Source organism: Channa argus, chromosome 9 (assembly GCF_033026475.1).
Source record: "Channa argus isolate prfri chromosome 9, Channa argus male v1.0, whole genome shotgun sequence".
Classification (NCBI taxonomy): domain Eukaryota; kingdom Metazoa; phylum Chordata; class Actinopteri; order Anabantiformes; family Channidae; genus Channa; species Channa argus.
The window spans coordinates 12,942,727-13,003,674 of record NC_090205.1 but is presented as its reverse complement, the minus strand read 5'-3'; the positions used below and the strand labels follow the sequence as shown (position 1 = coordinate 13,003,674).

Genomic DNA, 60,948 nt, shown 5'->3' with positions numbered 1-60,948 from the left:
ATCGACCCAGTGCAGTTGAAATGCTAAGAAGACTATTGACCTTTTTTCTGCACTTGGAGCATCATTTGCTGGTATTTGCTGAGGACAGAGGGAGTGCACTACTGGAAGTGAAAACATATATCACATTAATGCAGTACAATGTGAAGTACATCTTACAGTGTGGGGGGAGTGTTCTGATCACCAGATCTTTATAACAAGGACTGCTTTTACAGTAAGACAAACAGAGAGGGAGATGGGAGGATTGGAGGGTTTCAAAAGCTTAGCTTATTATGATATAACAATGTAGCATTGCGGTAATAATTTCTCCATAGTAGTGGATGTTCAAACATTTTGGTGTGGGTTGTTAACAAATCATGACTTGAAGAAAATTTGAAACAGAGGTTTATAAAAGAAGTACTGTTTGGTCATTTTGAGACATTTGGTTTGCATGGTTTTAACAATTAAACCAGATTGGATACGTTTTAGGAAATTGTGACATAACATTGTTTAACTTGAACAAATATGTTATATGTTATATGTATAACACACAATCATTTAACTTGAAGTGATTTCGCTATTGAAAATAGTAATTCAGAGTAATCCATACTATGCTATAAGTACACTTAAACTAAAATCTCAAGTACTATGCAGTATTGATTTTACTTGTGTAAACTAAACCGTAACTGTACTACACTCAATAAGTACAATTTGTGTTCCACTTTACTTCTTTTTTCAATTTCTTATTTTTTTTTACGTAAGGTTACTAATTAAAATTTACAGTGTAAGTCAGATCAGAGTCCTTACCTTCAGCTAACACTGGCTCATATAACATCCCTGAAACATAAAATTTGTATATATGCATTAATACTGTAAACAGATTTTGATATGTAAAATCCCCTTTAAATATTGAGGTTTTGTGGTTTGACAAATGCCTTCTTTAAAAATATATATTTTTTAGGAAACTGGCTCAGGTTCTGACACGTTATAACATTTATTGTGGCTAGAGAAGTGTTCAGGGTTCAGTCATTTCACCAACTTGCTAAATAAAGTTCATGTCTCTGCTGCAATGTTTCTTGTTTCTCAGTTACAGTTTTGTTTTGTAACTCATAGTGGGAAGCACAGAATCTTTTTTTCCTTCTCTTTTCACACAGCTTCCTGTATTCCAGCAAAACGGTAAAGGAAACAAAGGTCATTGATTAAGTTAGACAATATACACAGAATATCCATAAACAATATTATGCATGAGGCCATCTAAGTGCATAAAACTAAGTTTTGTAAATGAAAAAGTTCATGTTTTTTACTTTTTCTTATTTGGCATAAATGCATTAAAAATGAAAAACACCAAAACACACACACACACACACACACACACACACTCCTACAAAAACTCCTGGGGCATCAAATAATCACAGCATCTTTTGAACAGGTACATTTTCTCAGATGATGGCTTGCAGTAGGAAAAATTAATTCTTCCTCTTCAAAATTCACTGAGCTGTGGTGCTCAGTATCACAGACTGTCCTTCTTAATCACTCTTTAATTACTCCTCACTGGAGCATGAACACCAGTGCTGTGTAATCTTGAAATACTGAAATCATAAGAACATTTAAACATGAATCTTTCAGTATGTGGGGAAAAAGATCTTTCTATACAAGGCTTCTGTGAAGGCAGGTCTGATTGAAGGACATGGCTATAAAGAAGTTGGTATCAGTTGCCTGGTAAATGAGGGGAGTGGCAGTCTAACTATAGCTGAAATAGGATGTAACACGGAAATTATTTGAATACGAAAAACAAAGGCTACACAACCAAAAAATATTCATTCAAGTTGCATCATAAATGGGCACATTAACTCAATTGATAATCTCTATTTTAACCACTTTATTATAACTTTATTATAACAAAATCCAGTGTATCCCTCATTTGTTGAATAAAATATTTACAAATAAAATATTTATTTCATTGCTAGACTGAACTTGGATGAAAAAAATCTTTGTTCATGTTATTGATCAAACATTCACTATAAGGTAAGAACATATTTACACTCTTAATGGGGATTCAATCAAACTCTCATTAACAACAACCGTTCGTGCAAAAATTCCAGTTAACCCACTGTCAGTGGCTAAATATTGGAGAAAGTAGAAAGTCTGTACACTACAAAGAAGAATGAGGCGACTCGGTCAGATATCTGCTGGCAGTGTAAGTAGGAATATTTGGACTTTCGTCATGCTTGTAGTTTTTTCGGCCCCCTGTGGCTCTGCGGTGAAACTAACTCGACCACTGGGCGCTTTCATTATAAACAAACTTAACAAACTGCTGAGGTTTAGTCGTTACAATAATGTGGATCATGCCAGTAGAAAATAGTGCACTATTGAAGACAGACGATAAGATCAACATCACATTTTGATCTACACACACACACACACACACACACATACAAGCTCAGATATTGAAGCAAGGCATGGCAACAATTACGTGTCTTGCAAAATGCATTTGTAAAAAACAAACACATTTAGACAAACACATCATTTACGGAGACTGGGTTGCACACACACTTTCCCAGTTTCCTCCCCCTCTGTAAACGTTCGCCGACGACTCCAGACATTTTCATTGGCCGCTGCGGAGAGAGAGGAGGAGGAGAGACTGACGGACTGGCACGAATTCCTCACTGCTCCTCAAATTTCTTGAAATCGCGGAACCTACTGCTCGACTCCGTCCCGACGAACCTCAAGACCCGCTCCCCTTCTTCGAGCTAATTTCCAAGCTTTTAGGAAATGGTAACGTAGCACTTTAAAAGTTCAAGTTTACTCAGTCTTCTCCGGGAACTGGCGTGGAAACGGATGGAGATGTTAAACTCATGTGCTCTTTGTTTCTCCACTTTCTCTGTTTCACGTCCAGATGTTGCGAAGTGTCGCTGTGCTCCTGCTGCTGGCCGTGGCGCTATGTAACGCTCAGGTAAATCTCCCTTTATTCTTACTATCATATTAAAATATTAACATTAGGAAACCAGTAGGTTTTGAATTTAGTCCGAAATGTTGCTTCGCATTTATACTAAACGATTCCCAATCGAAAGTGTCTGGAGTAACATTAACAAACAATGCTTTTTGTTTGAGAGCCCATCTGGTAAAGATCGCAGTCAGTCCACTATCTGAGACATCGCGGTGCTGTGGTAGATTGGGCCGTTTACAGCTGGGTTTTCAGAGTCTGAACAGCCAATTAGGTATTGTTGGCACTCTGCGCAATTATGGGCTTCATTATGGGGACAATCAGACTCGTGGCTATGAGCTAAATTGCCAGTGGAAGAGTTTCTTTCAGCAGCACGGTCATTCTTATTCTTTATAATCATCATTGCGCACATGAGGCACCAGATAGGCATGTGCATGTTTTGTGGTTTGTTAACTGAAACAAAACCTTATGCTGTTGCACCACACACACACTTGTTTCTCTGTTTTTTGTGAGTTGTTATGTTAACAGCACGGCAAAAGCGGCTGTAGGGCAAAGGTGACAACAAAGACAGCTGTGAAAAGGACAGAGGGAGGGCTTCTGTTTGTGTTCATCATACACACCCTGTGGCCTTGTGGTGTGATGGCACTCAGCATCAATTTTTTAGGATGCTCCACGCTCTGCAAAACGCTCCACCAACCAGCAGCTGCCTCCATGGCACATAAACACAATGTTTGGGTGGTCACTCACGGAGCATGTGTGTTTGTCTGTGTACTCAGGAGCAGTGAATGTTCTCAAGGTTGTGACAATACTCACCTTATGGGTATCACACTCCACTGCTAAGTTGTCCAGCCCCTGAGTAAATAAATGTGCTGTTAGAGAAGCTGGTCTGGGCACACAGGGGCTGTCCAACTCCAACAAGACGAATAAAGTCTCATCACTTGTACAAACAGGTATCACTGTATGTGCCTATGGCCCCAGAGGAATAGCTTGACATTTTGTGAAATTAGATTTTTCACTTTGTTACCAAGAGAAGGTTGAGAAAACTCTCACTCCACTGCAACTCAAACTCACTGCATGTTACATATAAAGCTACAGGCAGCAGCCTGTTAGCTTAGCTTAGCATGAAGATTGTTTGTTTAATTTAAAACCCAACTGTAATTTTAAAGTGCAATCTAGTTAGGGGACATGTTCAAATTGACCAGTAACATCCTCCTGGAGTATTCTGCTGTTGCCTGGCAACTGACCCCCCCACATAACATTAGCTCTTCACTTATTGTTTCGTCTGTTTTCAGTCTAAAGCTAACCAGCTGATCATTAAAGCTTCATATTCACATCAGTTATCTCATCTTAAACTTAGTAAGAAAACGATCAAGTGGATTTCTCAGAATTACTCCCTTAAGAAATAGCAACACACCTAAACAAACCAGGTGGTTCTTAATGGCCTGCATGGGACACAGCTGTTGAACATCTGGCTTTGTGTTGACTCCTCTGTTTACCGAAAAAGGGGACTGACATCCTTTCATTTTAGCTGATGTCTAATTAGAGGATAGATTTCATACGACTAAAGTACATAGGAAACACCTATTTAGATAAACCTATTTTCTCCTCCCTTTTAGCTTTATGCAGATGGCCAGCAACTGACATGCTGGTCCTTCCTCATGTCCTTCCACTTCTGTCCCTATATCTATTGCTCACTGGAAAATGTGCTATTGTGTGCATGTTTATTGGATTTCTGGCCATGATCTGTGAGGTATTGCTTGCAGAAGAAGGAGCACACAGCAGTGATTGTTTAGTGTACCCAAGACGTTAATGGGGAGCCATCTATTCTTCAGCTGTAATTAGCCTGATAATATATGGCCTGTTGACTTGTTGGTGTGGGAAGGGCTTGAAGTAACATACCAGTGTACTGTTTAAAGGAGGTCAACAAGTTGGAGCAAAGACCTCGCAGGATGAGGCTTTAGGGTCTGTATTCAGGTTATCTTCAGGTAAATGGATGTGTGTTAGAATTAGATGTATACAAAGTAGGGGTGGGACACATAAATCTGTTATTTTGCATGCTATTTTACAAGACTGTTGTGTTAATTATATAGATAAGAAGAGGAAAATAGTATAATTAAACAACTTTTTTGAGAGCTCTGCAAACACAAACCGTTGTTAAAAAGTAACCCAGCCCTCCTTCAAATAGGAAATAAAGCCAGTTAGCATGCTGTATCCGAGGTGACTTTTTTATTATTTACCTGAATCCTTAGGCAAAGTAAAGTGCCTCCACCTGGATGCACTGTTTAAACAGAACCTTTAGCTAATTGATGTTTTTAGTTCTCGTATGAGTGTAGGTTATTAAAATCTTTATTTACTATGAAGGAGGCATGTGGTTCCTTGGGTGGAAATTTGAAGTGTTTTAAACCGCTCAGAAATGTAGTGTAGCAGAGTGGCCTGGGTCAAGACTCAAAGTGGAAAACTGTGTGTTTGAATATGAGCTAGCTGGAAATGAGATCTGCATCTTGTCAATAAAATGTTGATGTTTTACTCAAACACACATGGAGTTTGATATGCAAAGGAGGCTGATATGCAGGCACAGTGAAAGTCATAAGAGTTTGCAGCCTCAGGGGGATAAGTACGCGCACACACACACACGCATATACACAGAGAAACAGAAAAGTGTTTATTTTTACAGCATGCAGTGCTGTATTATCCTGCATCATCCATGAAGAGGGTAGAATGGCATAGTGGTTAATTCAATTATCTGCAGTGAGTCTGGATCCTGAAATATACATTTGTCCAGAGGAAGTCAGCCCACAAAAACAACCACATAAGCTCTTCTGTCATTTTAGAGAGTCCAAGAGTTGAGAGGATAACAAAGAAGAGAAGAAGAAAAGCTGGCTCATTTGTGGAGACCTTGCATTTATAGCAGGGTCTGATTGAACCACAGCCTCTCAGGCACCCTGCCATGTTGCCATGTTGATGCCTGTTCTCCCTCATTCAAGGTGGGCTAAAAATATCTGCCCAGGTGGAGAGAACATGAGGGGACGCTGTGTCCTCTGTCTGTATCAGCCTGCTCTAATTACTGTTGCTCAACATCCAGTCATGGATACTTCGGACGGATTGTGCAGGTTGTTGAGACAGAGTGATGTAAAACAGAGAGGAGATGAAGCCACAGTCATGCAATTATAGCAGGGGGAGACCAGGGGTGAGGTAAGATTTGACTGTGTAGTGAGAAGGTAGGGAAGAAAAAAAAGAGGGGGGTTGGGGGGTGCTGTGTTTCATGTCCCTGCAGTGTGTTGTCTTCACCCTTGGCTTGGCTTAAAAGGAGTCCTCATTTAGCTTACCAGCTGCGCTGCTATCTTATTATTACCGGCACTCTGCACTTGAAGGCACTATACACATAAATTAACGCTTGCACACAAATCACAAAGAGCAGCACTAATTTCTACTCCTAGGCTTTGTGAGTAGAAGATAATTAATATGCACCATGCATATTAGAAGTTAGGAAGTTAAAAACATATAGGTGGCTTAAATGAGTTCACTCACAAACCCTCAGAGGTGCCTCATGAGTGTAGGTTATAAAGTGCAACAATTTCATATTGTTTTTCACTTTTTTTTCTGCTCAGAGTCAAAGACAATAAATCAAATCATTAGTCTGACATGTAAAACATTGTTGGAATTCCAAGGTAAGGTCACTTCAATACGGTACAAAATTAATGTCGGATTTAAGATAAACTGACAAGGAAACTTCATACCACCCACTTACTTTCAACCGAGATCATTATGTGCACAGCATGCTGCTGTGTAGTGAACGCACCTTGAGATCAGGGCCTGCATGTGAAATGCCGTTTGTTTGGCGTTAGCTGTCTGTCATTGTGTCCTCCAGTGGTCATTATTAAGACTTTCCACAGTGAGGCAAAATACCTTGACAACACCTACACTCAAAGTGTCTTGTTAAGGATTGTTCTAACTCTAACATGGTTTATGAAACAAGGTTTTTGAGTGTTTCAGTAATGATTGCTGTCAGTAACTTAATTGACAGAAAAATAATTATCGCCTAATGCCCTAATCTCCAACTGAAACTGGCTTACGTGAAACTACCAACTATAAATATAGGTTAAAATATGATACTCTAATTCCTGTTAGACCTTAATAGCCTGGTCTATGTCCCAGCGAAATTTGGGTGAGTGTATCATCACAGCCCCATATCTGAGACAAGAAAGGTTGTGGAAACATGCATGTTTACAGTTCAACAGATTTTAATGGTCACATCCTGTAGTCTGTAAAAGGCCCTTTTCCTTCTACAAACATGCTCCAGACATAAGCCCCAATACTGGCCTCAAAGCCAGCAGAGAAGAGGGAAGGGAATCTGCTCATTCCCTCAGCCTGAGCAGAGCATGGGCCCTCCCTCCTTTCCTGGCAGTGGAAAAATGCCCATAACAGAGCAGGGGTGGGAGACAGGGGAGAGAAGAATGACAAAATGGGCAAAGACAGAAAATTAGGGAAGGATTTGGAGAAAATGGCAATGTCTAACAATGGCTGTGAGACAAATCTAAGTTCAAAGGGAGGACAAAGTTGGAACTTTACTCAGGAAAAGACAATGAGTGCTGAACATGAGCTCTGATAGGATTGACATGGGTTAGGTTGTGGGGACAGGGGACATTATTGTCCATGCAGTGTGACAAGAGGGTGAACAGGGGGAGGGGAAGCTGAGGGGGTGGTGCTGTGCTCATAGCATTTTAACTGCTAGCAGATGTTGCTCTGCCCAGATTGTGACTTATTTCCGGCTATTCTTCTCCAGCTTTTCCTTTTTTACATTCAGTTCTGTTCTTTAAGTCTCTATCTCAGTCCCTTCTTTCTGTCATTTTTCTTGTCTTACTATTTCTTTTTTTCTTTTGTTTTTCTATCTTACCATTGCTTTCAGGGTGTAGTTGCTAGCTCTGATGGGTGAGGCTGCAGACTGCGGTGACATCATCCTGTCCGTTGGTGCATTCCTTTCACAGTGAATAAGAAACACTGAGAACAGACAGAGCAATGTATGCTGGTCGTTACCCAGGGTTCCTTTTTGTTTCTGCAGGTTTAATCTCAGACCTGGCCCCCTCAGAGACTGTTTGAGACCACCCACAGTTGTAGTGCTCATATCTTTAGAACAGACTGAAATCTTTCTTAATTTGCCTTATTAGTCAAAGCATGCAAGTTCTACTTCTTCTTCATTTACCGCTGTGTAAAATCCATGAAATAGCAAGCAGGCAATTCACGAAGCCTATAGATTGTGTAATGTTGTGTAGTGTTGAGTGTATTTCTCAGTGAACGCTTTACTGTACATCTGATCTCAAGAGGCTATTGAGAACAGAAGAAATTAGATTGAACCTGATTTGATATGTATGAAGATACACTTGAATAGTTTCAGAAGCATGAAAAAGTTGGAGAGTTTGAGAACGCAGGCGCTTGAATTATTGAGGGCAAACACTATACTATAGCTTTCTCCATTGACTCAAAAGCAGAGTTGATGACAGTCTGTAAATTTTCTCCCCTGTGTGATGGGTATAGCCACAAGCTCACATTAATTCCTTGTAGAAAGAAACTGGATCATAGTTAAAGTTGAGGTTGTAGAGAGAGTGGTTCTCATTGGGCTCTGGCTGTGCTCCAGTGTCTTCTGGTAAGGCCTGGTTAAAGGGAAACAGACGTGTGAGGGAGGTCATTATGGGCAGGAGAAGACGAGCTGTTCGGTTACAGCTCTGCCTGTCTTTTTTGCTGCTGGCACAAGCCCATATATCATAAGGCCGATGAAGGTTGGACAGACAACATGGGAAAAGCGGGAAATGAAAGAGAGGGAGACCAGGGGCATCTCTCTGACCTAGATACTGGAGATTTTGGCTCAAAATGAACTCTGCCAGACCCCAGCTGAGGCACAACATAGCTCAGGAATGCACCCCTCCCCTATTTTCTGATTCTTTTGATTAGGTCCATTCTTAAGTCTACATTCTTTGGTTTTGTCTTATTTTCTTCCTCCTTTATTTAACCTTGTTAGAATTAAAAACATACTTGATAAAGACTGGGTTGCATGAAGAGGTGAGGGTGAAGTTGCCTTGCTGTGTGGACATTTGTTAGTCCATCTGTTAGTCTTGTCCCCACTTAAAGCCACAGCTTGTTATTTTACTTGTTGTTTTGTTGGACAAACTATATGTGGTTCTACTTTTTATGCTATAAGCTAACCTGCTACTTGCTGTCACTTCATATTTAGCATAGAGAGTGGCCTTCCTCATCAGTTTCAAGTGCAAAGCTTTGTTGATTATAAATTAAAGCAGCTAAATCTCGAGACAACTTAATACCTTGAGGCCACAAACAGCAAGCTTTAATAACTATTTGACTGCTTCAATCAAATAGTAAGCGTCAATCAAGCGTCTCGTACTGTACAATATCAGACATCTCTTATGGTGGTTTTAAGAGGTGCTTGTATAATGTATTGAAAGTGATATGTGTTTGTCATCCGATTGCATCTGGCTGAGTCCATGTAACTGATAGGAAGCGTTAGAAACACAGCTGTTGCAAGAAGCGAGCCTGAAGGAGCTGTCATGCCAAACCTGTTTCTCGCAGACGGGTTCATGTACATATTCTTACACTGAAGATCTAACGTCTGCAATTTTTTCTATAACATGTTAATACATTTTATAATCATTTACCTTTTTTTATTTTATTCAATAGTTATATATTGTAAAATTTAAACCAAATGACCTGATTCCATTTAGATCGTTTTTCTGCTCAGGTTTGTCACAGTTTTTGCTGGTCTGAGAATAAATGTTTTGGAGGCTGTCATGAAGAGTCATTTTCTTGCAGCTAGCATAATGAATTTAAACATAATCGATTGCCTATCACCTTTTGCCCTCTTGGAATATATTCATCTCAATATTTTAAGTTGTCAAATTTTAAAATTTTAATCAGGAAAACCCACCTCAGACTGAGACTGGCGGGAAAGAGTTTGTTTGTTAGATGTTTGTATGTTATACAGTGAGTAGATTACTAGATTACTGTGATAAATGTAAAAATGATAACAGCCTGCAACAAATACTAAAATGACAAAGCTTATTACATTAATTTGTTGAAATTTCGTAACTGAGGTGTTAATGCCACTCAAGCTAAACCACCGTTCACGTTTTTATATTGCACAGTAAAGCAACAGTAGAAACAGCAGCCTCCACAGTGAACATGGTGGTAAATCAACACGTCTCCAGCACAGTCTGAAATAGGAAAAACTCAATATGAAAAGGATTTACTGCAGAGATGTTTTATTGGATTGTATTAAATGAGGCTCTGTGTGCCCAATAAACCGATCAAGATGATTAAAGTGATATTAGTCACTACAAAAAAACAAATGGTTGTATAATTCATTAACAGAAAGGTTAAATTCAGTATTTAATGGCTTTCTTTGTGCTGTTTATCACGGTTGGCGTATCCATGGCAGGGGGCTCACTATCTATAAATCAATGTTTTCTGTGCTAATGAGGAGCAGGGTTCATTGGGGGAATGGATTCACGGTGGCTGTAAAGTGACACTCAGAGGAGAGAAGCATTGATTGTCCTGCTAGACCAATGGTGCATCACACATGTGCGCGCACACACACACACACACACACACACACACACACACACACACACAAATGTCATACTGCCTGTATCCTCAATTCTTGAGTAATTTTTAAATTCTGTTATACTAAAGCAAGAATACATTGCCCTTTATCACCATTCTGCCTCAGCAGGAGCCATTCAACACGTGTCAGGAGAGAAAAATACTTCAGAGCACACACAACCCCACCTCTTGTGTGCCATCTTCTGTACCTGTTTCTTAAAAGAGTCTCTTCACAGCTTCTTTCTTTTATACTTCTTCTCAGTGTTACTTAGTTTTCTCCTCCAACTTCTAGGCTTGTCTCAGCTTAGTGGAAGGTCTCTTGCAGCTGTAAAAGGGCAAAGCAACAGAAATAAAATAAAATAAAATTAAAGTACACCGGACATGAACTGAGAGGCACCACACAGAGATAGGGAGATGAAAATTATGCACTGAGGGTTGTGAGAAAGATCACTAAGATCTTTTAATCTTCTTAACAGTCAGGTAATTTAAATTCTTGACAAAGAGATAAAAAGATGTACTTGTAGTTCCCTGTAATGAGTGCATGTGGATGAACTGTAGTATTTGAGTGAATGTGAGCTTTGTGAAAATCCTGGTTATGTGTTTGTGCATGTAAACATTATACCTATTTGCTTATCCAGGTTTCTGAAACTTGACGGAACCATGCCATCAGTCTTTCCTTGTTTCTACTCTTTATGCTGAGCTAAACTAACATGCCGATGACTTCAACTTCCTATTCATTGTAAAGGTGTCACAGTAGAACTGGACAGATTACTTTTCATCTAACTGTTGCGAAGAAAGCAAAAATTTCTTGTTTGAAAATATCAAACTTCTCAGCTAGCTGTATCTTTTTGTTCTCACGTCAAACTAGTGAAAATCAAACCTAGTAAACCCAAATACGGCAGGCAGGCAGAAGCTAAACTGCTGGTATAGAAATAACACCGGGAAGTGACAAGGATTTGGAGGTATCGTGAAGACACTTGGGTGCACACACAGATGATCAAAAACCTGGCTAATTCATTTATACAGATGAATAAATAGCTTTTCTATATTGCATGGATTTCCAGCTATGATCACAATCATGTAAATATACTTAACCATAGTGCATATAATATTACGTCCTCCCACTACTATTCATGCTGACAGTGGATGCTACAGGCTAAACATAGGCATGAGGTATAACCACCTTAACTACAGATCCAAAACTTCTCCTCTGTGGTTTGCTGAGATTTGGTTGGGGCGACATAACAATTGCTTTGTCTAGCAATGTCAGTCTGTGTCAATCATAAAATCGGCTCTGCTTTGATCTCTTTAGGGGACTTGGTTTTATTTGTCTTGTTTGATTGACACGTCTGTGATCTTGCCACAACAGGAGCTTGTACATGCTCTCACCATAGCAACAATCCACTTGAATAAGCAGAAAATAAAAGGTTTTGAGTCTCATTAACTAAATGTCAGGGATGTTCTGCTCATTCTACTCAAAGTGAGACACACCGGAGAGGTTTACTTTTGTACCAGATTCATGTAAGGAGCCTTTCATTATTCATGTTCCCATTGGATGTTTCTTAAAGTTTCAACAGACTTCTAGCCCATCTGTGTCTAACAAAGTCAATTGTCCAAAACGCTCAAGGCCACAGGGGCTACTTTGAAGATTTTCCATGACCTCAGCGTTGGACTGCAAGTGTGTTAGTGTATTTAAATCATGCATAGAAACGAATTGAAACCAACAATCCCCACCCTCTCACCACTTTAGAATAGAGCTGCTACAATTTGATTTTTTTTCATCTCCCTCCTCCACCTTCATTTTAACCTACATACCAGACCATGCAGTCATAAACACACAGCAGCTTAGAAGCCAGATCACGTGCAAACACAGAAGGCCACATATCTGTCTCACTCTTGCAGGAAACAGGGGCTTAGGGAGGAGGAGGGGAGTCTAGAGAAACTGGGAGGAGAAAAGATTTCACAGAGCATGGGAATGGGCCCAAAAAACACAGCTTAGACTCCAGATGTGGAAACACCCTGTGGACACTCGAAAGTAGACACATATACAAAGAAACATGGATAGGAAAGAAAGGAGTTAATGAGGGTCATAAAAAAGCTTATCGATGTCTGCTTGGTGTCATTACATTGATTAGTTTGTAGCTTAAACACAATTTCTTGGCAAATCACTAAAGATTTTTTCTAACAAACAAAAGAAATTTGAAGAAACACAGGCATAATACATTAACAAGAGAAAATAAAACATTGCTATTTAATAGGAAAGATAATTGAGACAAAAACAGAAAGATTATTTAGCTGACAGATTGGTTTAAATGAAGAGAGATCAAATCCTGCTTGCCAGTAACACTTACACACAGATCTGAGATGAAGACATTTGCTTCCCTATGTCAGTTCCTTTGTAAGTGGAGTTTGGTCAGCTGTCACTTCTTGAGCCTGAGACTGTTGACATGGCAACCACAACTTTTAATAAAGGACATTAAGGTGTTAAAGAACACTGATATGGCAATAACAAGCAATTAGAGAGCACGACCCCCTAAATGTGATATTTCTCTAATAGAAAATGTTAGTTTTTGTGTAAAAATAAGTTGTATTAATAAACTTCAGAACACCTGTTGATGGACAGTCCTGCACTAAAAACAAAACTGCTGTCAAACTCTTTAGAGAGAACTGAAATCCTGCCTTCTGCATTTCTAATAGATAAAATGTGCAAAATTGCAAGTCAGTCAGAATCATCACCACAAAGTAATGGCCATTGAAATTAACCATGTTGTTGACATAGTGCCACCTAGAGGATATATTTTATTAGCGCGACAGAATCTATTGATAAGTGACCCAGAAATACAGACTTAAAGAAACATTTCTCACATTTTACTGTTGAGCAATTATAATTAAAACCAAAGTTGTTTTTTTTACGCGTGGCAATGTAAATTTATAGTTCTAACTTTCATGAACAAGGTCTCTGCACACTTGCTTATGAGCCAGGCATTTTGGAGGAAAATACTAATGAACAAAGCAAAACAAAGGAAAGTATAACATTTGGATTTCAATCCCTCGTGCGTATTCGTGTTAGGTATATGTGTTAAATGTGGTCAATGCTTTCACAGTGATTTCAAAAGGCCCAGTCATTAGTGCAACAGTGCCGCCATGTGTGTGAAAACTAGCAGAACCCAGTGCTATTTCTGAAATGTCAACACTGTACTTGTATTTTTTTCAGGAGCTGCAGAGCAAGAGCAAAGTGTGTGCCAATGTGTTCTGTGGAGCCGGCAGAGAGTGTGCTGTCAATGAGAAGGGGGAGCCCAGCTGTCTCTGTATAGAGGTGAGGGGTGGGTGCATGACTGCAGCCCAGCACACCATTACATTGTAGTCGTACACTGGAATATCATTCAACACCATGTTTCCTGTGTATGTATTACTTTAACACAACACACACATTTGTAATGTACACGGTATTTTTTTTAAACTATAGATTTTGAAAGAGACCCTTATTAAGACATGATCTCATCAATTAATAAAGCAGTCTGTTAATATATTGGGAGATATCAAGCTTTTATTAAAATTAATCAACTTGCTACAAATCAATGGCCCTACAATGACCTTTGTTTGCCTCGCCCACTCTGTTATCCAGCATTAATTGTTTACAAAATGGAATAGTTTGATTTAAATTTTATTTTAAACCTATTCGAAGGAGTTTTAGGATATAGGGGAAAATAAGAACGAAAGAAAACTAAATTAAGCTTTAGAGATTAAATGCTTCTCTACTTTCTCATTTGATTTTCTTTTATCTGTTTCCAGAGCTGTAAGCCCCACAAGAGATCAGTGTGTGGCAGTAACGGTAAGACCTACAGAAATCACTGTGAGCTCCACAGAGATGCTTGTCTGACTGGACTGAAGATTCAGGTGGCACATGATGGACACTGCCAGGGTACCAGCACCAGCACGCAGAAAGACAACACAACATAAATGTTTGCTGTCAAAATGTCCCATTACAATGTCCACTAGTGCCTAATCAAATTGAGTTTGCCCAGTTGTTTTGGATTTGTGGATGTTAAAATGTCCTTTAGGATGTCTCATGCATGCTTACATTTATAGCGGGTTGGTAAATTTGGTAATACTAGTTTCAGCTACTGTTGCCAAGGTCCCTTTTACAGTACAGTAAATTACACCTACATGTGTGGACTTCAATATTTTATCAGGAGTATTAAAGTGTGCTGATAGTCAGGGGCATTTGATTACAAGAGGACGTGCCAAATGTGAGTATGGTGAGGAAGTCCATTAGAGGTACTCAACTGGACACCATGTCCATACAATCTGGAAGTTGAGTCATGTCAACTGAATTTTTTCCTTCTAAGTTGGAACAAAGAAGTTGGAAGTTCGACCTAACTTCCAAGAAGTTGACGTGACTGAACTTCCACATAGCTATACCTGGAAAGTCCACAATTACATAAATACTTTAAATATGACTTTAAAGATTAATTTGTATGTGTTCTTTGATAATTGTATGTTTATCTTGTAATCCATTGACAGGACATGGTAGAGGTGAACAATATTTTACTGTTGAATTAGGGATCCTTAAATCTTGCTTTTGTCTCTCCCAGTACTGATTCTGGTACGTCAACCAAGGTTTTCCGCTAGCACTAAATCTGATATCACTGCTCTCTTTTTTCAAATGTAAACAACCTTTACTGAATAGAATTATTATTATGAAAAATAATTTAAGACTATGGACTATGATATAGCATATCGGACTGGTGTATCCCCTATTCCCAAGTGTTCTGTTGTAAGGAATCGTGTTGTGCAGGATCGAAGCTCAAATGCTAAAGTCCAGTTTTGTTATTGCTTTGTTACTTCAGCATAGACCCATTACAGTTTGTACACACTCTCACATTTATTATTCAAACCTGATGTGCTAGTATTGGCCCTAAACCACAACATATTAGCCCTAGGTATTACATTAAAATATTAAAGTATCTCGGATTGTCATCAAACACTGATTTGTAAAATGTGTGAAGTAGAGAGTTTAAACATCAGCTTAGCATTTGTTCAGTAGGGTGGCATTTGACCCGACCTCATTCGAGCAATGGTGCAAGTACTGATAACTGGATAGTGTACAGTATATAGTTATCTGAACTGATCTCTGAACTCGCCCATATTTAAGTAACTGATACCTGAGGTGAACAGGTTGACCGGCAACCATATAAGGCCACCCATACGTCACTGAGCCAATCTGCTTTTACGTTCACGCCTGGCCTTAACTTATCTGTTCATACAGCTAATATTAGGTTCTTATCTTGAGTCAGCTTTCCTAGCTCACACCTGGTGATGACACAATTGTGTCCTCACTGACCTGGTCATTGATCAAAGCTGTGGCAAAGCTTGTCCTCTTTACAGACCAGAAGTTTAATTCTGATAATCAAGTCAAAACTGTTTATTTTATTTTCTTTGCTTTAAATGTTATCTTCTACCCACCCACCCCCCCCCCCCCCCCCCCCTCTTTTTTTTTTCACCAATAGAAAAGAAAACAGAGCAGGCAGCTGCCAGCCCAGGTGAGTTTTGGCATGTATGCATGAGTTGGAGAATTTGCAAATGCATGATGTTTGGACAATTTAAGACACTAAGATCTTACTATTAACTCTGTGGACTAACTATAGTTTAGGGTTTAACAGAAATTACATAATGAACATGGAAATGCTGACATGCGCATAAACGGAAAGGTGTGAAATAGCTAGAAAGGCAGATTTTATGCTTTGGATTATTTATTAAGGATAATCGGACCTACGGAATTGTTCCTACCCTTGCAGTCGTATGCTATGCTGCTGACCGCAACGAGCTGAGGAATCGTGTGATCCAGTGGCTGCAGACTGAAGTTGTACCAGAAGGCTGGTTTGCGAAAGGATCCAATTTCTCTGACATCCTGCTCAAATACTTCAAGGTGGGCTTCTTTTCTGTGTAAGGAATCACAAAATGAACAATGGTCTCTTTTACCGCACACTATATGGTCAGCACAATTCTTTCTACAGAATTCTACACAATTTATAAATCTATGCGGGTCTAATCCAGCCACCTCAGAATGTCCTGTTGAGGAGCATCCTCTCCATTCTATGGGCTGACATGAGTGACATAGTAAAGTCAAGTACGGACAGTGCTTTGAAAAGTTTGTTTCAAGAGTAGTATTTTTTGTTCTTCCCATCATAACAACATGTTTCCAGCTTGTCTTCAACGCAATACGTAGTCACATAATAGCTGTAAGATCCACTGCCTTGAATGCCAACTTTCTAAAATCTTTGTTAAATTTGCTTATAGAGACTTTATTTAAAAGTCTGAATAATCACAACTATCACAAAGCATCCCTGATGTTAATTCACTGTGAGCAATAAGTGTGGATTCATACTGTATAAAGATGTAATGCAATTACCATATCCATTAAATATTCACTTAGTAGCTATTTCTGCTCCAGGTTCATACCACTTGACATCAGAGTTACTTGATTGTCATAGCAACTGTATTTTTTTTATATTTTATGGCAGTGATTGCTAATTTATTGGAAGCCTGGACTTACTGTACCTGTTTGTCTGAAGTATCAATAGTCTCTTTCTAAGTTTTGTTCTATTTGCAGTACATGGGCACATGACAAAAACTGAAAACAGTTGGTATCTGACAGTCTGAGAGTTTGTTGTGAAACTGTAGTCTTGTGAACTGTGCCTTTCCAATCTCCGGTTATGTTTTTTTGCAGTCATATGACAATGGTGATTCTCAGCTGGACTCTGCAGAGCTCCTCAAATTCATCCAGCACAATGACTCAGTCGTGGAGATGCAGTCCTATGCAGACCAGGAGAGCAACAGGCTGCTTAGGTTGGTGTGTTTTTTTAAGGTGAAAGTGTATGAGGGCTGGATGCAAGGAAAATGCTGTTTTCATTTCTTTTTTTTGTCAGTCTTTCACTTCCCTTCAAACATTTTCATGTCCCATGATGCCTATTTATTCTGTTGTGCTATTTTAAGTTATGCTGTCTCTGGCCCTGTGTGGGCCTGTGCAAACTTTACTGAAGGCCTCTAGTGGGAGCCTACACTGTCATATGCACCTGTGCTATATGGTATAAAACACAAGTAATAAAATAACTCTATTATGAAGCTGATATTTATTCTGTTTATGTGCTTACCAGGAGCCTGTGTGTAGATGCCCTCATTGAGCTCTCTGATGAAAACGCTGATTGGAAGCTGAGCTTTGATGAGTTTCTTAACTGCCTGAAGCCTGGCTTCAATCCACCAGAGAAGAGTGAGCTGCAGTCTTTTTACATTATGTAACATAAAGTTGCACACCAGTAGAACCAGCATACTGTATGGCACACTGAGTTTGATCAGCCAGTCCCGACTCCCAGCTGTAGAAGGAAGCCTTAAATTGCTACTCTTTTTTTGAATAGTTTGAGTCACAGTCAGTTTTGTGGTAACCACTTCACTATGCTGGTTCATATGACACCAATATATCTGGGATAAAGTTCACAGGAAGCAGAGGCATTGCTCCGTCACAAAGAAAATATTTGCTGCAGAGCACCGAACCCCAGAGCTTCACCAGAGTCAAGGACACACAAACACATCGATCTTACTATAGCTGTGAAGACACTATTGGAAATAATGCATTCCCTAAACCATTACCCTAACCTCATCCATCACAAATAAGTTAACATTAACCCTAAAACAAAGTCAGAACCCACAAGTTTGAATTTGTGAGGAGCTCATGATAGTAACCAAAATTTGCCCAAACAACCATAGACACGAAAGGCACACAAATACAGGGTCCATTTGGTGATTGAAATTTTATTTTTGATCCTAAATATTTAAATATCTCATATGTTTCAGTTTTTTTAATTAAAAATCATTTATTAAATTAGGAAATCAAAACTAGCCAAAGCAACACATGTAGCACTGAATGAGTGAGAAGGCCTTTTCACAATTTGTGGACATAGACATTGATATCACTAACACTGTTTCTGTTATCACTCTGCTATACTCTGTTATCTGTGGTCCTGGCTCAGTAATCTGTCACGTGACTTTCTGCAGAATGTGCCTTGGAGGATGAGACATATGAAGATGGAGCAGAGACCCAAGTAGAGTGTAACCGCTGTGTTTGTGCATGCGGTAACTGGGTCTGCACTGCTATGATCTGTGCTGGTGAGTTAAATGACTGGAAACTGTCTTTACAATATTTGCTCTTCTGATAATTTCAAACAACACACTTATTAAAACAAGTGCCCTGTAAACCTTGACTGTGTCCTTGACTGTCGGTTTATCTGTACAGACAAAGCAGCAACTGTGGATGAGTCTGCAGATGATGGCGTAGAGATGACTGAGGAGGAGTGGAACCTTCGTGTGGCTGAGCTCAACAAGCACCAGGTTTGTCTTTGCAATCTGAAAGCCCTGGGAACAATAGAAATTGTAATGCAATCAATCAATAATATAAAAATAAATCAAGAGGCGCATCCCAGAATTTCTCCACCCAAAATGACAAATTATCTAACCATAACCACAACTTTTGAAGTGGATTTTAAAGCTTCATTACTGTCTGCTGCTTATAAGATTCTACTTGGCTATAAGGTCAATAAATATAACTTACGTGAGCCATAACCCAAGTGTCTGCTTTTTACTTATCCTCAGGATATAGCATTGTTCACTTGCAATATGTTTCTAGAGAGAGCATTTGAATCAAACTGCTCAGTCAGCTCAATACAATTCACAGCGGAGTTGGTAGGTGTACATTTTTATGTGACAAACTAACACCGCACCGCGAGCCAGGGTATCAGCAATTTTATGATTCATGGCATGAAAAGTGAAACAATAAAACAAATGCTGTGAAATAAAGAAATATTTTCTAAATTAGATCAATAAAAGTTTGGCTGTGAACAGTATATAAATAGCCAAATAATCACCAGCAGCATCTTTATTTATTTATTATTATATCTTGTAAGGGTAGGGATGTGCCAAATCAAACCTTTAGTGCAAGTGATTTAGATATATGAAGTTAGTTAATATCCTGCAGCCTGCTGCTGGAGGATATTGACTATGTGTAATTCATATACATTTTAAAGACACATTTTAAAGACCTACATCAATTATAATCACTTACTGAGGCAACAAACAGCGACGTGGTTCAAAAACCTCGGTATTTAGAGGCTTCTACCCTAATATGCCATCTTGGTGGCCTTGTATTTACTGTAATTTACTATTGTTGTCTCTTATTGTGTGTTTGTGTACTGTGTACGGCATAGCATGAGTCTAACAAGGTACTGTAGCGCTACAGCTCTGGCTCGAGGCCACGGCTGAATCAGCAAGGTCGTGTACTCTGTACTCCAGAAGGACACAAAGCCGCTAAACAAACGTATCTTTGTTGGTGCCACATTTACACAAAATTCAGTCATTCAAATCGCAATGTTGCTTTTAATGGATAAATCACATCAAGTTATAGGTTTGTTTCTCATAAATGTCAGTATGTTAAATGACACACTGTCTCTACCCTCTTTTTTATTCTTATTTTAAACACAGGAAACGGTTGAAAAGATGAAGACCAGCACAAAGAAGGCCTAAAAAAAGAAGCAATGAAGGAGAGGGCGCACATCATCACCTTCTTCCATACTTGATTTACCCTATGGCCATGTGTTATTATTCAGCTGACTTGTTCATGTTTCTCTGCTATGTTAATTATTATACTTTTTTTTAAGTGTTTGTGTTGATGTTTGTTAGATTCAGGGGCTAGCAAAGAGTATTATTAGAATCCCTTGCATTCAGTACTGTCATATTTGATTGTATCACTGCGCCCTACATTAGTTCTGGGGCTATTTTTACTACAATCCTTATATTTTTTACAATTATTATGAAACAAACTGTCAAGTTGATAATGTTTTGGAATGTGGATTTCACTGTTGGGTTTGAAACGTGGAGAATCCACTTGCTAAAATGAGTAGAGTGTTGGATTACATAAAAGCTGACTACTTGACACCTATTGCAGCATGTGTCTCCACCCCCTCACAGGTTTTACAGTCCGTATGTTGGTTGAATAACTGGGATAGGAAGGTATAGCTACTAGTGAATTTGATATATGTTGCCATTTAAACTGCCACAGTAGGACACTACTTGACCAATGCACATCTCTTACTTTCTAGCTTCTCTAGACAAGCCTATTTTTTGCTTTTTTATAGTAATAAGTAATAAGTTTTGCAAAACAAAGTTCTGCAAAAAAAGGCTTTTATGTACAGTATGTAATTGGACTGAGTTGGAACTCATCTTGTTACCATGTTATGCTCAGATAAGTCTCCCTGGTGCTTTTAGGTTAAATTTTCCTCTTGTCGGTGTCTTACATTTCTGTGACACAGCAGTCCAGCCTTTGGTGTGAAGCATCACAACTAGACCAGGTGAGACCTCATCTGAATATAGCATGGGGAATATGAAACCAAAGTTTTGATGAAGTGTTTGAATGATGTACTGAATTCTCCAGGTTAAACATTACTCTGGACCCAGCAACACACAATACCTGTGCTTTCAAAATCACTCTAACAGAAGGACTAGCCTCACTGTCAGCTAAGTAGCTTACGTAGATGCTTCAATAACTGGGTGCATATAATATGTGTGTGTGCGCGTGTGTGTGCATGTGTGATTGTGTGTGTGCTGTGGTTCTGAAAGTAGCTTTGTATGTAAAATGTTTGTTAAAATCATGAATCAGAAATGGGAGATTTGACAATAAAAATAAGTGCCTTAGACCTGCAAACCATATAGGTCTCTACTTTTGCCTCCACTTAGGCTGGTATGCCATGTGGCACAGCAAAAATGAGTGCGCTTTGTTGAAGTTTAGCAGTAAACTAGTGCTTTTTGAATTTTTTTGTGAATGTTGCATTACTAGGTTCAAGCAAAATCTTTATATTCCACTGAAGGTTCAGAGACTGTAAGGAATATGTGTGTATGCCAATAAAACCCATACACAAAAAAATGATTTTTCAATTTTTCTGTTTAAGCATGCTAAGTATGTGCCAGATTTAAAATTGAAATAAAGAAAAAGGAGCTTTCTGCACTGTCCCAGAATTCCCCTTTTTATTTTCTTAGAAACAGTTTTTTTTTTGTCATGAGCAGCGTTTTTATTCCGTGTTAGACAATACAAGGAAGTAAAACTATGGCTTGTATTATAAAAACTTAGTCATTCAGGAAAGTAATCAGTGCGTACTGGATATCCGTATTAATAAAACAGCTCATTTCCCGCCCTTACATTTCAGAAGTGCTTACCTCACATCATAAATTGAATTGACAGTTTTGAAAAGTGTATTCAGTACAACATTTGAATGCATTTACTATCCATAGTGTTTGAGAAAATCTTTCTGTTGACAAACTTTTGGTTTGGGGGGAAAAACTCCATACTGATAAAACTTAACCACTTACTCTTTTAAAAGTAGTGCATGTGTGAGTGACATAATTCATTATCAAGCATATCCTGTAAAACACTGTTGGTGGACACAAACCTAATTTCATGTAGTATTTAGTTGTCACTCATCATACATCATATTTTATGAGTAGCCTAGATATTTGCATTACAAAATTTTAGAGTATAGTGACAAGAGCAGTCAGAACTAGTTTCTCCAAACCATACAGCTCTACATAACCAGTATTAATGTTAACCCCACTTATGCATTTCGCTCTGCTTCTCTTAGTAACATGACCAGAACAAAGCTGTGGCATAATAATGGACAAGCTTGCATTTAGAGCCAGGAACCCAATTATCCTGTAACTTCTTCTCATGCTATGCACGCTCGCATTCAATGCACTCAGCAGAGCATTGCACAACGTAACAGGACAGGATCGTTGCATAAGGTGTTGTAGCATAGGGGGAGTGGGTGGTGCCCATTGTCCTGTTGTTGCAAGGATTAAAAACGTAATTACCTCAATTACACCCGGCAACGTTGTACAGCTGTAAAACATATAACTTGTGCAATAAACCTGGTACAAATGCCTTGATTGAAAGTTTTGCAACATGACAGATAGGTGGACTAACCAATCAACGGTTTGGTGGGCGGAGTGTTCACAAGAATTAGCCAATGGCTTCACGTCAAAGTAAATATTACCCGCAGAGAAAGGCTACGTTGTGGGACAGTTGCGTGATGTTAAACGTGGTTCCATGTGGTTACAGAACGTTGTATAAAAGCAGTGACCTAGATTTCATTTTAATGGAAATGCGATTCAATGTTATCGGTGAGTGTAAAATATTTCCGTTCTCCATGTGGAAAATAGACAAGTACCGGAGCTAACTCGCCATTTACGGGGGCGTTCAGCTTGTAGTCAAACAGTTTTTTTTTAAACAAAGTTGCAATTCACGCTTCAGTGGCCAAAAATGGAGAATCACGAAGGAGCAGCGGCAGTAAGCGACGGCGTGCTTGATTTCTCCCGTATGAGTTTGAACACATTTAATGCCGACAGTGTCAGCAGCGAGAGGAAAAGGGAGACCAAACAGCTCTACCTGAACTACAACCGACTAGCCTCACTCCCCTCGTCGGTGAGCCTTTTCTGCAACCTCGAGTTTTTGGACATCAGCAGCAACGGATTATCGAACATCTGTGAGGGCATTACCCGACTGACCAAGCTGAAAACACTGATAGCCAAGAACAACCGCCTGGATGAGTTTTCGCTGCCCAAGGAGTTCGGCTCGCTGCAGCTGGAGGTGTTGAACTTCAGTGGGAACCGATTTCAGGAGATCCCACTTCAGTGTATGAAGCTGCTGCGGCTGGAGTCGCTTTCCCTCGGCGGAAACAGACTGAAGAGTATTCCGGCAGAGATAGAAAATCTGGTCAGGTGGGTAATAACTTTAACGTTAGCAGCCAACTTGGCGACATGACCCATACGTAGCTACAAAAAGGGGTCGGTGTTAGCTAGCTAACCAATAATGTCGCTAACGAGGAATCGCAGCTATTCTCCATGTAGCCCGCTAGTTTTCCGTTTAAGTTAATCAGCGGTGTACTGACATTCGTGGCTTTTGCTTAACATACAGTGCATCTAGATTTTCCAAAATTTTCCACAACTTTTTTTGCTATCTTAGAGCGTTATTCCGTAATGAATAATGAATTGCCAATGTATTCAACATAAAAAACGAAAAGGGGAAAAAAAATCACATGTACTTAAATATTCACTGCCTTTGCTTAATATTGTTGAAGCAAGTTGAGTATGATGCTACAGGCTTGGCGCCCCTGGTTTTGTCTGGGCTGTGTGTATGGAGTTGTTGTTCTGTTCAAAGATGAACTGTCGTCCCAGTCTCAGGTCTAGTGCGCTCTGGAACAGGTTTTCATCAAGAATGTCTTTGTACAGTGCTGCATTCATCTTTACCTCGATCCTGACTGTTCTCCCAGTTCCTGTCGCTGAAAAACATCCCCACAGCATGATGCTGCCACCACCATGCTTATACTGTAGGGAGGGTATTGACCGGTGGTGTCCAGGTGGTCTGTCTCGCCACTCTACCATACAGACCTGATTGGTGGAGTGCTGCAGGGAGAGTTGTTCTTCTGGAAGTTTCTGGTCTTTCAGAGTGACCATTGGGTTCTTGGTCACCTCCCTGACTAAGGCCCTTCTATCTTGATCGCTCAATTTGGTCGCTCTGGAAAGGGTCCTGGTGGTTCCAAACTTCTTTTCTTTCATTTATGGATGATGGCGGGCACTGTGCTCATTGGGACCTTCAATGTTCCAGAAATATTTCTGTACCCTTCCCCAGATCTTTGCCTCATTACAATCCTGTCTCTGAGGTCTACAGACAATTCCTTGGACTTCATGGCTCATTTTGAGCTCTGACATAGGACCTTATTTAGACACATGTATGCTTTTCCAAATCATGTCCACAATCAACTGAATTTTCCAATCAGGTTGTTGAAATGTCTTGGGGATGATCAGTGGAAATGGGTACCAGAGCTCAATTTTGAGTGTCATGGCAAAGGCTGTGAATACATGTGATTTCTTTTGTTTTTTTATTTTTAATACATTTGCAAAGATTTCAATCAAACTTATTTAATATTTAGTATAAAACATGAAGAGATGTGGCTATGGTAACCCCTGCTTGGAATGTAACCTAACAATACAAGCCAATCAGAAAGGTCTGTCACCTTAGAGTTGAAGTGATTAATCACCTGATTTTGGTCATTGATGATCCAGCCATTTTAGAAAGTTTCTCTGCTTTAAAGTCTCTTCTGACAGTAGATACTATAAAGCCTCTTGAGTATCGATGGGTATTTGACAACTCCCACAAAATGGATCAAATTATAAGGAATTTTATTTCTCAACAGCAAGAGTTAGCCTTTATTTAAAAATGATGTTTGGCACTGTCTTGCTTGAACTAGCACTGCTAGAACGAAATGTGGCCACAGAGCAGAGAAAAGATTCTGTCAGTATCTGTAACAATAAAGTAAGGAGGTAACACTGGCATGCATTAGAAAACAGTCTAGTGAATAAAGAGAATAAAACTTGATATATCAATGTTGGCAGACAAGGTCACATAAGACTGTATTTCATTTATTGTTAAAAGTTTAAACTTGGCCATCTTTAAAAAAAAGAAAAAACTTCTTACCCAAGTAAAGATTCGCCTAATACTGCTTAGCTCTCCTGTTATACAGTATTTAAAGTACTGTTCTTGTAATCACATCAACTTGACTGCAAATTCAGTAAAACTTGTTTTAAGTTATCTGTATCAACATATGATACCAAATATTTACCATTGGGTATCAAATGGGGAACTAAATTTTCATATGATCAGAATACAGGTAAATACCCTTCAATATGATTGAAATTAAAGTTTTCTATGAATGTACTGATGTGTTTTCCATTCAAAATCTTTAAATGTTCTCATGACATTTAAAATTGAGATTAAATGATGAAATGTTCCATATGAAATATTCTAATATAGTCTAGTAATCTAGTAGACTAGTAATATTCTAGTCATGGATAAAATTACTTCTTAGCTCTACACACAGTAATAATGACACTGTTTAAGCTCCACAGTTAAAGTAGTTGATAAATGCCATATTAGTTTTTCTGGTGTCACTTGTCAACAAAAAAGAGGTACTTGCTTCATAAATGTTCAGATTTAGGAAATCATCTGACAGCCTTGGCCTGACCTGTAGTGCCAAATTTTATTTTATTTTTTGCGGTCATCTTGCACAGTACAGCATATTAATTTTAAATTAATGAATCTTTACCTCCATCAGTCTTTTATAGCATGATGCAGCTATGGAGACTCTCTGGCTGTCTGTGGTGTTTATATTTTCGCTGTGAATTAAAGCTGGATTAACTAAAGCACTTGGAAAACAATTATTTAGCATCACCCTGCTGAATTATTTAGCATTCAAAAACATTAAAACAAACATTATTATAGGGCTTTATTACATAGATACAATATAACAAAGCCTTTTTGTTCGTGTGTAGTGCAGGAACCTCAACTCTCTTTTGACATGGACTGGCCAAGAAAGTGCTGCAATTTTGCTTACTTGTTCACATAGTTTAGCTTGCATATTGTCACTGCGACACCCCATGACAAACCATTCTTAATCCCTGGTGGCTGATTTGTGTCACAGTGTCAGTGTCACAGTGCGAATGAGGGTAGTGAAGGAACCCTGAATGCCTCTGTTCCCATCACAGAAAGGTCTTCCTCAGTGCTCAGGCACCAAGGACAGTATAATGGCTTCCTGTCTCTCTGTCGCTGTGTCATCAGTTCCAGTGGGCAGATGGCCTGACAGCTTACTTTTGCTGACCAGCCATCCATGCTTTCCCTGTCCCTGTGTTTCACTCCCAATTACAACCTTCCGAACCACCTCACACCCATGTGCTCCATGGATCAATTAGGCAACCTATGTTCTTTTGTTGCCTTAATATAGAAAGCATGAAATGTTTCCTAAAGTTAAATATAGTGTTTTCATGTCATTGCACATTTAGTTTTTTTTTATTACACATAATAGGATAGAAATATTGCTCTGAAGCTCATCTTTAGCAGCCACTCAATAGAAAAACGAGACTATGCAGATTATGGCTCCCACTAGCCTGCCTCACTTATACCATTGCATGCCTGCTGCTATTTACTGTGAAAAACTAAATTGTTGAAATAACAGTATTCCAGTCAAGATATTCTTTTGAGAATTTGAGATTTGAGAAAACCAAGAATTTGAAACTAGTAGATAAAAGTACTGCAAACAATGCATAAAAACAAATTCCCGGTGATAGGGCAGTTGGGGAACATCAGATAAAAGTGATCCCCTGCATAATAACATTTAGAACCATTCATCCATTATCTTATTATCTTAACAACCCATCCAATGGAGGTTTGCAGGGGTGAAAAGTAGGGTATATCCTGGATAGGTTGCCAGCCTATCTCAGGTTCAACACAGACTGCGTTTACATGCATTTAAGTAACCTGGCTGCTCTGAGAAATTGGGATGGAGGGGAGGGGAGGGGAGGGGGTGGGCAGACAAGCAGTGGATCCAAAACTGTAACTGTTTGAATTATAAAACAATTGCTGGGGATATTTCTGTAGGGCCAGCAAGTAACCCCTCCACCACCCCTACTGTACTGTCCCCATTTAAAACTAAAATTTACTCAATATACAAAAATGCTGTAATATGATACTGCAATGCTATTAAGTGCTTTCTAAACACACAAGATGACTTTAATTTGACCCTTTCTTTTTTTTTTTTTTTTGTCAGTCTGGAGCTGTTATATCTGGGGGGAAACCTCATTACAGCCATTCCCCCGGAAGTGGCTAACCTGCCCTACCTCACCTATCTGGTTCTATGTGACAACCGCATACAAAGTGTCCCACCACAACTCACCAGGTAACTGCAGCCCCAAATTGCTGCCTTAGGAGTGTAACTTGCAGTGTATGATAGCCTCACATTATGTAAAAGATATATTTTAACGTATGATTTCTCTTGCACAATTCTGTAATCAGCATTTGTAAACACAAAGTACCTCTCCATCTTACTTTAGGCTGCACTCACTCCGATCTTTAAGTCTCCACAACAACTTGCTCACTTACCTGCCGAGGGAGATCCTCAGCCTGGTGCACCTGCAGGAGCTCAGTCTCCGGGGCAACCCGCTGGTTGTGCGCTTTGTTAAGGAGATGACATATGACCCCCCTTCTCTGCTAGAGTTGGCAGGACGTACGATTAAAAGCCGAAATATTCCTTACTTCCCCTGCGATCTGCCGTCAAATCTGCTGCACTACCTGGATCTGGCCAGCAAGTGTCCTAACCCCAAGTGTGCTGGTAAGACACTTTTTATTTATTTATTTATTTTTGTTTTGGCTCCTTTATATTTAAGGAAAAAAGATTGAGTAAACAGCATATTTTTGTTTAGCATTAATTTGCTTATCTTGGTTTGGCTTTACTGTCGGTTCTTTAGGCTTATTAACATGAGGCAGAAATAGTACATATTTCTCACACATAACAATATGTCACTTAAACCAGGCTTTTCCTTCACACCTCAATCTTTCTCCAGGCGTCTACTTTGATTCATGTGTGCGCCAGATCAAATTTGTGGACTTCTGTGGGAAATACCGCCTGCCCCTCATGCACTACCTGTGCTCCCCAGAATGCACCTCTCCTTGCAGCTCCAACCCCCAGAGTGATGCAGAGTCAGAGGATGAAAGCAGCGTGCCCGCAGACCGTCTGCAGAGGGTCCTTCTGGGATAGTAGGACATGGTGGATGCTCAGCTTCGTCGCTCTGTCCCTGTTTTCTGCATTTTTACGGGCATGAACTTAACCATTTATAGACAAACACACAAATGCTGTTTTACATCAATAACAAACATTATGTGAGACAGTGGTCCTGTGGAGAATCTGATCCATTTATTACATCAGTCTATATAGCTCAACTAAATAAAACTTAATTTCCCATGTAACAATACAAATCTAAACTGGCAGCCCTGACTCCATCAAAGTGCTTTTTTATGGTCAAGCATAGGAGGGCAGTAAAACTCTTCTTTTGGCCTGAAGACTGAAGGAGCGGCATGATTCTTTTCTTCTCTAGTGCAGCATACTTAATCTTTAATAGAAATCTTGGTGCTCTTTGTTAGTTGTAGTTCATTATTTTGTACGTTCTATAAATTTGGATAGAAACTATGTTTATATTCATCTACTGGAAACTCGTGCCAAGCTTTCATTTGAATTTTTTCCAAGTGATCATCAGAACTGCTAAGCTAACTAAGAAAACTGCATATCAGCAGAAATGTTTTATGCTATGGTACAGTGTTTGAGATGATGGCCTTAATTACACTGTGTGTGGTGTAGTAAGGCTGTCCCACACCGTATTAAGACAAGGTTATGTTTTATTATTTTTTTTTAATTTTTTAATTTTTTTTTTTTTTTTTTTTTTTTTTTTTTTTTTGAGAGAACTGTGATTATTGCACACAAATTAAGTTTTACCATGATGGCATGAAGTTGCTGTTTAAAATGGACTTAATAATAAAATAAGGGTAATGTGCATATGTGAAACAATGCTGGTCTAGGCTTACTCACAGGAAGTGAGTATGGGGTGGAACAGGGAAAAGCCTTCATAATGTTGGCATAGAAACAATAGCTATTCAGCAGAACACAGTGGCAATCCTTATGTTTATGTTCAAGGCTAAATGGTTTTCTCTGAGCATAAACATACATTATAGATGTGCATGAATAGAGCACATAGTTATTTTATGACTTGATTGTTTTTGACACACAAGCCGCTTCATTTCTAAACAGATAATGTTGAGAATGTTTCTCCTCCTGGCTACATCTCTGCTCTGACTTTCTGCTTTTGTGGAAAGCTGGAAGGTTTTTGAGCTTCTCAGAAAGTCTGTGGCCATTACTGATAAGGAAACCACCGCCCCCCCACCTCCCCACCTCCTGGCTTCACATTAAACCTTAGTGTTTAGAGAACTGAAGAACGCTCCGCTGTTACAGTAGAACCTACACTAGAGTATTTCCTGAGTGCCTTACTAATGGTGACTTCTAACAGGGAAACGGTATGAAGAAATGGGATCTACGCACCCTGAAACGTGGCAAGATTAACAATTTGATTTTACTCGTCCTTAATTGATTTTTGTACTTGTAAGAATAACGACACTAAAGAGGGAAAAAAATGTGCCTAAAGAAACTGAAACTTTTTTACAAATTAAGATTTTAATCACAGCATATTTAAATGACCTGCAGAATAGATGGCACTTAAACTAATATATTAAAATGTATTAGTTGTATGGTCCTTTATGATAAAATTTTGACTATACATTATATTGTAACAACAATAAAGACTATTGTAATGTCTTTCAATGTTTTGTGACTCAGTTGCAGCAGAGTGAATGTTTGTGAAGTGTGTGGTTTTTTTGGGGTTTTTTTTGGTGAAAGTTGCTAAAGAGCACAATATGTATACAACTACTGGAGAATTTGAATTGCGTGCTGTGTTTACATGAACCAGTTCAACCATTGTAAAGTTCAAATGTGTCCAGGTTTCATTTGCATATGAAGGTGAATTTATTCTTGAGGCTGAATACTGAGAGACCTCCTCTTTTAACCCAGAATCAAGAGATGCCAGGGCAATCACATTCTGCCTCACACAATCTGCTAATCCCTTAATGTCACCTGGCAAGAGCCACTAACCACTTTGTTTCTCTTCCCTTGTCTATTTTCACATTTTCGTGGTCTCATTCAATTTCTTTTCACCTCAGTGTTTTTATTTAGTCTGGCTGGCAAGAATAAGGCTTTTTGGTTTTCAGATTTTCCTTCTTTTGAATGGTCTTTGACCAAGCCACAGCCGGGGTCCTGTGTTTTTGCAGTGTTTCTTTTACCTTGTCTTTACTCTCTTTAAGTTGTTCACACAGATCCACTAACAATCACCTAGGAAACACTCAAGCACATTTCATGAAATAATGTTGACATCTGAGGTTTATGTGCACATGCGGTTTGACTCTGCATTGTATGTTAGGCATGAAGGTGCAGTCACAGATGCAACCTGAGCAGCAGTCCTGATTAAGAGGAAGCACCAACACTAAGGAGTCCAATACGTTTCAGTTGTGGTTACAATGAAAGTCCAAGAAAAAGTTGTAAAAACTATGATTTGAAGCTGGATTCATCTCTAAGAAAGAAGATACTATCTGTGTTTTACCTGGCTGCAATTCTGCAAGGTTAGGTGCATCTATGTGTCCATATTTCTCATGATTGGTTGTTGAAGTTGACTTAATTTGACAGAGTGCTGTGAACCCACTAAGTCACACCTAATATGCTGCTTAAGTGTGAACAAAGTGTTTACACGTTTAGACTTTTTGTTTTTTCTGGTTACTCAAATTCAACTTTCACAGTAACCTTTAACAGTACTGTAGGTGATCAGTGGATCAAAGAGCATAGTGCCTCAACATGCACTTTTATTTTATCCTCTAAGCCTCTTATAGCCCTCAGTCAGACCCATACCAGCCCAAATCAGCTCACAGTAAAGGGAGTCTGCCTTTACGCGGATGCCAGACGTAACACATGACAAGTTTCAAAGATACACTCAGCTGAGCCACTGACCAGGTCAGCCACACACGGCACCCTCACAACAATCAAACCTTGTGTTAGAAATTACACTGTTAATCCTACAAGAAAAAAGTCTGGTTGAAGTCCACAGTGGGGGGGTTGTGGAGGAAGTAAGATGAGAAACAAAAGAATAATTATCTGCTGCCCAATGACCACTTTGACTTGAAATGTCCCCTTCTATTACTTTTACTTGTCCCCACATTATTCACTCATCTTTAAATCCCTCTTTGTTTTTGCGGTGTTGCAATAATTAAAAAATGTAAGAAAATGTTTTGCCAACTTCAACTGAATCAGAAAAGGCTGTGTGGTAAAAACATAAAATAATCAAATTAACCTTTATAGTAACTTTAAGCAGGGCACAAAATTTATAAACGTGAATGATTCTTGGTTTTACCTGACAATGTGTACGATGGAGAAAAAGACTGTAATTTGCTCCTAGCTCCCTTGTGATGCCTTTCTCATTCATAATGTCATAGACAGCAAAAAACCGTTGTAATCATTACCATCTTTTAGAACAACTTTAGATCTTTTGTCTGGCTCAGCTTGTCCCAGTGCTTCCTGCATTTACATTCACTCATTTGCCACTTTTATCCAAAGCAACTTACAAGTGAGAAACAAGGCGAGCAAGTCCTTTCAGAAGTGTTTTTGTTTCATGAGAAGCAAGTTCAAGAAAGAGTAGATGGGAAGTCTTTTTTTTAATATATATATAATAGATTTAAGTGCATAAGAAGCCTTTTTTGAATATTGAGAGTGAAGATGCTGAGCGTGCAGAGTTTGGTAGCTCGTTCCACCGTCATGGGATCCCTGAGCTGAAGAGGTTTGCTTGGTGTGTTCTGTGCAGTCCTGGCAACACCAGACGTTGTTCGTTGGCAGAGCGCAGTGGACGCAGTGGACGGGAGGGATTTTAAGACCACCCTCTAGGCAAGAGACTGAGCTTTAAACCTGATGCAGGCAGCTTAATCCAGTGTAGAGACCTGAAGAGTGGTGTGGCATGCAGAGCCTGCACAATGAGTTGGGGTTTATCTTCCATGAAATACAGTCTGATCTTTTTGATGTCTCAAGGGTAAATCTGTATGCCCTTAAGACTGAGGAAATGTGCTCAGTTGGTTGTTGATGATGACCCACAGATTTCTGGGCGACTTAGTGGGGACAATCAATGCAGATCCAGTGTTGATGCCTATGCTGTGTTTTGTCAAAGATCTGGCTAGGAAGACAAGAACTTCGGTCTTAGAGATGTTGAGCTGAAGATATCTCTCTCTCATCCACTCAGAGAGACAGGCAGAAATGAGTGATGTGGACAGTGGAGTCATCCGGTGGAAAGGACAGGAAAAGCTGTGTGTTGTCTGCATAGCAGTGATAGGAAAACCCATGTGACCAGATGATAGAACCCAGAGATGTATTATAGATGGGGAAAAAAAACGAGGATCAAGGACTCAGCCCTGCGGCAGACTGGTAGAGAGGCTATGAGTAATCGGTAAGACCAAAGCCAGGTTACAGCTGATCCAGAGATGCCCAAGTCAGAGAGTGTGGACCAGAGGATCTGGTTGTTCACCTTGTCAAAGGCTGCAGATACATGGAGTAGGATTAAGACTGAAGACTTACCTGCGGCTTTCGCAGTCCACAGGGATTCCACGACGGTCAGGAGTGCTGTTTCTGTGGAGTGACCACTGTTGATGCCAGAGAAAGAAATTTGTACCATTGTCTTGACCAGAAATGGAAGAAGAGAGACCCCACAAGGGAGGGGTCAAGAGAAGGCTTCTTAAGCAGTGGGGTAATCTGGACCTGCTTGAATGAGGTCACAAAAGTGCCTGTTGTGAGAGATGTGTTGATGATTTGTGTAATGGTGTGTAGGTGCAACTGCTGAAAGGAGAGTGGAAGGAATCAGATCCAGAGAGCAGGTGGTCGGATGGTCAGAGAGGAGGAGGGAGGACACGTCGTCCTCAGTCAGAGTTGAAAATGAGGAGAGCGATGTAGTGTTGGAAGAAGTTAGCAGGATGTCATCATTTGGAGAAGAGAACTGTGAGCTGATGGCTCCCACCTTATCAGTAAAGAAGCAGGCAAAACCGTCTGCAGTGAGAGACATGGATGGAGGTGGGTAGAAACCAGAGAACAGTTATCTGGTGTCTGTGGTTTTGCTGAGCTTGTCCAAAGCTGCATTTTATGATTCCCTCTGTGACAACTAAAAGCCCCGAACAAGAACAGTTTTCAATGTACTTTTTCAAGCACCATTCAGCCTATGATTATATAGTTTTCATATAACTGTCAATTTGATTGTTTTCATAAAGTATGTGATTGTATCATGTCAACAACATACTTCAACAATTGTCTCTAATGGTAAAACTCATTCATGGGCTTCTCTGCCATAGCCAATGCATCAGTGTTGTAATGCTGCTTTTCCACCACTTAAGCTGAAAAATAATTTTGAAAAATAGAGCGAGGAGGCTGATGCTTTGCCCAGACATTTGTCGTAATTACTGTCATTCAGTAGAAATACCATGACTGGAGCCTGCTGAGGAGCTTTGATCTGGTGCTGGTAATCCAGGACCATGCCAACGCTGCAGGAGAAGCTGCAGTGTTAGTGTGCAAACCTGGGCATGTCACAGAGCCTGCGTCCAGACTTCCAGCCAATTACAATGTTAGGCTGGAAAGGGTTGGTGATGTTTCGCACACAGAACAATGTACCTCCACCCACATAGTCTCAAACACAAGAGAATGGTGGGACTCTCTGGCACTGTGGTCAGATTTTGAATCACAGCTGCAGATGCTTAATGTCAGGAAACAGTGGTGCTGCCTGACAGGAGTGGTTCAACAGGAAACGGCGAGTTGCTGGCTTGAAAACTTTGCCTGTTATTTATTTTGCTTGGTGGACTTCCAGCTAATACATGTGCACAACACAGTATAGGAAAAGGGAGACTATAAGTGACACCTGTGTTTGGTATTGATCCCTGGTAACCTTAGTAGAACAACGTGTGTCCTGTTTCATCCTGCTTACCCTTCTGGCCTGGTTTCCCTCTTTGACTCATGCTTTTTGGATAACAGTCTTCTGTGCCTAGATGAAATATTAAAGCTCTCAGTAATCTGAGCATCTATGCAGTCCACCTGCTGCCGGTGCAATCTGTCGAAACCTTATCTTGAGAGAAACCTGAGAATGATTGCTATGGTTTGAACGTAACAGAATTTGATTCGGACTTTCAAGTAAAAATGATGAGTTTACTGAAACCTTTTATTGCAAGTTTCCATCAGCAACAAATCATTAAGAGACAGAAGATCATATTGTCCCACTCCTCTTGAACACATACTGTCCTTTGTAAGATGTACATATATATGTGTTTGTGTGGTAAATAACTTTACAAACAGGTTCGGACTTTTTAGCAGTGCAAACTATTTACTGTTTACAAGTGAATAGTGCCTAAATGAATGCATCTTTTTATATATCTAACAGATTATACACTATATGCAAGTAGATCCAAATAGACACAAGTAATATGATGTTGAGGCTTAACCTTTCCCCATTTCCCCAGAAGACAATAAAGTTGAGCTGAAGTTGAAAATGAAACCTTTCGGTGACTCTACTGTCACCTTTCCTGTTTGTAAGATTAACATTTTAATAGTGTTGCAGCGGCATAGCATCTTCACAACTGAAACAAAAGGTTCTATCCATCGTTGTTAATGATAAAACAAAACACTTTAGAACAGTGCAAAGTCAAGTGAATCTATCACATCTAGGAGAAAAGAGCCCTGCATGTGTCTGTGTTTCTCAGCGTACAGTGTAACTAGTGGTGACACTCCCTCATCAGGAATGACCCTGTCTGCAGGCTCACACTGTAAATCTTTGTGACATCTTAATAACACCTTTATGCCTCTCTATGGCTGGTGGAACAAATGCAGACATATTTCTGTTGGCTTCCTGCACTCAGATAGAAGCAGTTTTTTATTTCTTTTGATATGATTCTTTGCTGAGCTACTCTCACAATCTCTTTTCAAAACCAGAACAGAGATGATGTGTTTCTTTTTCCATTAAAACAAGTGCTGTTATTCTGCCTATTTGTTTGCACTGTGGACCCAGAACGCACCGCCCTCTCCCATATGCCACCCAACCTCCTGGGGCCACCACAACATACTGCGCACACACTTTGAAAATCATCTTTCCCCACATGGGTCACATCACACTCTGAATCCCATTTTTGAAGCAGTTGGAGCTGGAAAGGTTCGAAAAGAAAGGAAAAAGAGAGAGCAAGAGAGAGAGAGAGACAGAGATCACACCTCCTCTCCCCAACACACGCCTCCCTCCCTCTACGCTCAAATGAAAACCCTGGCAGACTAGTGAACTTTTCTCTGCAGTAACAGGATCTTATCGTGCTGTGCACTCACACTTTACTGTACATATCACAATGTGTGAGGTTCGTTCCAGGTGTGCAGCGATGGGACTTTTGCAGCTATGATGAGAAAACATATTATCCAGTTATTTATTTCCTATTTATATCAAAATGTTTTTGGTTCCTGAGCGATGGATGCAGCCTGGAGCGGGACGAGGTGATGGGATCCTCTGTGCGCTTTGGAGACCCAGGTTTGTTCTATTTAAACTCTTATTGAACTCTTATTTTAGTTATTTCCATACATTTGCATGTTTATTTCATCAGCATTGTTAACTTTATTTAACAGTGCACTACTTTCAGTTGAGAAAGACGTTTAACTGTATACAAGTTTGACATTTCAAACATTTGGTTTGTTTAAAAAAAACATTATGAAATCTATATAGTATGAAATATATATAAGTATGTAGATTTGTTTTTCCAAAGGCATTTCTTGAATATTTGTATCATTAGTGAAATAATTGTTCCTATAGACACTAACTTGATTTCGACTTGTTTCCTTGAAGTGAACGCGTGGTTTCATACAACAATGACGCAAGCTCCTGAAGTGTGATCAGATATCTTTTAATTAGATTTTGACATTTGTAGGTGAGAAATTTATTGAACAAGGCTGTAAAATGCAGCGTGACCAGAAATTAAACGTCAGGCCTGAGGCAGGATTTCAGTTCCAGTAATTGAATTCTAACTCAGCTTAAAGAATACATTTATAAACGGATTAGTGACCAGGGAGGAATGTTTCAATTTTAGCCTCTGAACCAGGCTTTACATGTGGCATCGCCTGTGGTTACACTGCTCTAATCTTAGAAGAGAAACCGAGAGACTGACAGGACAATGGATGGGTTTACCTCCGTTTTTAATTAAAAGATTTGATCTGAACCTCAGTTGTGTCTCTGTGAGTCCAGTTGCCTGTTAAAAATAGTTTAAATATTCCTGATATTTTAGTAAATAAAGGAAATATGAGATACTGATAGGTAACTGAACACGTGAAAGCTAAGCTGCACACAGGTTAGGACCGCCCCACATGAAGGTAAAACATTTAAGGCCACAGCTAGCTCAGGTATTACTTGCGGTTTAGCCTTCAGGACTTAAAAAGACACTCCTCATGACTATTCTGAATTGTCAAAACATGTCCATAAAACCTAACTCAGCCTTGGGACGAGCCTTGCTCTTGCTTACACAGTGACCCCTCATACGGGATGCTTGCCATCCTTTGCTGACCTTTGTTGGTGACCTCTGCAAGGTAACAGGTTCCTCCCCAAGCTGAAACCTAAAGAGACAGGACTTTCAAAACCAGTTGGAAATGCCTCTCTCTGTCAGAGTTTCCTGCAGGAAGCAGCAGAGCTGTGTCTAAACTTGGAAAGTGACAAAAGGACATGAACAGGAACTGCAGACATTTCCAGATATGCTGCTCAGAGGGTCTCATTGTTCTGTTAATACCGTTAACATTTGAAGATAGTTTACCATAGTTTTCTACATAATAACACAAGCAGCCTTTAGAACAGAATATCTTCATGTCGTCTCCACTCTTTGGATCCGGTGTAGACCCCTTCAGGTTATATTAGTCATTCTACAGACAATGACGAGACAAGCGATGTCTAATAAATACTCACCTGTCTGCCCATTTGTCTATAAGTGGTCTTGCATCGTCTCCGCAACATATAACTGAGTCACTGCAGTGTTTACAGCAATCACGCTCTCAGTCTGTACTAGTTACTGCTCAGATCATGGTATCAAGTGATACCATGCTACACTATTAAATCTGCAACATGTCAGTACAGCACGGGTAGCCTCATAAAAATGCCTGTGGCAAGAGTGACAAACAGTTGTTTGGTGATATTTTCCAAAGTTTACATCTTTGTCCTCAGATGCCTTAAATACCTTGGCTGATTGCAGATTATGCACCCCTCACTGAAACTGTAAATGATAGCTTGGTGAATAAAATTACAGTATTACTCCTCATCTTCCTCTGTCTTTTGTCTTGTGTCAACAAAGAGTGTAATTCTGTGTTGGCTGGCCTGCCTCTGTGATGGCGTAGTGCTTGTGGAAAATGAAGATAAGCAGAAACACAAAAGTCCTGGCTTCTCAGTTTGTTTTGTGGTGGGAAATAATTAACACTTTAATTCTGTAATTTTACGTTAACCTCAGTGTTTGTTGGATTCCTTTGTGGCTCTGCCTTCTTCATTTACCGGTCTAAATCATTTAAGTACACAATTCTATTCTACTCTGAGGTTTTTGTGAGAGCACCACACTGTGGTTGCTAAAAGTTTTACAACCATTTATTGAATCACTGACCGGGAGACAGAAGCAGGACTTCACAAAAAATGTGTTTCCTCACTGCCTTGTCTTATACAGTTCATCATATTAGAGCAACAATGGAGACTCATGGAATTAAATGCAATATAACTGATTAGCCACAACATTGATGCCACCTGTCTAATATTGTGTTGGTCCCCTGTCATGCAGTCCATGCAGCTCTAATCTGTCCGGCCAAAGACTTCACAAGACCTTAGAAAGTTTTCTCTCGTATCTGGCATCAATGCAATACTGCATTTAGATAATAGCATTTTTTATTTTTATTTTTTATTTTTTGGCTTAGCCCGTGAGTTCAGGGTTGCCACAGCGGATCATTGTCTGCATGTTGATTTGGCACATTTTTTTTTTTTTTTTTTACGCCGGATGGCCCTCCTGGCGCAACCCTCCCCAAATTCTACTGGGCTTGGTCCGCACTGCACAGCTGGGGATGGGAATATAGCATTACCATGAAGTAATGACCTGGTCTGCAACAATGTTTCAGTTGGTGGTATTTGGCAAACTAAAATCCACATAAATGCCAGGACAACAGGTTTCTAAACAGAACTTTTCCCTGAGAATCACACACTGCTGTATTGCATCCTGAAGTCAGGTAAATGATGCACCCAGCCATCCACATGATGCAATAGACACTGCTATGCCTCAGACCTTCTTCCATAGTTCCATGGTCCAGTTCTGATGCTCACATGTTGATTGTACATGCTTTTGTCAATGTTCAGGCCAGTCTAACCAGTCTGTTGGAATGCACTGTGTTCTGACACTTGCCAGTCAGAGCCATCACTGGGATTTTTGACAGTGTTTTCTGTGGCAGCTCTTCTGTGTGATTAAACTAGACAGTGCAAAAGTCAGCCGTGGGTGCTTGTAACTTTCGCTGGTCATGTTTGTTTTGGCCACTTTCTATAGCTGACCTCTGCATATACTGGGATATGCTGTAGTTGTGTAGCCTTTAGAATTTGTCCTTAGTCCGTGTGAGGTTGAATTTGGAAGGATGCAATGTTAACCTAAAATGGGATAAATAAAACACACACCAAAAAAAGAAGAGGAGTGGTTGCTAAGCTACAGAAAGGCACGATTAGTTGAAAGGCTCGGTAAGCGGTTTCCGGGGAGACTGAAAAACAAACATAAGTGCAGTATAGGTGATCCGGCTGCAACAGAGTGTAGATGTAGACAGAAGTTGTAGGTTACATTTGGTCTGAAAGTGTAAAAAAGTCTCTGTTTCAACCAGAATAAGAAGGGGATGCGTCAACTGTTATTGACCTGTATCAACAGTTTTAGTTTGCGACCGTTTTGTACTGAAGAAAGCTTCATTAAAAAGGGAACAGCAGAAGAACCTGAGTTGTTCCTGCGTCTCCTGTGGATGGCTTTTGCCTTTTTCAAGTTTCGTTTAAGCAAAAACCCCACAAGACTTGACAGTTGAAAACCACGTGCATGGCAGCGGGACATGAAGATTACAGGTTGTAGGAGGTCCAAGAGAAATACTGTAGATGCCAAGAGAATAAAGAGACCGTTAAGAACATAAAATAATCAAACCTTGCAACATGGCAGAAGAAACTTATGGGAGAACATTGGACCAACTTAAGAGAGAACGAACTACAGCAAAGAGCTGCTTTACAAGACAAGCCAACTATCTCATCCGGAAGGCAAGATATATGACCAAGTCAGATCTTAAAGAGGAGTTCGCAAAGCTTTCTGTTGCAACCAAGAGGGTCATGGAAGCCAATGATGAGTACAGAACTGGTTTGTTGGTAGATATGGAGTCTAAATCTGATGGCAGTACTGAGGTACAGCTAGATGATCAACTTGAGTTTCGGTTTGAGAAGGTCACCATCGAATGTGAACTAAGATTTGATGAGGCAAAAAAGTCTGTCCAAGTCCATCTCTGGGCAAACTATGGGCTAGCAGAAATGACGGCTGCTTTTGAGGAAGCGCAAAGAGCCTGTGAATATGCATCCTCCATTGCAGTACACAATGTTAACTGTGAAGCCTATGAAATGCATTTAACACTTCTGGAAAAGCTCATCAAGGACTCTGTTGAAACCCTTTTAAATTGGGAACCATGGATTCCCCACACAGAGAAAACTGACTTCCAGAAAAAACTTAGGGAGTTAAAGGCAGCTAAAAACATGCTTGAAGCAAGAAAAGGGGAGTTTGCAAGTGCACTGAAAATGGAAATAGTAGAAGCAGGGAAAGGTTTCCTCTTGTAAAGGGAAATCAACCCAGGAAGGTAATCGATCTAATCCCGACTGTGGAGAAGCCTTTGACAGACCTCATAGATCTTGAAAACATTGGTGCTATGGAAAAATCCACTGGTAATTAAAGCTTAAAAAACAAGCTACCAGAATTTGTTAAGAAAGACTGCCTTGTATTCAGGATCGACCCCAGCAATGGTGTCACGCCTGACAACCATTTTGATGGGCTTCTGCAATTCCTGAAAAAACAGGAGAATATATTTAAGGGGCTTGACCGTCTCAGAATATCAGACAGAGTGACAGAAAAATCAGATGCAGCATACAGACGAGAAAAGAAATGGAACAAAAATGGAACTTCCACCAGAACAACAAAGAAAGCCTTGTCTGCAAAAATAACAAGCACAAAGACCAGATTTTCTTCTGCAAGAAATTCAGAGGACAACTACTTTCTGAAAAGAAATCTGCTGTTAAGCAACTTGGTGCATGCAGGGAGTGCCTTGGATGTCACAATGGTAGAGTTGATTGTAAAGATAACTACAAGTATAAAGACTGCAAGAACGCAGGATGCCTGAACAATAATTTCTTTCTCTGTCCAAGAGGAGAATACAAGAAAGGCAATGGTGAGAGACCACATAGATGTGGTAGACACCAAAACGTCTTAACTGATGAGCAGGTTCTTAAGTGAGCTGTCTACAAAGCTGGCAGAATGGTACAAGGAAGCCTTCACCAATAATACTACAGTGGCAAAAACCATGGCTAGTAACCAGTTAGGATTCCTGGAGAATTATATTTCTGAGCTTCGGGTAATTATGCTGCTAATGGAGGTCACTGCCAGTGCAGGGCATAAAACTTGAACCCTGATATGCCTCCCATCAGACACCAACTACATCAATCAGCCGCCAGGCTACTGAATCTAATTACCTCTGGTTGTGCATGTAATTTGTGGAATGACAACTAGAGTACGCACAAGAAGATATCTTCTCAAAGTCAGAGTCAAGACTCCCACAGGTACTCTCAGAGCTCACAGACTTGTTTGCTACTGTCTAAAAGAGATAACTAAAGCACAATGTGTAGTCATACCTGAACAATTAAATAGATTCATCCCAGAAGTTGAACTGGAGGAATTATGGAGACCAGAAGAGATCGATCTTCTCATCAGTCATCGAGAAGGAAGGCTTGCTCCGCAAAGAGTGAAAGCTGATGGAGACCTTGTCCTACTGGAAAGTCCTCCTGGAAAGACTGTGGGTGGCACACATCCTGACTTGTTTGAACAGGTACATGTCAGTGCACACAGGCCTAAAACACACTTTGCTCATTCTATGAGAACAGCTGCATGGACATATAAAGAGGTCACCAAGGACCTTTAGAGCCCAATCAAGATAAAGACACCAGAGATGCACCCAAATACCATAGTGGAGACCAGTTATACAGCTGCTAGCAAACGGGAGTTCCAGGAATGGTGGAAATAGGACAGCATCGGTGCAGCATGTGAGCCAGAATGTGGTGGCTGATGCTGTACTAACTGCCAAGCAGGAGGTAAGGAGATGACTCTAGCTGTTGCGGTCATAAAGAATGGACTTTGGACAGCTGGTTAAGCAATCAAATTCTGATCAAGTGGAGCCAGTTGGCAGGACCAAATCTCTTCTTCAGGAACAAGTGGCACACTAGGGACATAATGTTGCTTTGGGAGATATCATCTGGCTTTCTGATCAAAATGCTTTGAGGGGTCAGTACAAACTTTCCAGGGTGGTTGGTGTCAATCCTAATGAGAAGGACATTGTGCTAGAAGTGTATGTCCTGACATTCCCAAGCTACCCGGTATCAGTATTGAAACCAGCACATAATGATCCCACAAGGAAAGACCTCAAAATTGCCAAGAGCATTACGAAGATTCCTGCTACAATTTGTCATAGAGATGTCAGGCGACAGGTTCTTTTATTTCCTGTAGAAGAGCAGTAAAAGGGTGTGATCTCCTTGGCTTAAATGACCAGGAGCTCAAGTAGGAGGTTGAATTTGGAAGGATGCAATGTTAACCTAAAATGGGACAAATAAAACACAAAATTAGAAGAAAAAGGGGGAAATACATACAATAATAGTAACTGAGAAGAAGAGGAGTGGTTGCTAAGCAACGTTAGTTAAAAGGCATGGTTAGTTAAAAGTCTCGGTAAGCAATTTTTGGGGAACCTGAAAAACAAACATAAGTATAGGTGATCCGGCTGCACCAGAATATAGATGTAGACCGAAGTTGTAGGTTGCATTTGGTGGATTATCTGTGTGGTTAACCATAGGGATGTCACTGTTTTGCTTTGTAAGGTTATCAACCTGTTTCAACAGTTTCAGTTTTGAGCCCGTTTTGTTACTAAAGAAAACTTCAATAAAAAGGCAAAAGCAGAAGAACCTCAGTTGTTCTTGTGTGTCCTGTGGTTGTTTTTTGCCTTTTTCAAGTTTGGGCAGTCGTTGAAGTAAAGACTCCGGAAAACTTGACAGTCCGAATCACTCTGATCCTTATGCATGTCCATGTCCTGCTTCAAACAGATAAACCTCAAGAGAAGACTGTTCACTTGCTAACGAATATATCCCACCCCTTGACAGGTATCATGTTGTCATTTAATTCAATACTTACTTACTGGTTACTGCTTTAAATGATATGTTCATTAGATGGCAGACTATATAAATGATATAATATTGTGTTACAAAATCTTCTGCTTAACACACTGTTAAACAGAAGATTTTGTATTTTTTCCCTCTCAATAATTATTGTATTTACAAAGAATAACATGTTTAATTTTCAAATGTCATGCCTTTTATATCATCTGTTTGCTTCTCAGGATGTGTGTCTAAAAGTGGACAGACTGGGCTCAGTCATGGAGCCTAAGTTGAACTGCAGCTCGTATTGTGATTCCCCACTTTGCTTCATCCACTCAGGAGTCAACAGGCAAGAGGGTCTGGACATTCTGCAGAGACTATGCAGTCTCAGGATGGTAATCTCCCTATAAGTCTTGTGCACACACAACTTCACATGTACGTAGACAGACATTAATGGTATGAGAATGCTATGTAGTTGCTATGAATTCCCATGATGTTGAAATTAAACATCAGGGGTATTCATAGCAATTACACTAAGTAAATATAGTGCAGACATTTTTTAAATTGTGAAAATGCAGTGTACAGTACACACATACTGTGCACATACACTCACACATAAACACACGCACACACTCACACACAAAGACAAATGACTGCTCCACAGTGCTTATATATGTTCAGGCTCATACATGCACACATGTTGGTAGATGTAGTTAAATCCACCATGACTGACCAACAGAATATTTGTGGCAGCTCCTCATCTGAGAGTTATCTCCAATGGTGCTACAGATTAATTTTTGGAATTTCTGTCTTACATCACAAAGACACCCGCATAAATGAAGGTCAACAAATAAAAACATAGTAAAACTTTAGTATTCTTCCACGGAGGAAGGCAGTTTAGTATTAGTGATCCAAAAAGGTAAAGGGGAAGGGCTAGTGAAACTATGTTTAGTATCATCTCACATCTCAGTTGTTGATGCCTTTAAGAAAAGAGCAAGTGGAGATCAGCAACACGAGGTGAACACTAAGTGTAATGTGACTTTTCAAATAGAAACTTAAGTAGCAGTCAGGGAACACAAACACTTTCTTTTCCTCTCTGGGCTACACGACATAGGAAAAAGGTTAGTTATCTCTTTGATTTCCTTCATGCTATATAATGTTTATTTATGCATGCATCAGTGTAAACATACAGATATCATCTTTACCCAAGGGAAAGGGAACCGTGTGCTTCAATGGGTATGCTTTGTTTTGCCAGTGAATTATGTGACAAGCTTGTACTTTAATATACTGTTTTGTTTAATTTTAATGTCCTAACAGTCCATCTTTATTATTGTTTTCGGAACCCAGCTGACATGAAAACTGTCAGCAAAAATGATATATTCTTCGGTGAAAGGTTACACCATGCATTTGCTACTATTTGTGGACCTAGAGAGCTCACCAGGCACAACTGTTTCCAAACCTAATAGTGTAGTGGCAAGAAAAAAAAAAGAGCAGGGGGTAAACCGTTTGCCTATACCCGTAAACTCTCACCCACTTTCCTTCTGGATATGTTCCCAGATATGGCTACTGCTGGCAATGTGCTGTCCAAGGAGCAGCTTCTATGCCCCATTTGTTTGGATTTGTTCACCCAACCAGTTTCAACTCCATGTGGGCACAACTTCTGCAGGGACTGCATAAAAACATACTGGCGGAGCGTCTATCTGTCACAGTGCCCCATGTGCAAGCAGAAATTCTACAGGAGGCCTGACCTGAAAGTAAACACATTGATTTCAGAGGTGGCTTCTCAGTTCAAGAAGATGATGGAAAATAAAGATGAAAATGAATCTACTAATGTGGAACACTCGCCATGTTATACTGGAGACATTTCATGTGATGTGTACATTGGTAAAAGTGTCACAGCTCTAAAATCATGCCTGGACTGTTTTGCATCTTTCTGTGAGGCCCATCATGTTTTAGGCACCTTCAAGAAACACCACCTGATTAATCCATTGATGGACATGCAAGACAAGGTGTGCAAGAGGCATGAGAAACAGCTGGATCTGTTCTGTAACACTGAGCAGACACGTGTGTGCCAGATCTGCAACACGGAAGGCCACAGGGCCCATCTCACAGTAGAGGATGAGAGCAGAGACAGGAGAGCTCAAATTGAAAGGATTAATGAAGTGGAAAAAATGATTGACTCCAGGCTGCAGAAAATCATTAAAATCAACCAAACTGTTCAGCTCAGCCGAGGAAACACTGAAAGAGAGATTGAGGAGAGCTTGCAAGTATTCGCCAAACTTCTCCAGCTTGTCCAGAGAAGCCAAGCTGAGGTGGTGGACGTGATTGGTGCAAAGCAGAGGCAAGTTGAACTCAAGGCCAGCAGGCTCATCATGGAAGTGGAACAGGAGATCAAGGGGCTGGAGTTGGAGCATTACTCAGACACCAAAGGAGACCGTGACCTTATCGAGAGATTTCCAGCTTTTTCCACACTGCCAGGCACCAAAGACTGGTCAAACACCTGCATAGATAGTGCTGTATACGTAGGCGTGGTAAGGAGAGCAGTCGGGAGAATAGCATGTCAGCTGGAGGAGACAGTAAAGGGTGAGGTGAAGAGGTTGTGTGAGACTGAGTTTCATAGAGCTAAGCAGTGTGCTGTGGAGATAACTCTTGATCCTGATACAGCCCACCCTAAACTGGTGCTATCTGAAAACAAGAAACAGGTCTATCATTGTGATGTAGCGCTGAGCCTCCCTGACAACCCAGAGAGGTTTTACCCCGGCATAAGTGTTTTGGCAAAGGAGGGTTTCTCCTCTGGCAGGTTCTATTTTGAGGTTCAGGTGAAAGGGAAGACAGAGTGGGATATTGGAGTTGGGCTTGCATCTGTCAACAGAAAAGGAGGGAGCATGTTAAACCCTAAAAAGGGCTACTGGACTCTAGGGATGAGAAAGGACAAGAGCTACTGGGCGCTCAGCAGCACTCCTCTCTGTGTGCCACTGGTGGAGAAGCCCCAGAGAATTGGGGTGTATGTGGATGTGGAGTGGGGGCAGGTTTCGTTTTACAATGTGGACTTTGCCTCTCATATCTACTCATTCACTGGATACTCATTCAGTGAAAGACTTCATCCATACTTTAACCCCCGGCGTAATCATGGAGGGGTCAACTCTGCTCCTCTGATCATCCTGCCTGTCAGTGTTTAAAATCTGCTTAATTGTTTTCGCCTTTTTTTAAATTAATACTGAATCATTTTTAAATAAAAGCTAGTAAGGCCATGATGATTGTTGCTGTGTTTGCCTTAATAAAGGTTTGTTTACTCAGATAAATCCTGTGTACTCCTTTTTTTCCTTTGGCGCCAAAGGTTAGATGTGCAAAATCATATAATGTAGGTGTACAGGAGTTACATCTGTGATCTTTCAGATATGACTTTCAGGTGTGTGGATGTGTATGTGTGTGTGCAGACAGCTACGGAGCTCCCAAGGTGGCCCCTGTCCCCAGTGCTAGCTGCTGTGGTGTGGACACTGCTCTCTTGTGGCATCCTGCTGGCTTTCTGCTTCCTGCTCTTCACACTGCGCTTCAAAAACAACAGGTAGTTTCCAAAGTGACGTGAATACGTTATATAGACGCAAAAATATATTCACGGAAAATAAAATATTTATTTTGTGTATGTTGTTTTATCAGGATAGTGAAGATGTCTAGTCCCAACCTGAATGTCCTGACTCTTTTTGGAAGTCTCCTCACTTACAGCAGTGGCTTCCTGTTTGCCATTGATGAACAAGCACACTCACAAGGGGGTCCATCTACAGCCATGCTACAAGTAAGCCTTCATATCACACTCAAAGCTCACTGAAGTTGTTGGATAAATTACTATCAGATACTATCTATCTGCTACTCTCTCATGTAGGCTCGGATGTGGACTCTTTGTGTCGGCAGTACTCTTGTGTTTGGACCAATTTTGGGTAAGACGTGGAGACTATACAGAGTGTTCACCCAGCAAGTGCCTGACAAGAGAGTGGTAAGTAGGATACATCACCTGTGCTAAGTATTATAGAATATAAACCAGTTATTTGTTATTTTAACCTTTTCAGTAATTTTTAATATGTTTGTTTAGTGGCTGGTATTCTACATAATGTGTTGAGAAGAGAAAAATATTAGTGAGAAAGATTTTATTAAAGATAGAAAAAAAACAGATGCATGCTTGACACTTCCACATCATGGAGTGAACTGATCTCATGTGTGTTTTGTTGCTGACTTTCATACTATAGCTTCTTTAGGCTTCCTGATGTGTGGTGTGCATCATTCTTAGATGAAATGTTCTACATTAATTTCTAACTAGGGTCACAAAGGCACAGAGTTAGTGCAGTCTGATGGCAAAGCTTTCTCAATAAAAGGAGTTTGTTATGTGACTTTATTTTTTTCTTTATTTTTTTTCTTTCAGATCATTCGAGACATCCAGCTGATGTGCATGGTGGCTCTGTTGATCCTGGTGGACATGCTTCTCCTCACTGCTTGGAATCTCACAGATCCCATTAGGTGTTCGCGATCTGCTAGAGCTGTTGTCAAGGTATGATTTAATTCAAAAATTGTTGTGCTGTACAACAGGTAATAAAACAAACAGAGGCTTTTGTTTGTTTTATTTGATTTTTTTAAACTCTTGGGATCCTGGCTTCATCTGAAAGGTTGTTGTTGCCATAGGATTATTTTATGTATGAGAAAATATAAGAAATCTTGATGTTATGACTTTGGCAACATCACAAACTGCAAAATCATTGGCATTATATAAACAAAATTTAACTAATGACAGAAAATGATTTTTTTCTGATGCAGGTGGTGGAGAAAGATATCTCCTACTCCTTGAGTCAGCTGGACTCCTGTTCCTCTGCATACTCAGATCTGTGGATTGTCATTATTGCTGTTCAGAAGGTATTTATTGAATACTTTGTGTGCCGTCATTGTTGTGATAACTGGCAGACACAACATACCCGAGAGTTCATCAGACCTATTGTGTTAATGTTGATTGTTACAAGGACATCAAAATATGTGACGTCAACTGCTGCATTCCCATGGTCAAAATCATTATGTAAATTTAAAGCTCTAGTTGTAACAGACAATAAATGTGATGTCAGATGAAAATTGCACGATAGGAGCGGTTTTTAAGGTCCCCCAGCATAATTCTGTGGCGACTATCACACATTAGATTAAATTAGTTTTACATTTTCATTTCAAGCGATAACAACTACTTGCCAGAGACAAAGAGAAGATAACATTGACAGAAAGATGAATTTCAATGTATTGATTTAAATAGTTTTGTCCTTTGTCTTTACATTGTGTCTTCATCTTTCTAGGGTTGTCTTCTCCTCTATGGCACTTATCTAGCTGGATTGACCAGTAACGTCAGCCACCCTCCAGTCAACCAGTCTCCCACCATTATAACAGCTGTCACTTTGGTCACCCTCTCCTCGACTGTGGCTGTCCCTGTGTCCATTTTCCTAAAGGCCTGGCCCAACCTGGTTTATGGCACTGTTGCTGGAGCTATCTTCATCTGCACACTAGCTACTAACTGCATGCTGTTTGTGCCTCAGGTTAGAAAAGAAAACACCAGAACACATGCAAGATGCATGAAACTGCTGTGGAAACAATATTTAAAAAAAAAAGATTTCAGGGTCCTCTGTTATGGTGTTATTCCTGGTGATGACACTGGCACTTTTTATACGACCTAATGCAGAAACTATCAGAACTGTCATCTAATCATACCAAACTATGTCTGGAAAACCAGCAGTAACAAACAGTCAAGCACAGACAATGGACAGAAATATGACAAATAGATGAATGAAATGTGCATGCCAACATTTATGAGTGATTTTGGCACTCACACCTCTGTTTTCCCTATTCATGTCAGTAAACCATGTCTATCACTAGAGCGTGACTCACCCAGAAGGTGTTCATGAGTCACAACTACGTAGGCTGCCGCAAACAGGTTTATGACTTTTAAGTGTCTGCCAGTGGATTTCTGGTATAATAAAGGAATGAGCCAGTAGAAAGTAAGGAGATATGTCTACAATGAGCAGTACACACCAGGTCAAAAGGTTCACTGTCAAATGGTAGATTAAGGTTTCTGTAATGTTATCGTTTTACTGCCCCTAAATATCACACTCGCCACCATGCAGCTCACCCAGTGTCGACACTTTGAGGACGATCAGAACAACCGCATTCAAATGGCCAAGTATTTCAGCAGCCCCAGTAAGAGCCAGCCGTCTGTGTACAGCCAGGATGAGATCTACTACCTGGTGGGGGAGAACAACTCCATGAAAAAACTCCTCAGTGAGGTACAGCATCAGTTTTTCACAATACTACCTGCCATTTAAGAAGATCTTGTATGATGTAGTGTGAGGTTGTCTTAATGGTATGTATGGTCATATGCTGCACTAAGCAGCATTGCGAATGGTGCAAAGTTGGTCAGTTAGTCAGCTGGTCCCCAGACTGCAAACTTTGAGAGACTGCCATTCATTTTTTGATCATCTAAGCTACGAGTGGTCAGGGCCACTGGCATCACTGCAGACTTCTTCTTGAAGCCTTTTCTGCTTTCAGTTGTCAAAAACACATCTCAGAGCCTAAAGGCAAGCAAGGCAAGTAAAAGGAGGTCTCTGTATGGCAACAATGCTTCCTGATTTTACATTCATTTTTTTATATCCTTTGCTAACTGGCAACGAAGGCTTGTCTCTCTTAGCGAAGGGAAGCATCGTCATGGTATAACATGTATTGGAAACTGGCTGAAAATTGTTGGATTACAAAGATATAAAATAAACTGTAAATGAAATAAAGATACTGAAATGACAGCTGAATATCTTGACAAAGATTTTCTCATATCTTGGTCTGAGCTGTTTGTTTTTTAATCCAGCAAACTATGTACAAACTCTGTTTTCAGGCAGACTTCTTCGCTACATTTTTGCACTACAACTAAAAGTGTTTTACTTGTTTTTGTCTTTTTTCAGAAAAATGCTGTGATTGACAGTCTTCAGGAGCAGGTGAACAATGCCAAGGATAAACTCCTGCGACTCATGTCAGCCAGTCAGCCCCCTGAGGACCCTGACAAGGATTCCTCTGTCACCAACCTAAACTCCTCTTCAACTCAGACCACTGAGATTCAGTCTGAGGGGCCCCCCTCTTCTCTACCTCAAAGAGACTCTAAATCTCTCTTACCCCCTCATCTCACTCCTGGTGCTGTCGTACCATCTTCAGCGCACACCACTGCTTCTCTCTCCGACGATATGTATCCAAGAGAAAATCAGATGAAGGTTTCTATCCCTGGCTTTACAGGCAAAGACACAGCTGAGTCTAAAAAAGAGGACGATCTCAAGCAGCCTGTGTCCCTCCCATCCTCTGGATTACTGAGGACAGCAGAGGAGACTGTTAACTTTGTTACTTCCCTACAATGCTGTGGTGGAGGATTTAAGCCATTTCAGATTGAAACATTTGACAGTCACAGTGGCCTAACAGCTCAGCTGGGACCAAATGCCAAACTGGCTGGTTTTGTTAGTAGTGAGCAGTTGCAGGAGATTCTCCGGGAGCTGAGTGTGGACGCAGTCTTGGAAAGGACACTTCGGTCTCCCACTCAGTCAGCCAGGCTGCCCGCTCAGATGAAAGTTGCAGAAACATGCACCCTCTCCCCTCTTTCCCTGCGGACACCACTCTGCCCTCATCCACCTGTTCTCTACCCCAGCATCTCCCCCTACGCCATGAGAAAACGTCGGCCGCCCTTTCACTCATCTAGAAGAAGTTTGACCCCCGCCTGTTTCTACACAGGTTGTGGTAAGAAAAGAGAACACTGTGAACAACAAGCACCAATCGCGCCCCATGATGGGGCAACTGTAGATGGTACACTTCTCCAAGTTCATAACAGTGATGATGAGCTAGAGGAGGACAAGAAAGAAGAAGCAGACAGGCATAGACTGATCACAAAATGTCAGAGGTGTGTTTCAAGTTGTCAAAGATGTGCAGAACACAAACATGTATCTGTGGATGTGGAAGCAGGCGGCAAAGACAAGCTGCACCAGAGACACATAAGAGACTCCTGTGGGTACTGGGACTCAGACTCTAGCAGCTCGACAGATTATTGCTACTACCACCATCCCTACTGTGAGTCTTGCCTGCAGCGGGGCTCACTCTTGTCCTCAGACAGCTCCTCCGACTCTTCTGACAGCGAGTACGAAAGCTATGCTGGCCTGTACCGCTCCCCACACCCTGTGGTATTTAAAGAAGACCTCAAACCCACCTTTGTATAAGCACTGGTTTACTGCACTTTACAGGTTCATCCATTTCCACCACTTGAATTCATGTCTTTTGCGTTGAAGGTAAACAAATCTATAATGGAAGATACACATTTCTGATAATCTGTGTTGGATATAGATTTATCCATGTGAGACGGAGTGGTTCTTTTACACAACACTAGTAGAGTAAGAAGTAATTAGATTTCTGAAAACTTTAGTAGCTCAGAAACACAAAAAGGTGTTTTCTTGCCTTATAACCATGTTTGTATGTTTGTCCTGTTAGATGAAAACACTTACCTTCCTACAATGTCTGACATTTAGAATGATAAAAAAACTGAAAGCAACAAACACAGCAGTTAAAATATGCACTGTGTTAGCATTTATGCAAATGCTATATTTATTTATAATTTATTTGTACATGTTATTTGTACATGTTTTAGTTACAGTATTGCATTTTGTTACATTTTGTTGTATTTTTTTTAATTTTGAAATGTCCTACATTGTCTATACATTTGTTGTCACAAGCTTCCGCTCCCTGTCAGATCAAATGTTAGAAAACAGGTCATTGCTATCACTTTTATACACTTTTAATGTGCTGAAGTCACAGTTATCTGGAGTTACCCTCACATGTGTGTGCGTATCTGAATGTGTGTGTGTGAGAGAGAAAGAGAGAGAATGCCCTGCTGTCATTGATTTTCAAGTCCTTACTTATTGTCTTTTTTCATAAGAAACTCCACACCACTTTGCGTTCATTCCAAGCCTTCACCATTTTATGGAGGAGCCACCAGAGCACAAATAGATACACAGAGACCACTGGGTTGATGCAGCTATGAGCCCTCATTTAAATCCCACTCTCTTCATCCAGTAGACAAAACAAAATAGCAAAATCCAACCAGTATTTATGTTCCTACACTGATGTATATTATATATAATTTTATTATATTAAAAGTAGATTGTATTACAATTTCTCCATAAGACATTTTTGTAAAAATGCAGGAGCTACGTACAGCTCATTTGTTAGTTATAATACAGAAAAACATGTAAAGTCAATCTGACATTTTTGTGGCCCTCAAATATCATGACCATGGGATAGTTGAAGTCTTAAAGTTAAATATATTGGTAAAACCTTAACTTTATTTGCCACATGGTAAAAGCAACATCTCCCTAGCAGTAGAATGACTGGCAGCCTCCATGTGATGGGACTGTAATCATGACTAAAATAGCTCCTGAAGACAGATTTGGGAGTTTTATGATATCCCTGCAGCACAGATAAAAACAGAACATTACTCTCTTACCCTTTTACTTTATAGTTGGCTCCTGAACTACCTTTCTCTCTGTCACTCCCTGCCACTATTTGATGTTTCTTCTATGTTCTTTCTCTATGTATTTTTTCTTCCTCCAATTGGAAAATGTGTATTTGCCTGAGGATGTATTACTATGAAGGGAAGACAGTGTTTTGCATTACTTCTGCTCAGCTGCCTGTTTTTGAGATTCTGCCACTCTCTGTTCTGCCTATGAGCCATTAAAGGGCAGTCTGAAGAAATTCCCTTTGATATGGAGCATGAGCATATAAATACACCTCACAAAAGATTACCAGCATCACTGTGCAGCAAGAAATACTTTTCTTCATGTTCTTAATAATTGATTTGTGTTCTGTGTGGCATATTGAAGATTTTTGGAATAAAAGTAGTTGATAATCACTTCCACATGTTTCTTTTTCCAAATAACACAATAGTTCATGGCTATTCATTACATCACTTTATTTTGATTAGTTATGAAATAACTCACCTCAAGTGCATTTAGGTCACTGGAGAATTATAAAAGGCTACTGCTTGCTAAGTCACCCTTACAGTAGGTTTATTGGTTACTACTAATGGGCTTATTATTAATAATTATGGCTTCAGTTAAAATCCATTAATAAGAAGGTTTTTTGGTAACAGATTGTATGGGAAGACCCCAGCAACTGATTGGACTCTGATTCAAGATTCAAAACTTAGAAAGAACTTTATTGATCTCATATGGACCTTGTGTGGCCTTGTTACAGCAGATAACTTACTTTGTGAAAAAAGCTTTAGTGTAAACGTACTTGTGAAGTATTCAGTAGGCTCTAACATTTATATTACCATTCTGAATCTTTTCTAAATAGGAAAAAAAAACACTAGCTTCAGGGTTTTTACACAAAAAATAAATCCAACAAATGCTAACTTATTTTTAAAAACGTTTTAAAAATACAGAACCCCTCTTCCATGCAGTTTCATTTCACGTGTGCTTAGAAAAATAAAAGGACTAGAACAGAAATTCAAACTGTAATTAACCTGGATAAAGAGTTGGGATGGGGCACACTTGCACGTACATACACACACGCTACAATTCTCACACTGATTAAATTAATGTGCGGGTGGGGTGAATTAAAAAGTGTCGAGCGGAACCAGATGGGAGGCTTTTGTAACTGACATAGCAACAGTGCTGCAGGACCACCGCCGGTCCTCTGTGACAGCTGGGTCCATTTGAACTGACAGTGTGGTTTTGGCGCTCCATTGGCCGACAGAGGAATCAATCCTTGGAGCAGATCCACCCATTGTCCCCGCCGCGGCAGGGAGAAAAGCCCTTTGAAGTCGTGAGGGCGGTGCCAAGCAAATTATGCCATGTGGTGCTTAGAATCGGCGTTCCTATTGGTGGACGGGACTATGGGTAACGCCTATTCCTGAAGGATACACTATGATTGGCTAAATCGGCCTCCCCAGATTCACTGTCTACACGTTCGCAGTTTTCTTATCCTCTGTCGCGAGTTACGCCAGTAGCTTAAACGTCCTGCCGGGAAAGCGAATCGACAACTATAACCCTTTACGGTAATTGCGTAGCTAACGTACGCAGCGACAAAGACAGCGAGCCCGAAACCTATGGGGAAGGAATAAAAAAAGAAATTCAGTATCGTCGCACTCTGTACTTAAAGACCATCATTTTTTATAGCTCGCTGCCCCTGGGGCCTCGGTAAAAATACCGAAATTTGACGGCGGCGAGGGCGAATTGGGAGTCACCGTGAAGCCAGTCAATTCGTAGAAGAAGACAGAGGTAACTGGCAGATTTTCCGTTGGACGGTCTGTAGGCTAGGGTATAGCGAGGGAGCCGCCATGGCAGTCGGATCATTGAGCCTCCACATCGGGATATGAAGACCAACTGCATGTGTCCCGAATCGTCAACAATATTTTACCTTTCATCCGCGCCGGATCACCACCTATAACATCTGATCTCACCCTGCTCATCATTGTGGAACTGATTCAGCTTTCGCAATTGGTTTTAGTCGGGGGGCCACAGGGAGAGGCCAGATTCATGACTATTTTAGTAGGAGACGTGTGTTTAGAGGCCCGCTGAAAGAAAACCTGGAATAAAAGGAATAAATGATGCTCTGATCGTCCGCTGGTGGGAAAGAAAGGGTAGTTTATCAGGTGATACGAACTAGTGTAAAGGATCGTGGCATAAAGGGATCTCTTTCTGCCCATCTCCACTGTGACTTGTAGTGTTATTCATTTACTGTCATCCTGCCTTTGGATGAGAAGCTTCGGAAAATCGATCAGCCCTGCCGTTTAGCAAGTCACAATCTCCGAGTCGAGAGAATCAAAAGGTTTGGATCATGTCGGGTCGGCCCAGGACCACATCCTTCGCAGAGAGCTGCAAACCAGTGCCGCAGCCCTCTGCTTTCGGCAGCATGAAAGTCAGCAGTAAGTACACCCCTGTAATTCTAGAGTAGCCTACCTTTTCTGCATGCACCAGGCGGGGGGCTAACTGTGGGCTAACGTTACATATCCTGGCTAAATGTCTCCTCAATGACCAGGCTGAAAATGTGTCAAGCGAGTATATGACGTTAGCTCCGTATAGCTTAGCCCTGTCATGTATCTGTGTCACTGACTGAAATTGGCTGGTGCTGCACATACGCACGGTTCTCTGATGCGTCTTCGCCGGGGCCGGTCAGCCTGGGTTAGCAGGCCGCGCCGGGCAGGGCCGGGCCAGAGGAAGGTGGTGTTGGCACCGGCCCAGCTAAAAACCTGAGTCTACTCTTTTTACCGCAGATCCAGCCTGACTACTGTCCTTTTAAGTGTAGATTAGAGCTCATAGCAGTATTACTACATAGCAGCAACGTGTTTAGGGACAAGAGCTAAAGCGATAGGTCGGTCTATTACGCAAGTGTCAAAGCGGAAGGTGCGCCCATAGTCGACTCGGGCGAAACTGATGTGAACCTGGAGAGGACTGCTTCTCTAAACCTAATTTCTGTGAGCCTGTCGAAATCACATATCGCGACGGCTAGAGGTCGTGTGACCCTGTTCACGCAACCACCTCAGGACACCACGGTGTCGGTGGCTGGCTGCAGAGATTACAAGTCGTGTGACCGACTGGGCCTTTCTGTTAAACCACAGTTTAGTCCATAGACATGTTTTATTTTACGCTTCTTATAAGGTCCCCTATAACCTCTCAGTATATTAGTTATTCATCTTTTAATGCAACTTTGATCCCAGTCGTTGAATTTGCAGCATGCCATCTTACCATCACAGTGTATGTGGATCATTCTTATTAGACTTAGACACTAATCTGCACTGCTGCACGGCAAGTCTGCAAGTTGACTTTATTAGAGTGTGTTAGCTGATTGAAATACACTTTTAATGACTAATGCCTGCGTTGACTGGAGACACCTACCTGCCCAGCTACTGTACACTCCTTTCTTATTCTTTATGTAGACGAAACTCATTTGGGCGTGTATGAGGAAAGAGTGAGGCTGTTAAGTAATGCTACTAGTGGCCGCTTCAGGGCTGTGATGTGATCATGATGTGTGTTAGTAGGGTGAGGCCCGAAGCTGAGGCTCTCCTTCTGGCACTGGAAACCACTTAGTGGACAAGAACACGAACACACACACACACACACACACACACACACACACACACACACACACACACACACACGGAGAAGAACTCCCATCACAAGCTCAATTCTTCCCTTTCTCCAGGTATGTTCCTATTTGTGAGGATTGTTAATGTTTGTGTGATATGCTGTTTAAAGAAAAATGTTTTTCAGTTTGAGAAATCTTGTGCTGGTCTCCCTATCAGCTGGACACAGGGTCTTTGGCTTAACTGGGTAGACATAAGCTACTGAGCAGGAAACACTAGGCGGATCCTGTGCATGATGAGTTTCACTAAGTTTCTCCAAGGAATAGCTTGTGGTTTGTCACGTTGGTCTTAATAGAAGCTTGAATTATGTTTAGACATATGGCAAAGGGTTTTAGTCACTAAATGTTTTCTGCTTTCCACAGTATCCCTGAACGTTTTCTACCAAAACACTAATACTCTCTAAAACACGGGGGCTATAGTTAGAGACTCTTGTTAGAGTCCAAAGGTGCACTACAAAGTCCACCTTCGACTTACATGAAACGTCAGAGGTCGGACTGGGCTATCAAAGGTCTGAGCCTATCAAAGTTACAGTGTCTGTAAGACCAATTTTGTGGCCTTTTGCTTGTGATTACAGAGTGAATCAGAAGCACAACACAAGCTAATAGTTGCGTCTGACTGTGTTTTTACATAGTATGATGAATAAATGCAAAAAAAAAAACCCAAAATTGCAGAACCAGTATAACAATATTTGTTGTTTCTACAAAACTAAGGGAAAAAGACTATACATTTCTCTCCACTTAACCCTCCTCAGCTGTTGTTAATTAGTGATGTTACTGCCTTTTGACTTTTTCCTATAACACTGTTCTGCGAAATAGGCTCCACATATGCATTTGCAAATTATGTATTATGTTTATTTGGATTAGTAGTAGCCACAATCTGCTCCTTTCAGGATCTCTCAGAGGCACTGTATGAAACACTTTGACCTCAAAACAACATAGATAAACAGAATCAAGAACCACATTGAAAGGAACAAATTCAGACTGGATGACATCTGAAGAAACACTTAAGTAAATTACATATGCACAAATGTAATCCAAAAACCGAAGGTGTGTAACCTTTCTCAAACTTTTTGTGTTCCAAACCCTAAACCTAAAACTTAATGGAGAGATCCCCATAAAACTAGTTCATCTGTTACAGTTTCTGTTACTGCACAGTTTCTTCTAGATTAACTCTGTTCACAACTTGTGAAGGAAAGAGCTGGTGTTTTAAAAATACTACTCAGTTGTCTTTCCAAGCTGTCATAACTGGTTGCACAGTTATGACAGCTGATGAAGACAAGAAAAGTTTGCAATTAAAGAAAAGAAGAAATAAGAAACAAATATGAGTGATTTCATAATGTAATGAAAACAATTTGGCATTAGCGGTGGTTACAAGCAACCACCAAGGCATTCGAATGGTCACCATTTAATGGAGTAACTAGTTTATCTGAAATACAAGTCACCGGAACAATAACAAACTGACATATAATGTTTAGATTCCTACACCAGCACTCATGGGACATATCAGTCTCAGGAAGACTTTGAAGTTGGACAAAATGACGGCTGTCATTTCTTACAATGTAGTCATGTTCCAGTAGAAAATGTTCAGTGAAACTGTGGAAAGCAGAAAAACTTTTTATACTAAAACCCTTTGCCATATATAAAAATATAATTTAAACCTTGACTATTCCTTTAAATCATTACATTATCAGCCATCAAAGACTGAAGCTGGATTTAGGTGTTAAAAATTGGGCTTTCTATAAGCGGAGGCGGTTTAGCAACTCAGCCCCACAGTGAAACATAGAGCAACATGTTAAAATGTCACTGTTAAAGAATTCAAATCTGACTGTTTTTCTTCACAATTTCAGACATTAGGTCCAATCAAAATATAACTAAACACATTTATGTTTGGACATTCACGTCCAGAGACTTGGCATTTTACCAATTGTTCATGCAGAGAATAACTATAAATGGGTGTTTCATCAGCTGAAAAACAAGGAAACCAAAGCAACTTTGGCCGATGAGTAGTTCTTTTTTTAACTTTTAAGTTTTAGTACGCTTACAGTTATTCAGTTCTTTTAACACATTAACAGACTGTAGTGGTTAAGTAACTTGATTTTTTTAAATGCATTGTTATCATGCTATGGTCTGGAACAACTTGTATTTTTTTTCCTTTCTTCTGTGTCCAGCTCACGACCAGGATTTAGGATTTGTTCTGAGTGGCAAACATCCTCTGCGGTTGTGGCTCGGCAGATGTAGATAACAGAAACAGATGTAAATGCTGGTTCAAACTGACGTAGTTGTTGTATTACTGTTTTACTTTAGTTTAAAAGCTGCCTTTTTTGTACTTAAATGTTGATTTACACTTTATTATGCAGTTGTGGGCTATTCATAGTAAATAAACGGTGTCAGCTAAGTAAGTACTAATTTAAAATATTTTGGGACTTGGTATTAAGGATATAACGCAGGTCAGACATTAACCTGTGACTATTTTTTAAGTATTAACTGATTTTGTTCGTGTAATCAGTAATTGGTATAATAATTATAATAGACAATAGTATAATGTCAAAATGTCAAAGATAGATAAATGGAGAAATTCCAGTCTTGAATTTTCAAAATTGTGTCTTTTAGTTTTTTTTTAATCAAGTATGTCCATGTTTTAGTTAAATGAAACAAATGTATGGAAGCAGAAAATCTTCACATTTCACAAGCTGGAGCCACAATATTTTGGGCCCTTTAATCGATGAATTCATTGTTTCAGCTCTATTCAAATATAAGGATTACTTTTATGATAGCATTGCCTTGTTTAGAATAATAAGAAACTCTTTTGAAGGACTCAGGTTATTCTGTTGGTATTTCTTTTTTTATTGTAAAAGCAGCTTTACACATAATTTGCAGTGGTAATTGTGTCGTCATTTTAATTAGACTGAATTACTCACAACAACCTTGGTATCTTGGTATCGACACTTGTTTCTTGCTCTGCTGTCAGACACGTAATGTTAACCTGCCCTCCATCATCCTAATACACATGCTCGTACACACACTTAAACCCATGTAATATCTGTGTCAAAAACTTGCCTGATAATCTTAAGCAGCTGTAAGCAGTGTGCTTGATCCTTGAGGGAATGCACCGACTGCTCCTACACTGGCTGACTGAAGCGCGCGCGCACACACACACACACACACACGTGAGCACTCTTAGGTTTTGTTTTTTGGGGTGAGGCAGCTGGCCAAGAACAATGAGCGGCTTGTTTAGCATTTCAAAGCTGCAGCGCTCGTTCTCCCTCTCTTCCCCCCCCCCCCCTTGCATTTGCCTCTCTCACATTTAGCAAGTGATGATGTGAACAGAATGAACTAATTATACTCTGATTTCATATGAAACAGCAGGACTTGCAGACAAGACAATAACCATCTGAATCACTCAGGATTTAAAAGAGCTGAGTTTGAAGGCAATGAGAAGATGATCCATCTCTGCTCAGTCCAGTGCATGCGGTCAATGTAGTGGCAGAACTGGACAGTCATGGCTCTGCAGTCTGTGCAACTCCACCATGTCTCCTCCAAAAACACACAAACTTAACGTCTCGATTCAGGCTTGCTGTGTGTCAGCCGTGGAATTCCTGTGATGAGAGATTTCACTAGTGTAGTGAATTATCTCATAGGCCTTGCAGTGATGGAGCAGTATTGGAACACTTTGCCCAAGTGGGTGTACCTGCACACATTAACACAATTCACACTTGCTGTTGCTGATAGCACAGGGAGTTTTGTTAATAAAAAAATTAACAAATCTCTTCACACACTCTTCACAAATGTCAATTATACCAAAACCCATTAATTACCTGCATATTATATATTTTGAGATCTGTTAATACAGCTAGCATGGTTATTCTGTCATTAGGTAATGAAGTTGCTAATACACAGTGAAATGTTTTATAACAACTCAAATAGTCAATCAATATTTATTCACGTGGCACTTTTCACACAGGGTAATGTAATTCAAACTGCTTTAGAGATGATTGTGATTTTTCTAAGAAGGCATACCAAACTAAATAAATAATTGCGAAACAATGAGGCTAATGCAATATATTGTAGTAATTGGCTTTGATGATGGAATTCTGAAAGTGTGTGAGCGAGAGAAACGTTTTAACTATCAAAGCAACACAACTAATAAATGTACTACATGTGCAATAAACACATGGATGTTTTGGCAGGAGCAGTTTCTATGCGATTCACTTATCATGATGCAACATGGTGTGAAAACGATCCCTCATCTTGCAGTAATTAAATGAATAATTTCAGCACTGCATTCTGGTTCTGTGTCAGACATTACCATTTCACATTTTTGCTCTTAAAATACCTCTTACGTAGTTGGCTTGTCATCAGTGGATCAGTCAAAGCCCTATTCTCATTTAGTCCTGAAGGTAATGACTTTTTGTCATTATTTCTTAATTCACAGACCCATTTTCTCAATAAAGTGACTAATTGTTGCAGCTGTAGTCATGCTTATTCATACCTGGTTCCTGTTACTGATGTTCAGCATGATCGTTTTGTCAGCTGCAGAAGCACATTTTGCTACCGTAACACGGCTAATAACTTTGAAGTATACTTAACCCATCAAGTGTCGTGCAATGGTTCAACAAGTGTTTTAGCCATATTCAGCTGTGGCCTGAATTAGCTTGGTGACCTGAATAAACTATTGACGCCTCTGGCTAAAACTTCCACCAGCCCACTTTCTCTCTCCTGTCACACTATGTAGCTTAGATATACAGAATATGTACATGCTCTTTGATTTCTTTTAGTTCTTACTCTGCCTGGTTGACAAAGTTAGTTCTTTCGTTACATCAAGTTCAGGCGGTCTTTATATTTTATCTTTTTTTATTTTATTTTTTTTAAACGAAGAGATTTTTGATGTGTTTGTAAGTCCCGTGTCAATCAGTGGCAGGCGATCCACCTACAAAGGGCTGTTCGTCCATTTTTTTCACTCTCTCACTCTGCCAGCAGACTGTGCAGAAGCTGAATGTCTTATCACATTGCTAATTGTTTTCAGTTAATTAATAACTTAAGATTTTTAGTCAACCTAATGCTATTTTATCATTTATGTTGTTTCAATTTGAGCCGAAGTTGTAACATTGGGTGTGACTTTGCTAGTATAAAATGAAGGTGCTTCACACAGGCATCCAATCAAGTTCCATTTGTGATTGCTTGGTCATTCCTTATTTGTGGCAGTATAAGATCTCAGTGAGACTTTGTGTGTGAGTGTGCACAGGATTTTC

At 40.1% G+C, this 60,948-nt stretch overlaps 4 protein-coding genes across 10 annotated transcripts in view; all 4 read left to right on the top strand.

Moving 5' to 3' along the window:
• The first annotated feature begins 2,590 nt into the window (after nt 1-2,590).
• LOC137132704 (follistatin-related protein 1-like) lies at nt 2,591-21,576 on the top strand. Its single transcript, XM_067515559.1, has 11 exons — nt 2,591-2,751; nt 2,873-2,929; nt 13,743-13,844; nt 14,321-14,450; nt 16,039-16,071; nt 16,327-16,457; nt 17,259-17,377; nt 17,686-17,798; nt 18,581-18,691; nt 18,819-18,913; nt 20,060-21,576. The coding sequence occupies exons 1-11, from the start codon at nt 2,749-2,751 to the stop codon at nt 20,099-20,101; spliced, it is 936 nt and encodes a 311-aa protein (XP_067371660.1). The 5' UTR covers nt 2,591-2,748; the 3' UTR covers nt 20,102-21,576.
• A 1,063-nt stretch (nt 21,577-22,639) lies between these two features.
• Nucleotides 22,640-29,816, top strand: LOC137132703 (leucine-rich repeat-containing protein 58-like). Its single transcript, XM_067515558.1, has 4 exons — nt 22,640-23,344; nt 27,226-27,354; nt 27,509-27,786; nt 28,019-29,816. The coding sequence occupies exons 1-4, from the start codon at nt 22,887-22,889 to the stop codon at nt 28,210-28,212; spliced, it is 1,059 nt and encodes a 352-aa protein (XP_067371659.1). The 5' UTR covers nt 22,640-22,886; the 3' UTR covers nt 28,213-29,816.
• Nucleotides 29,817-35,372: 5,556 nt separating this feature from the next.
• Nucleotides 35,373-52,463, top strand: gpr156 (G protein-coupled receptor 156). Of its 3 annotated transcripts, XM_067516699.1 has the most exons (11): nt 35,373-35,629; nt 42,470-42,526; nt 42,763-42,915; nt 45,958-46,085; nt 46,178-46,313; nt 46,401-46,511; nt 46,935-47,060; nt 47,324-47,419; nt 47,842-48,078; nt 48,664-48,822; nt 49,489-52,463. In XM_067516699.1, exons 3-11 carry the CDS (start codon nt 42,799-42,801, stop codon nt 50,776-50,778), a joined length of 2,400 nt encoding a protein of 799 aa, XP_067372800.1. In that variant the 5' UTR covers nt 35,373-35,629; nt 42,470-42,526; nt 42,763-42,798; the 3' UTR covers nt 50,779-52,463. The 3 variants fall into 3 exon arrangements, with proteins under 3 accessions (XP_067372800.1, XP_067372799.1, XP_067372801.1); XM_067516698.1 differs by lacking the exon at nt 42,470-42,526; XM_067516700.1 differs by lacking the exons at nt 35,373-35,629; nt 42,470-42,526 and adding an exon at nt 44,078-45,269 and having other exon boundaries at nt 42,768-42,915; nt 45,978-46,085.
• A 1,097-nt stretch (nt 52,464-53,560) lies between these two features.
• The window catches only part of gsk3ba (glycogen synthase kinase 3 beta, genome duplicate a), a 33,548-nt gene continuing 26,160 nt past the window's right edge, over nt 53,561-60,948 (top strand). The window contains exon 1 of one of the 5 annotated variants that reach the window (XM_067515361.1): nt 53,561-54,482. In XM_067515361.1, the coding sequence (XP_067371462.1) occupies nt 54,395-54,482 (88 nt within the window). In that variant the 5' untranslated portion in view covers nt 53,561-54,394. The remainder of the gene's footprint in view (nt 54,483-60,948) is intronic. The other 4 variants (XM_067515362.1, XM_067515360.1, XM_067515358.1 and 1 more) reach the window with 4 other exon arrangements.

What these genes read in the sequence shown, in the direction of transcription:
- LOC137132703 (XM_067515558.1), top strand. Translation starts at nt 22,887, where the DNA reads ATGGAGAATCACGAAGGAGCAGCGGCAGTAAGCGACGGCGTGCTTGAT. An exon ending in GAGATAGAAAATCTGGTCAG is followed by an intron (nt 23,345 to 27,225) that starts GTGGGTAATAAC and finishes TTTTTTTGTCAG; the next exon opens with TCTGGAGCTGTTATATCTGG. An exon ending in TCCTAACCCCAAGTGTGCTG is followed by an intron (nt 27,787 to 28,018) that starts GTAAGACACTTT and finishes ATCTTTCTCCAG; the next exon opens with GCGTCTACTTTGATTCATGT.
- gpr156 (XM_067516700.1), top strand. An exon ending in CTGCGCTTCAAAAACAACAG is followed by an intron (nt 46,086 to 46,177) that starts GTAGTTTCCAAA and finishes TTGTTTTATCAG; the next exon opens with GATAGTGAAGATGTCTAGTC. An exon ending in GCATGCTGTTTGTGCCTCAG is followed by an intron (nt 48,079 to 48,663) that starts GTTAGAAAAGAA and finishes GCCACCATGCAG; the next exon opens with CTCACCCAGTGTCGACACTT.
- LOC137132704 (XM_067515559.1), top strand. An exon ending in ACATGATGGACACTGCCAGG is followed by an intron (nt 14,451 to 16,038) that starts GTACCAGCACCA and finishes TTTCACCAATAG; the next exon opens with AAAAGAAAACAGAGCAGGCA. An exon ending in CTTCAATCCACCAGAGAAGA is followed by an intron (nt 17,799 to 18,580) that starts GTGAGCTGCAGT and finishes GACTTTCTGCAG; the next exon opens with AATGTGCCTTGGAGGATGAG.